The sequence below is a fragment of the Xenopus laevis genome, chromosome 3S (genome assembly GCF_017654675.1).
Source record: "Xenopus laevis strain J_2021 chromosome 3S, Xenopus_laevis_v10.1, whole genome shotgun sequence".
NCBI lineage: Eukaryota > Metazoa > Chordata > Amphibia > Anura > Pipidae > Xenopus > Xenopus laevis.
In genome coordinates, this window is record NC_054376.1 from 8,309,194 (window position 1) to 8,381,282 (window position 72,089).

The following is a 72,089-nucleotide window of genomic DNA, read 5'->3' on the forward strand; positions in this document are numbered from 1 at the left end:
GCTATGAAATGTTCGCACTGCCAAAGTAACACTGGAGAAAAGTTGCCAGCGTTGGACGTCCGGGATGAGACTTTTTAGTGATTTTAGGCATTTTAGTGAATTTGTAGTGCATTTGTGCCTGGCGAAGTGGTGCAAGATTTGCGAAGCTGCCGCTGACGAAAATTCGTCCGTTAGTAAATCTGCCCATTAAGATGGATGATCACTTGCTGTATTCACATCCTGATGTAACTTCTAATATCCTCATATTTTACAACTGGGGGTACTTTATTTATTATAATACACAAATTTCAATGAGTCATGTGACAGAAATGACATCAGAACTCACCGTTTATAACTGATGACATCAGAACTCACCGTTTATAAGGATATAATTTACAGGATATCCATGGCTTTTGTGTATTTTATATATATACTGTATATATATATATATATATATATATATATATATATATATATATATATATATATATATATATATATATATATATTACGCTCGGATACCGGCACTTTTGAAAAAGTCCTTATGGATGCCTGGGTGCAGAGACATCAATTATCGACTATACTTCCAAAAGAATCCACACTCTCTGGACTTACGAAATACAAAATTAAGTAACCAGGCTGAAGTTCTGAAAATAAAGATTAATTTTGTATTTCGTTCTACCTGAGAGTGCGGATTCTTTTGGAAGTATAGTATATATATAATTCACTCGCATGCCGAACACCAGAAATGATGACAGCCAGACTTGGAAACTATTCAGTGCAACTGAGCTCCTTTAGATTTGTGATGAAGTACATGTGGAGTTGTGCCCATTTTGACGACAGAGCAATTGCATCCAATGCAACAACCACGTTACATCCCAAAAACGCTGCATTGTGGGACAGAAACATGCCTCTTGAAATTGCGACAGCCCCATAGAGTAAAGCTGGCCATATATGTAAAGATTTTTAAAAGATCTTTTTGTAATCGTTAGACCAAGCTTATCTTGAAACGATCGTTTAAAGGAGAAGGAAAGCTCCAAGACAGTTTATTGCCAACAGATTAGCCACAATAGTGCAAGCTAGAATCATGTATTCATTCTACAGAATGCTTTACCTTACCTGAGTAAACAAGTCTAGACACTGTCTCTGTTTGTTTAGGATAGAAGCTGCCATATAAGCTTGGTGTGACATCACTTCCTGCCTGAGTCTCTCCCTGCTCACTCATAGCTCTGGGCTCAGATTACAGCAGGCAGCGGAGGAGGGAGGGGGAGAGGAGCAAACTGAGCATGCTCAAGCCCTAGCCCTGGAGGTTTAAGCTGAAAACAGGAAGTCTGATACAGAAGCCAATGAGTACACAATAGAAGGAAAGAAATGCAGTGTTTCTTTTGACAGAGGGCTCAGAACAGCATTACTTTGAGGATTTACTGGTGTATTTATATAGACTTTTCTGATAAAGCTTATTTCATTTTAGCCTTTCCTTCTCCTTTAATTGTTCGATTTTTCCATCAACTAAAAAAACTATTTCAAGCAATGTTGTCTAGTTGAAGCCAGGAAAAATGAGGGAAGCTGCCTGCTTGGCCCTGCAAACATAGATAGATTTCACTGTGACCGATGAAAAATTGTTAGATGCGCGATCATTTGATTCCCACTAACCTCGCAGTAATTTGATGGATTGCACTAAAATCGGTCGTTCACCAAAGAAAAATCTTTGCGTCTTTGGGGACCTCAAGGGTAGGACTACACAATAGTTTTCTGTGCGATCCAACGTGCTGCGCAAAAACACATGCATCAAATCGCATGCGACGAAAGTAAGGTTAGTGAATGCATTGTCAGATGGTGTCGCAGCATTGATCTGATGCGACACGACTGTCGGATTCAGTTACCTTATTTTCGGCGCATGCGTTTTTGCGCAGCTCGTTGGATCGCACAGAAAACACCTAACCCTAGCACTGAAATCTCCCAACAAGTGTTCTAGCCAGCCCCTTTCTAAACTAAACATTCAGAGCCCTGTGTAATATTGCCCTAAGCAGGAGATGATATGTAATTATGATTTTTTTTGCACATATTTTTGTAAAGTTTGCCATGTATAATGAGACAGTCCTATGTTTGACATTTGAGTGGAATACAATTAAACGTGTGTGTGGAATCTGAGAATGTTTCTCCTTCATTCCAGACAATTAACCCATCATACAGGTCTATTGTGTTGTTTAGACAGAAGGCTCCACCACTGGGGTGGATTGAAAAGTTGATGAATTACAGAGCAATTATACTGCAGCTCCCACAAGTGTTCCTCTTTATCAATGAATCGCTCCGGCTTTAGGTATCCTAGCAATGACAACATTCAGTTTGTGCAGGTTGTTGTAGAGACATTTAGGGATTAGGGATGTAGCGAACGTCGGAAAAAAAGTTCGCGAACATATTCGCGAACTTGCGCAAAAATGCGAGCGGTTCGCGAACGGTTCGCGAACCCCATAGACTTCAATGGGAAGGCGAACTTTAACATCTAGAAAAGACATTTCTGGCCAGAAAAATGATTTTAAAGTTGTTTAAAGGGTGCAACGACCTGGACAGTGGCATGCCAGAGGGGGATCAAGGGCAAAAATGTATCTGAAAAATCTGCCTGTGTGTGCTTGGAAGAGATAGTGTAGGGGGAGAGCTGTTAGTGATTTCAGGGACAGATGATAGTAAGTTTGCTGGCTAGTAATCTGCTTGATACTGCTCTGTATTGGAGGGACAGAAGTCTGCAGGGATTTGAGGGACATTTTAGCTTAGGTAGCTTTGCTGGCTAGTAATCTACTGTTCTCTTTAAACAACTGCCATACGTTGACCTTGTAGGCATTGTTTGCCCAGTTTTTTTGGACGCAGCCACTGAAGCACAGTTGCCAGAAAAAATATGCCATATAAATGCTGAAAATAGTAATTTTTCGCCATACGTTGACCTTGTAGACATTGTTTGCCCAGTTTTTTTGGTTGCAGCCACTGAAGCACAGTTGCCAGAAAAAATATGCCATATAAATGCTGAAAATAGTCATTTTTTGCCATACGTTGACCTTGTAGGCATTGTTTGCCCAGTTTTTTTGGCCGCAGCCACTGAAGCACAGTTGCCAGAAAAAATATGCCATATAAATGCTGAAAATAGTAATTTTTTGCCATATACGTTGAGTCAACGTATGGCAAAAAATGACTATTTTCAGCATTTATATGGCATATTTTTTCTGGCCTCTGTGCTTCAGTGGCTGCGGCCAAAAAAACTGGGCAAACAATGCCTACAAGGTCAACGTATACACTACTACAGCGGTGGATACGGATTACGTAAAATATATGAATGCTGCTTGAAAAAAAGTAACTCAAGTGGTTTTTCTAGAGACGATAATATTATCAATATTTAGACAAAATGTGAACAAGCTCACACAGCTAGATGGCGGGTTGAAGAAAACAGTGTGCAAATAATGCCTACAAGGTCAACGTATACACTACTACAGCGGTGGATACGGATTACGTAAAATATATGAATGCTGCTTGAAAAAAGTCACTCCGGTGTTTTTTCTGGAGACGGTAATATTATGGATATTTAGACAGAATGTGAACAAGGTCACACAGCTAGATGGCGGGTTGAAGAAAACAGTGTGCAAATAATGCCTACAAGGTCAACGTATACACTACTACAGCGGTGGATACGGATTACGTAAAATATATGAATGCTGCTTGAAAAAAGTCACTCCGGTGTTTTTTCTGGAGACGGTAATATTATGGATATTTAGACAGAATGTGAACAAGGTCACACAGCTAGATGGCGGGTTGAAGAAAACAGTGTGCAAATAATGCCTACAAGGTCAACGTATACACTACTACAGCGGTGGATACGGATTACGTAAAATATATTATGGCTGCTTGAAAAAAGTCACTCCGGTGTTTTTTCTGGAGACGGTAATATTATGGATATTTAGACAGAATGTGAACAAGGTCACACAGCTAGATGGCGGGTTGAAGAAAACAGTGTGCAAATAATGCCTACAGGGCAAATAATGCCTAAAAGGTCAACTTATACACTACTACAGCGGTAGTAAAATAAAAAAAAGTAAAATAAAAAAAAAATGAATATTAAAAAAAAAAATTAAAGTTGGTGCTGCTGAACTACTAGGAGCAGCAGATTAGCACACCAGTCCCACTCCCCAACACTGCTAGACTAATAGCACTGGGCTCTTATAGTAGTAGTAGTAGTAGTAGTAAAACAACAAAAAAATAAATAAAAGCAGTCCTTACAAGGACTACTGTTATTGCAGCAGTCAGCAGATGAGATCAGAAGCAGGACAGCTGCCCACTGCAGCTACATACAGAGCACTGCAGTAGAAGGTAGATTACTAGCCAGCAAAGCTACCTAAGCTTAAATGTCCCTCAAACCCCTGCAGACTTCTGTCCCTCCAATAACAGAGCAGTATCAAAACGATTACTAGCCAGCAAACTTTCAACTGTCCCTGAAATCACTAACAGGCAGCAGCTCTCTCCCTACACTATCTCTTCAGCACACACAGGCAGAGTGAAAAAACGCTGCAGGGCTTCGGTTTTTATAGGGAAGGGGAGTGGTCCAGGGGAGAGCTTCCTGATTGGCTGCCATGTACCTGCTGGTCTGGGGTGAGAGGGCAAAAAAAAGCGCCAACAATGGCGAACCCAAAATGGCGAACGTCGCGCGACGTTCGCGAACTTCCGGCGAGCGCGAACACCCGATGTTCGCGCGAACAAGTTCGCCGGCGAACAGTTCGCGACATCTCTATTAGGGATGTAGCGAACTGCCGATTTGGTGTTCGCGAACGCCGTTCGCGAACACCGGCAAAAAATGCGAACGTTCGCGGACAGTTCGCGAACTTCGAACACCCGCTAAAATCGTTCGATTCGAACGATCGAAGGATTTTAATCATTCGATCGAAGGATTTTCATTCGAATCGAACGATCGAAGCCATTCGATCGAATGCTTTTCATTCGATCGAATGCTTACAATCGTTCGAACGAATGGAAATCGTTCGATTTTTAGCGGTTAGCGGTCGAAGGAATTCGAATGGTCGAACGATCGAACGCGAACTCAAAATGCGAACGTTCCCAAACGTTCGCGAACATTCGGCGGACGCGAACGGTCGAAGTTCGCGCGAACTAGTTCACAGCAGAACAGTTTGCTACATCCCTAGAGACATTGGGAGTTTTTCCATAGTGGGTGTAAATGCATTTGTTTATATTTGTTGGTTCAGGTATGGAACCTGTTATCCAGAATACTCAAGACTTGGGGCTTTCCGGATAATGGATCTTTCCATAATTTGGATCTTCATACCTTCTACCAGAAAATCCTTAAAGCATTAAATAAACTCAATAGGCTTGTTTTGCTTCCAATAAGGATTAAAGGAACCTTTTAAATAAGTGAATGTAAAATTGATGAGGGTGCTATTCTAAGCACTTTTGTTATTTGCATTAATTATTTATTTTCTTTTTATTCCAAGATATTAAGGGATACATGTGCTGTTAATATGAATGGATTTTGTTCCAACAGCGACACCTGCTGGTCAGTTTCTGACCAGTCTGACCACCAAGTAGTCAAGGAAGTTGTCAGGAGAAAGAGGCTGCTCTGATGTTCTTCTGCTTAGGAAAGATTTGAGAAAGGTTTCTAATTGTTTTCCTAAGCAGAAGAACATCAGAGCAGCCTCTTTCTTTCTCCTGACAAATTCCTTGACTACTTGGTGGTCAGAAACTGACCAGCAGGTGGCGCTGTTGGAACAAAATTTATTCATATTAACAGCACATGTATCCCTTAATATCTTGGAATAAAAAGAAAATAAGGGATACATGTGCTGTTAATATGAATGAATTTTGTTCCAACAGCGCCACCTGCTGGTCAGTTTCTGACCAGTCTGACCACCAAGTAGTCAAGGAAGTTGTCAGGAGAAAGAAAGAGGCTGCACTGAGGTTCTTTTGCTTAGGAAAGATTTGAGAAAGGTTTCTAATTGTTTTCCTAAGCAGAAGAACATCAGAGCAGCCTCTTTCTTTCTCCTGACAACTTCCTTGACTACTTGGTGGTCAGACTGGTCAGAAACTGACCAGCAGGTGGCGCTGTTAGACTCATATTCATTCAGCACATGGGTTGTTTGGATGGACAGTTTATATTTAAAGTATTTAACTTTTTAATAGCAAATTCCCTTTTAAATAATATATATAATTCACTAGTTAGTACTGTGACTGTTTCAACCATAGTAAAAACCATAATATATGCTTACAGGTCTGAACTGCCTTCTACGCTGTTCCTCCTAAGGGCAAATTGGAACTCTAGTCAGCTTACTGTATCTAAAGACATATTCAGCAAAAATATAACAAATGAATCCTCTCCTGCAACGTGACCTTTCCACTTACTAGCGAAGGGAACATATTTATTTTTAAAGGAGAAGGAAAGTCGTTTAGCACTTGGGGGTGCCAAATGTTAGGCACTCCAAGTGAATGTATTTACATACCTTGAAACCCCCGGGCCGGTGCTCCTATCAGCAGAAAGCTGCACTGGCCCGGGGTTATTCCAGTGAGCACCACAAAGCGCTTCTCTTCCGGCTTCTTTCACAGGGAAAACGCTTTTCACTCTAATGCACATTGTTATGTTTTGGGTAGCCGAGGATGAGAAGAGTATAACAGTGCTTTATTAGCAGACTCTCATGCAGCCATTACACAACAGTAACTTTCACTTTTAAGCTGTCAGACAGTATAAGTCTGAGCACACTGACATCTAAAGGCCATTTGTATAAACACCACACACATGCGCAGTTGCGCGAAGTAAGAAGAAGCTGGAAAATAAGTGGTCCGTGGTGCTCATTGAAATAACCCCGGGCTGGTGCAGTTTTCTGCTGATAGGAGCACCGGCCCGGGGTTTCAGGTAAGTAAATGCATTCACTTGGGGGTACCTAACATTTGGCTCCCCCAAGTGCTAAACGACTTTCTTTCTCCTTTAATATTTTTAAACATGCTCAGAGCGTATTGGTAACAAGGGTTTTTTTTTCCCATGAAATAATTCCATTTACATGTCACAAGATAGCTCTAAAGTCCATTAGAACTTCACTCTTGATGCACTCTAATACTCAGCAGGGTACTAATTGCTCTGCATTAGCAACTTCCCTCGTCACTAAATGGATTCTGAATCTCACCCAATTCAGCTGTTCTGGGACTGTGTCGACTTACACAAGCACAAAGTGAGAATAGTAGCATCTACCAGTGACGGAACCAATTATTCAAAAGGATCATAGGACAGTTGCAACTGACACAGAGCTGACATATAGTTGCAATATAGTAAAACTTGGTCAAACTGCCTTACCAAATCTAGTCATATATCGGCAGCTTATGGCCTAATTGCTCCAAGTTGAATGTATGAATGTATGTACGTTCTATGAAAATTAAAGCATATCCAAAGAGAAACCAGTAAGTTAGGGAGGGCTTACAAGGTAATATAGACCAAAGTAAATTAAATACAGGAAGAAAAGTTTTTTTATATGTCTCATGTTACATAAAAGCCCAAGGGCATTGTGCAAAGTGCAATTAATGGAGGCAATTTGTCATGTTTTTGTCAGGTTTCTCATGGTTTTTGGAGCTGAGATGAGAAAAACCTCTCCTGCACTACCCACAATGGAACAGCATCTGATGATGTTATAGGACTGGCCATGTGGAAGAATGCAGATCAGAAACAATTACACTGAAAGCTGTTCTAATCCTACTTGTGTGTGATGTTTTAGGTTCAATTCTGCTCCACCAGCGTCAATGAAATTGCATACAATTCATAATTTATGATATGTATGAGCAGTGTCGCACTGGCCCACCAGGATACCAGGAAAACTCCCGGTGGGCCAAGGTGTCAGTGGGCCCTCCTGCTTCTAACCTTTTGGCCTATTTCATGGTCATTCCCTATTTCTTTATGGGAATAAAGAGGCATAATAATCAAAGAATAGAGAATAGTATGCAGAGAAAAGAGACTAGGAGAATAAAGAGGGTGAGTGAGGAGAGGAGGTATAATAGTTTGGAAAGTGGGCCCTCAACCTAAGGTTTTCTGGTGGGTCCCTGGTATTTCAGTCCGACCCTGTGTATGAGTGTGTGCCAAGAAGTTAAACTGTCCTTGTCAGACCTTCCTAGAATATTCAAGAACTTGTGCTCAACATGGAGTCATTACCAGTAACTGGCCAATGCATACTAGATGCAGGCAGTTTACTTTTTTTGGTAGAAATATATAGGTGCTTGCCGGAAATGTTTCCACAAAACTCATTTGACAGTTTGTAATGATTCATGGTCACCCAGGAATGTAAATAATCTATCCTTCTTTATCAGTCAGAGCATAGTCCTCATCAGGTCTTTAAAAAATGAAAACAAAAACTGTTTTATTTCAAGCCCAATGTTTTGGTCAGTACCTGTGATCTTTTAAAAAAAATAAAATAAATAAACAGAAAGGACACACATATATATATATATATATATACACTCATATATCTTCTAAAAGCCTGGTTGTTCCCAGCTGCTCCTATTACAGCATAAATGCACCTCTCTCCACCATATTCAACCCACCATGTTGGACTGGTCCATTGGGGTACCTGGTTCTCTGACCGAAAATTCAGTAACTCAGTTCTCTTATTCCCACGCCCACCCTGCCCCTGAAGATATCAGAAGTGGCCAGGTAGGACACTCTATAAGAGCGATTGAAACAAGTCAATTCAGACTGGGTTTCACTCTATCATCTATCTATCTATCTATCTATCTATCTATCTATCTATCTATCTATCTATCTATCTATCTATCATCTATCTATCTATCTATCTATCTATCTATCTATCTATCTATCTATCTATCTATCCATCTATCATCTATCTATCTATCATCTATCTATCATCTATCTATCTATCTATATCATCTATCTATCATCTATCTATCTATCTATCTATCTATCTATCTATCTATCAGCTTTAGTTTCAGCTTTGGAACTGTAAAATTGTTAACCATATTTTGATATCTTTGATAGAACCACAGTTTCCTTTTGGAATGGAATACAATGAAAGTGTGTCCCCTTGTGTCAAGACCTGCCAAAGTCTAAACATCAATGAAATGTGGCAAGAGCAATGTATTGATGGCTGTCAGGGCCGCCATCAGGGGGGGACAGCGGGGACAAGCGTACCGGGCCCGGGCATGAAGGGGGGCCCGGCAGCGCTGCATTTTTTGAAGATCCGGGCCCCCCTTACGAGCGTCCGAGCCGTACGTCTTGCCTCTTGCGTGCCGAATGCGGAAGTGCCGAAAAGCCGAAGCCGATGCGCCGAAAAGACCCGAAGTCACGGAAAAACCCGAAGTCACGAAGCGCCGAAAAGACCCGAAGTCACGAAAACAGCCGAAGCCGAAGTCCTGAAGCAGCGCAAAGACCCGAAGTCACGAAAACAGCCGAAATTGAAGTCCTGAAGCGGCGAAAAGACCCGAAGTCACGAAAGGAGGCGAAGTTGAAGTCCTGAAGCCATGAGTTCAATCCTACTGAACACCAGTTTGTGTTTTTTTTTTTTTTTTAATCCCCTGGCCACCAATGTATTATTTTAATATTCTATAGGCCCCTGCCACCAATCTTTTTTTTAAAACTTTTTTTTTGGGGCCCCAATTTTTTTTTAACTCGTAAGGGGCCCCTTGCCACCATTGTTTTTTTTGTTTGTTTTTTTTAAAAAAATTAATTTTCTTTTTGGTGGCCCCAAATTTTTTTAACTTGTAAGGGGGCCCCTGCCACCAGTTTTTTTTTTTTTTTTTCAAAAAATTTTTTTTTTTTTTCAAATTTTTTTTTGGGGCCCCAATTTGTTTTTAACTTATAAGGGGGCCCCTGCCACCAGTGTTTGTTTATTTTTTAGTTTTTTTTACATTTTTTTTTGTTGGGGCCCCAAGTTTTTTTTAACTTATAAGGGGGCCCCTGCCACCAATGTTTTAAAAAAAAAAAAAAAAAAAATTTAATTTTTTTGTTTTTGGGGCCCCAATTTTTTATAAGGGGGCCCTGACCATCAATAGCTTTTTACAACTTGTGTGTGGGGGGGTTACTTTTTTAGCGCTGATGTCTGTGTGGTCTTTTAACTGCGATGTGGAGTGGGCGGGATATGGGGTGGAGCTTGGTCGTCAGTGTGGGCGGGGCCCAGGGGGCCCCAAAAATTTTGTTGTACGGGGCCCCGTGATTTCTAATGGCGGCCCTGATGGCTGTAGCTGCCCAGGTATGCCCACTTGATGAATGATGAATAATGACAGAGAGAGATTATTCATGATTATTTCATGAGCATTTTTCATGACAGAGCTTATCCAGCTAATGACCTCTGTGTTAATGTGCAGATGGAAAGATTCTTGATGGTGACAGATGTATACCTATATCTGAGTGCTCCTGTATTCATTCTGGCAAACGATATCCTCCAGGATCAATTATCCAAAAGGATTGAGTTGTACTAACCTAGGGGTCCCCAACGTTTTTTTATCCATGAGCTACATTCAAATATAAAAAGATTTGGGGAGCAACACAAACATGAAAATAGTTCTTGGGGAGCCAAATAAGGACTGTGATTGCCTATTTGGTAGCCCCCATGTGGACTGAGACTCTGTTTGGCAGTACACCTGGTTTTTATGCAACTAAAACTGGCCTTCAAGCCTGGAATTCAAAAATAAGCACCTGCTTTAAGGCCACTGGAAGTAAAATCCAAGGGGTTGGAAAGAAACATGTTGCTCACGAGCTACTGGTTGGGTTCACTGTACTAACTGATATCTCTATTATGTAAATACATATAATACACAAAAGCCATGAATATCTTGTAAATGATATCCTTATAAATGGTGAGTTCTGATGTCATCAGTTATAAACGGTGAGTTCTGATGTCATTTGTGTCACATGACTCACTGAAACTTGTGTATTATAATAAATAAAGTACCCCCAGTTGCAAAATATGAGGATATTAGAAGTTACCTCGGAGTTCCATGACCTGTATTATAACACTCGGCCTTCGGCCTCGTGTTTTTATATGGTCATGAAACTCCTCAGTAACTTATAATATCCTTATATTTTATTTTTCAGTACCTGCCAAAATGGAGTTTGGGGATGCAGCAATGAAGATTGTCCAGGTATGTGACAAAATCGAACTTTAGACAATAGACTCTACGGGGCAGGTTTATTAAAGCTTCTGTTGCTGGATTTCAAAACATTTCTTAACCTTTCTGACATTTACTGGCTCACTTTTTCTGCTGGTCTCTATAAAAATAAATGGCATAAAACAGCTCATACTGTATGTAAAACCCTGCTTCATATAAAAAAATCACTTTCATAATAATATACGTTATTAGTAGTCTGTGTCATTGGGTAATCCTAAATAGACCGAAATCTCAAATTGGAGCAGGCACTCAAGGGCAAAAACTTCCACCAGGCCACCAGTTTTTGCCCTTGAGTGCCTGCTCCAATTTGAGATTTTGGTTTATCCGCCCCTTGTGCTGAGGGCCCAGGGCGGTGCACCTGGGCCACTTCATTGACGTGGTGAGTAACAACTATCAAGTGACCCTACTATATAGAAGCTTTCTTTATGTGTAATCCTAAATAGAAACAAGGTTGGACTAGGGGCCACAGGTCCTACCCCCTGTTGTGATTCACCGATTCGGTGCGCATGTATATAAAAGCCTGTATAAAAGCCGGCGCGCATGTTTAAAAACTGGAGTGCATGCGCTAATGGCGTCACTCAGCGCGCATGCGCATTTGGCACTGCGCGGCGCTGGAAAACAGTTTTGGGGTACAATCCGGAGAGGGGTGTCTGGCCCGGCGGGGGCCCATGAGGGTCGAGGGTCCACTGGGATTTTTCCCGGTATCCCTCCGGGCCAGTCCGACCCTGAATAGAAAATCGCCATTTTGAAAAATAAGGGCCGCCCCCTGTGATCCTATATTTCACAGTGTACACAAACAAACCATACATGTTAGGTCACATGAGCCAATAAACTGACAAATTTGCTCCTACCTACAAATCCGGGCCTTGGTCCATAGTGACAATACCCAGAAATACTGTATGTTCCTAAAGTGGAAGAGAAGAAGAAGAAGTTGGTAAGCAAATAAATCCATGGTTGACTCTTCCTTAGTCACACTTTAGTGAGTGGCCAATTTGACACCACAACCTTGAGTCTAACTGGACAGAGAAACTGTTCAATTCCTTCCGCATCCCATTATGTCCATGACGGCTTTCTTTAGGAAGAAACATTACATTGACGCCCCTTTTAATGACCAATATATATCTTTCTATTTTTTTATGGCTTAGGGGAGTGCCTTGTAACTGCACATCTCATTTTAAGAGCTTTGATAACAAACATTTTACATTTAGTGGAATCTACGATTTTGAAACATGGCAAAAATGAATCACTAGCACCATCTTTTGGCATTTTTTAGGAACTGTTAGTGATTTTTTTTAACCCAAAATAAATACTTCAAAATAGATCAATAAGAGGGTTATTTATGAAGGTCCAAATTTTTCTGGTCAGGCTTTTAAAGGGGAAAATTCAGATGAAAAAAGTTCTCCAACTTAGACCTGCTGAAAACACGTGAAAGTCAATGGCAGATCTCCCATAAACAATTTAGATTTTCTGAGTTGCGCTGGGTTTACGAAAAAATCTTCAATTTCGAGTGCAAAATCTGAAAAATTCATAGGATTCAGATTTTTTTCTGCACAAGAAAATTTTGTGAAAATGTATTGATAAAAATGTGTCCTTGTGGATTTGGTCTGAGTAGTATTCAGAAAATATTGAGAACTTTTCGGATGTTGATAAATAACCCCCTAATTTTTATTGTGCCCAGTTGGCAACCTCCCTAAGTAATTCCTGGGGTCACTCTGTCCCTGGACATTTGAGCCATGCAGAAATATTGCAAAAGGGTAGTAAGGTGCTACACGTTCTATGCATTGGATCTAATTCTTGCGATTTTCTTTACCCTTTATTTGTGGAAAAAAGACACTGTTGAGAACGAACTATTGCAAATGCAATTTTGTATCTCTCTAAAATGAAAAAAAAAATGTTTCAAAAATTTGAAATTAAGGACAGGATAAGAGCCAATGTTGACACCCTTAAAGGATAAGTAAACCTTTAAAGTAAGTGAATATAAAATTGATGAGAGTGCTATTCTAAGCAATTTTGTAATATCAATTCATCATTTATTTTCTTTTTATTCCGAGATATTAAGAGATGCATGTGCTGTTAATATGAATGAATTTTGTTCCAACAGCGCCACCTGCTGGTCAGTTTCTGACCAGTCTGACCACCAAGTAGTCAAGGAAGTTGTCAGGAGAAAGAAAGAGGCTGCTCTGATGTTCTTCTGCTTAGGAAAGATGTGAGAAAGGTTTCTAATTGTTTTCCTAAGCAGAAGGACATCAGAGCAGCCTCTTTCTTTCTCCTGACAACTTCCTTGACTACTTGGTGGTCAGACTGGTGGGAAACTGACCAGCAGGTGGCGCTGTTGGAACAAAATTCATTCATATTAACAGCACATGTATCCCTTAATATCTTGGAATAAAAAGAAAATAAAGAATGAATGTAAATGACAAAAATGCTTAGAATAGCACTCTCGTCAATTTTATATTCACTTGTTTTAAAGGTTTACTTATCCTTTAAACAGATCAACCATTTGCCTTGGAATTGGCATTTTGTGCCCTCCATAATTTGGTGAATCCTGAATGATACAGCAAAGAAGAACCAAAGGCAAGTTCCTGAGCAAATTATTTGCCTACTTTAAAATTTTTGTTTACACTACATTCTTTTTTTTTTGGTCTTCATGGCAGATTCCTAGAAATAAAAGGGCCTTATATACTAACATAAGCTAAACCTCTCTAGAAGCAAAATCACGCACTAATGTTCATGTTTTAAGGCAATACACATCAAGGGGCAGATTTATCAAGGGTCAAATAGTAAATTTGAATTAAAATTAGGGATGCACGGAATCCAGGATTCGGTTCAGGATTCAGCCTTTTTCAGCAGGATTCGGCCGAATCCTTCTGCCCTGCCGAACCGAATCCAAATCCTAATTTGCAGGAGGGAAATCGCATGACAAAACAAGGAAGTAAAACATTTTTCCCCTTCAGCAGGGTTCGGTATTTAGCCGAATCTTTCTCGAAGGATTCAGGGGTTCGGCCCAATCCAAAATAGTGGATTCTGTGCATCCCTAATTAACATTTTCGAGTGTGAAAATTCACACATTTGAATTCTAATCCCTCTATTCGAATGTAAATTTGAATGTGATATTTAGCACAACTCGATCATGGAAACAGTCCTAATTCGATTATTTGCCTCCTAAAACCTGTCTAGTTCATTTACAAGTCAATGACAGAGGTCCGTTGAGCCATTCGGAGATGTTAATAGCCTTCTTGACATTCAAGTATTTTTTTTTTTTTGGGAAAACAATTTGATTAGTACAAATCAAATACAAATCTAATACAATTCAAATTTTTGGGTCAGAACCATTCGAGTAAATATTAGGCATTCTAATTTTTTTCTTAAATAATCTCCAAGTCCAATTGTGAGTGTATTCAAATTAAAATGGGTCCAATGAGGTCAATGTAACTGGGTCCCAGTTGCATATAATTACACTACTGGTACGAGTTGCTTATTTCAATGCAGAGTAGACTGGAAATACTGTACAGCTACAGGGGTCATTTGCAACCCTAGCTGGTGGTCTTGATGCCTGTCTGTTTAGGTTGACCAGCATGTGCCATGACAATATTCCTTTAACTTAAAGCACACTACCTAATAACTGATATATTTCAATTAAAAGGCATTGACCGCAGGTTTAGAGTTAGATATTTCAGGGGAAATCTGAGTAGGTACAAAAGTAACAAAAGTATATAAATGGGGTCACGTTCAATTTAGGGGGTTATTTACTAAACTCTGAATGCAAAAATCACTAAAAATGTGTGATATTTTTTTTTATAAAACCTGACTTTTAAAAAATGAATTTTTCGGAATTTATTAAACCCCGTGAGAATCCGAAAATATGGCATCTCAGACCTGTTGCATGTAAGTCAATGGGAGAAGTCCCAATGATTTTTTGATGTGCGCTAGGTTTTGTGCAATACCCCAAAGTTTTCAGGTGAAAATTTAGAAAAAATTGTGAAAATCGGATAGAAAAAATCATGAAAAACTGATTTTTTGCTGCAAAGCAAATTTTCAGGAAAATGTAATAATGAATAAGCATAAAAAACCCGAGCGGAGTTTGTAGCAGAAAATATTGTGATAAATTCAGACTTTGATAAATGACTCCCTTAGGGGCAAATTCACTAACCTGCGGAGTTGCGCTAGCGCAGGCTTCACCACACTTCGCCGCAATTCGACAGGCGAAGTTTCGCCAGGGCGCCGCTAATTCACTAAAATCCGAAGTTGTGCTCAGGGAGGCGAACAGTAGCGAAGTTGCGCTAGTGTTAATTCGTCAAGGAAAGCGAAGTTACGCTAGCGATGCCTAATTTGCATACAGCGCCAAGTTAAAGTACAACGGACGTATATGTAGCAACAAATACATTACACTACACAAGGCTGGGAAAGTTCATAAAATAAAATAGAGTTGTTATATTGCCCTACACATGAGCCCAGTGTATAGTTTAGGTGCCATATGTTAGGAAATGTAGGGGGGAAGGAGGGAAACCCCAAAAAAATTTACGATCTTTTTCAGCCTATAACCCTTAAAAAAGGAAAAGACGCCAGCGTTTTTTGGGACAATCCCTATCTACTCTATTGCACTTCACCTGGTCTGAGGTGGCGAAGGCAAGTCTGGCGCAAGAGGTAACGTTCAGTAAAATGCGCAAGTTAGTGAATTAGCGTAGTTACGTCCCTTCGCCATAACGCAACTTCGCCTGGCGTAAGGGTGCGAAGTAGTGCTAGAGTAGGTCCACTTCACTAACGAATTTACGCCAGCACCCATTAGTAAATCGGCGAAGTAACGAAATGACATCACGCTGGTGAATTTGCGCTAGCGTTAGGCGCTTGACACTTTAGTGAATTTGCCCCTTAGTGTTGGCACCTTTCCCCTTTGGGAACTGTAGGCGGGGGTGGGCCAATGACGTCACATGGGCGGGATGATGACATGGTGAGTTGAACAGTGACATCACATGGGTGGGTCTGAGGGTGGCGCTATGACGTATCAGTTGGCAATTGGCCAATCCTTGTGTCAATGTTAATCCTGGCCTTTTTTCCAATTTAGGAAAACTGGGCAAGTAGTTTTGACCCGGACAGCCAAAAACCGGGCTGTCCGGGTTAGATCCAGACAGGTGGCAACCCTAGTGCTATTTATTTTAAGAGAGAGAGCGTCTTTACATAGATCATTGCCTCGTAGTTCAGTGATCCTTTACAAATATATCCATGTAGAACAGTGATCAATAACCAAACTTATGCACATTTTTTTACAGCGATAAAATATTCGGAAGGGAAGATTTATCAGCAGTGTGGCAGCCCATGCAATTAAACCTGCAGATCATTGTCCCACCCTGATGTGGACTGCAGGCAATTCTGTATGGAAGGCTGATACTGTCCCCCTGACCTTGACACCAACGAATATGGAGAGTGACTCCCTAAATCTGAGTGTTGTTATGATGGGGAACTTTTCCAACCTGATGATGTATTTTCCAATCATTATGCCATGTGGTGAGTTCAGAGCATGGCTGTATACAAATAAAGGCCCTGATATTTAATCTGTGTTATCTGTTGTTTATCATGGGTTCATTTATTCAAACCAACTTGGGTTGGACAATACTGTATGTAGTGACGTACTTCTCATGAATTCTTCCCATGTGACTCAATAATGATGGCGGAAGATATAAGTTGCTCTGTTTCGGTGAAAGCAGATCTTGTTATTTGCTGTGAGAATCACTGAGATACTTTTGAGTTCCCCTCAAACTACAACTATAATTACAGTAAAACCGTGATTTTACCTGATTTTATTTTCCTCATTTTTCCACCATTTTTTGTGGTCCCATAAATATATATATATATATAATGCATTATATAATTCCCTGATTTTACATTTTCCTGGATTTTACACTGTTATTTCTGAAAAACATGAAATGAAGGTTTTACTGTAAACCAACACAGTAATAAAGGATGCCACGAGAGGGTAGCAAGAATACATTTATACTTTTGCTTCATGCAAGTTTTTGTGAATGAGATTCTGTCATTATTTTTATGATGTCGTTTTTATTTCTAAATGACACTGTTTACACTGCAAATAATTCACTCTACAAAATAAAATTGTAATTCCTAACCTAACAAGTGTGTTTTCTTTAGTTGCAAACACTTAGGGTGCCTTACTTTTGGTTAAAAAGTTAAATAAAACCTTCCTTCTCATTTCAGATTGAGTTGGTTGTAAGAAATTAATGTTCAATGCTTCTACTATGGAATTACTACTATCCTTATATCATAACTAGGGATGTAGCGAACGGCGGGAAAAAATGTTCGCGAACATATTCGCGAACTTGCGTCAAAAATGCGAACGGTTCGCGAACGTCGCGAACCCCATAGACTTCAATGGGAAGGCGAATTTTAAAAGCTAGAAAAGACATTTCTGGCCAGAAAAATGATTTTAAAGTTGTTTAAAGGGTGCAACGACCTGGACAGTGGCATGCCAGAGGGGGATCAAGGGCAAAAATGTATCTGAAAAATACATTGTTGACACAGCGCTGCGTTTTGTGCTGTAAAGGGCAGAAATCACACTACGTCACTCAGGTGATGTTTCTGGACACGGAATGTGAAAAAGCTCACACAGCTAGGTGGCACTTTGTTAAAGACTGGGCAAACAATGCCTGCAAGGTCAACGTATACACTACAGCAGTGGATACGGAATATATTATTGCTGCTTGGAAAACGTCACTCAGGTGGTGTTTCTGGAGACGGTATTATTATTGATATTTAGACAGAATGTGAACAAGCTCACACAGCTAGGTGGCAGTTGTTTGAAGAACACACTGGGCAAACAATGCCTGCAAGTGCACTACTATTGGTGCACTACTATGAAGAACAGCAAACAGCACTGGACACGTTAAAGAACAGTAAGATAAGTAAAATAAAATAATATATATATGTATATTAAAAAAAAAAAATTACTCTGGTTGGTGCTGAACTACTAGGAGCCACCAGTCCCACTCCCCAACACAGCTAGACTAATAGCACTGGGCTCTTATAGTAGCAAAGTAAAAAAACAAAAAAGAAAATAAAAGCAGTCCTTACAAGGACTATTGGGTTACAGGCAGCAGTCAGCAGATGAGAGATCAGCAGCAGGACAGCTGCCCACAGCAGCTACATACAGAGCACTGCAGTAGAAGGTAGATTACTAGCCAGCAAAGCTACCTAACCTAAAATGTCCCTCAAATCCCTGCAGAGTTCTGTCCCTACAATACAGAGCAGTATCAAGTAGATTACTAGCCAGCAAAGTTACTATCAACTGTCCCTCAAATCACTAGCAGCTCTCTCCCTACACTAGCTCTTCCAAGCACACACAGGCAGAATGAAAAAACGCTGCAGGGCTTCAGTTTATATATGGAAGGGGAGTGGTCCAGGGGGTGTGGGGGTGGTCCAGGAGGGAGAGCTTCCTGATTGGCTGCCATGTATCTGCTGGTCTGGGGTGAGAGGTCAAAAATAAGCGCCAGCTAAGGCGAACCCAAATTGGCGAACGTTCGCGAACATTCGGCGGACGCGAATAGTCGATGTTCGCGCGAATTAGTTCGCGGGCGAACAGTCCGCGACATCCCTAATCATAACAATAGCCACTAAGGCCTCATGCTTGCCCTACACTGATTTCATTTAAACTTAAAATATTGACACCCTAATTAGAAAACCACCTGCCCTTATGTGGGCCAATGAACAAGGGTTTTGAAATATCACATTTTGTTTGATCACCCAATCAGGAAACAGATTTTGACTGATGTCAGCACATGTATGGGGTCATGAACAGAATCTGAATCAAAGGAAAAGGAAAGCTACCAAAGCAGTTTATTGCCAATTGTTTAGCCACAATAGTGCAAGCTATAACACTATATTTATTCTGTAGAATGCTTTACCATACCTGAGTAAACAGCTTTAGAAGCTCTCTGTTTGTTTAGTATAGCAGCTGCCATATTAGCTTGGTGTGACATCACTTCCTGCCTGAGTCTCCCCATGCTCACTCATAACTCTGGGATCAGATTACAGCAGGGAAAAGGGAGGGAGAGAGGAGCAAACTGAGCATGCTCAAGCCCTAGCCCTGGAGGTTTAAGCTGAAAACAGGAAGTCTGATACAGAAGCCCATGAGTACACAATAGAAGGAAAGAAATGCAGTGATTTTTTTTGACAGAGGACTCAGAGGGTTTACTGGTGTATTTACAACCTTTCTGCTTACTTACTGCTTACTAAAGCTTACTTAATTTTAGCCTTTCCTTCTCCTTTAAGGAGGTGCCACATATTCATAATAAGATCTTTCCCAGGATAATTCATTTAGTCAGTGAATATTGGCCATCGATGTGTGACCAAATTTCTTGGCTTTTGACAAACATTCTCACCTTACAAGGCATTTACATACATATATAATTTACTGATTTGTGTGTTTATTCTTATTCATGATTCTTCATAATTTCCTGCTTGAAATTTCAGCTGTGATCCCATTTAAACAGACAGTAACTTGTGGTTTAGATGAGACACTGAAAAATTAATAAGAATTGGAGACAAAAGTTGTTAGTCGCCTTGTCTGTATTGTAGCTAATTATTGCTTATGTCCATTTATAGCATATTAGAATAATGAAGCATTGCTCCAGGAATTCTTCTCCCATGAGTCAGTGCCCAAAAAACAGGCCCCCTTTCTATTTAAAGTTGGTCTCCTCTTCGAAATTTTCTCCTGCAATAGGAAATATTCACAAACATCAGGTGCATAAGGGTAGTGGTTGATGTATAATTAGTTAATTGCTTCCCAAGTTGTTGGTAGTGAAGAGTGATTAAAGCAAACAGGAATATGAAATACTGTGGCCATTCTGGCAGTGATAGAGGAAGAGACAGCAAGTACAAGTGTTTAAGAGAAAGTCTTCCATACTTTGTGTATTAAGGTTACAACCTAGTTCTAAACCAATATTTGGGTCTTGAAGCTAATTCTCCTAGTTCATTTAGGTTCCTTAAAGGGATCCTGTCATCGGAAAACATGTTTTTTCTAAAACGCATCAGTTAATAGTGCTACTCCAGCAGAATTCTGCACTGAAATCCATTTTTCAAAAGAACAAACAGATTTTTTTATATTCAATTTTGAAATCTGACATGGGGCTAGACATTTTGTCAATTTCCCAGCTGCCCCTGGTCATGTGATTTGTGCCTGCACTTTAGGAGAGAAATGCTTTCTGGCAGGCTGCTGTTTTTCCTTCTCAATGTAACTGAATGTGTCTCAGTGAGACATGGGTTTTTACTATTGAGTGTTGTTCTTAGATCTACCAGGCAGCTGTTATCTTGTGTTAGGGAGCTGCTATCTGGTTACCTTCCCATTGTTCTTTTGTTTGGCTGCTGGGGGGGGGGGGAAGGGAGGGGGGTGATATCACTCCAACTTGCAGTACAGCAGTAAAGAGTGATTGAAGTTTATCAGAGCACAAGTCACATGACTTGGGGCAGCTGGGAAATTGCCAATATGTCTAGCCCCATGTCAGATTTCAAAATTGAATATAAAAAAATCTGTTTGCTCTTTTGAGAAACAGATTTCAGTGCAGAATTCTGCTGGAGCAGCACTATTAACTGATTCATTTTGAAAAATTTTTTTTCCCATGACAGTATCCCTTTAAGAAACATTGATAAATCCATTGTCAGTACATGTGTTTCTGACCTCCTCTAATTATTGAAGGAGAACTGTAGGATTTACTCATTATCTAAAGGATATTACGCTATTTATGTCCACAATATTGTGGGCACCGGTGTATTATAAATAATACATTATTAGTGAGTTATTCCGTTGCTGGCCAGACAGATTTATAATATTTGCCTTTTGCAGCCAAGTAGCATTTCCCAGTTTAATATTGGCAATCCAAGTGCCAGAATGAATAAAACAAAATCCTGAAGTATTTGTAAACATACAATATATTGTCCTCTGGCATGAGTTTGGACCCATATGGAGCACACACGTACCTTTGTTTTTTAGCTGTTGCATTTCATTCATTTATGAATCTTTGGTCAAAGTTTGGAATTGATTAAAGCAACTGTGTTTGTACATCAGAGCCATGTAAACAAACTTACTAAATGATTTGCCAATGTGGGTTGCAAGGAAATAGCTGTGAGTAAGGGCAGAAAATAAACGTGTGAGAAGAAAATCATTTTAATTAAGAGGAATGTGTTTTCTTCTTTTTCTTTGTGCTGGACATAGAACAATTGAGTTGTATTTTTGACGTGCAAAATTAAGACATATTGAACATTCTTAAATCATTAAGTAGGCCTTTGATTGGCCTCCTGGCTCACAGAAAGAGATGTGCAAGCCTCCCAAACTTTGCCAAAGAGGGTTAATAACTGAATGCCACGGCGGGTTGCTGTGATGTTACTTGTTGTATGGGTCCTTGCTGCTTTCTCTGCTCAGTTGTGGTCCTCACATTCACAAGGCTCTTTAGAAAGAGCTAATTTCTGAGTTCTTCAGTGTCTCTTTAAGACTGATCACTTATTAGGGGCCATCTTCAGCATAACATACATATATAGTAAATCTTTGCCATTTTAGCTATACAGAAATTGTTCCAAATATCACTCTATTCAACCTTTGTTGTCCGGAGTTCCGAGAGAAGCTAGGGTTGCCACCCAGAGAGCCCGGTTTTCGGAAGGCCTGCCTGGGTGAAAAGGGCCTGTCCGGACTTCCAAATTAGGAAATCCGGACAGGACTTTGAAGTGAATAGCATGGCGATCATCCAATCGCTGATCGGCACATCCGTTCAACTCGCTACATCACCCACCTCACCCCTTACATCACCCACCCCACTCCCAATGTCATCTGGTCCACCCCCAACATCACCACCCATCCCCCAACATCATCCGCCCCACCCCCGACATCACCAGCCCGCCCCATGCCCATTTTCCACAAAGAAAAAAGGTGGCAACTAGTGATTTGCGGGTTGGCCTGCGGGTTTACCAGCAGGTCGGCCAGGTTTGGGCTGACTCCAGCACAAAATGTCCAGGTCACGGGCAGGACCTAAAGGCCGGTGGAATGGGCCAGAGATAGAGGCCGGTGGAATGGGCCTAGCAGTTCAGGCTTTCGGTGCCGTAATTTATAGACTTCCACTCGCCCCCGCCGTGCCCCTTTTGTGACGTCACTGCGGGTCGGGCGTGGGTCTATAAATAGAGGACAGCAACGGCCCGCAGTTCGGGAGGGGGCGGGTTAGGGTTGGGTGTGGGTCAAGGAATTCTCGACCCGCACATCACTAGTAGGGATGTAGCGAACGTCGGAAAAAAAGTTCGCGAACATATTCGCGAACTTGCGTCAAAAATGCGAACGGTTCGCGAACGTCGCGAACCCCATAGACTTCAATGGGAAGGCGAATTTTAAAAGCTAGAAAAGACATTTCTGGCCAGAAAAATGATTTTAAAGTTGTTTAAAGGGTGCAACGACCTGGACAGTGCCATGCCAGAGGGGGATCAAGGGCAAAAATGTTTCTAAAAAATCCATTGTTGACACAGCGCTGCGTTTTGTGCTGTAAAGGGCAGAAATCACACTACATTTCTAAACCTGTGTAATAAAATGCTTTAAAATGTCCGGCGTCTACATGCCAATCAAGTTGTGTAAAAGTTACAGCCTGTTCACACGCAAAGACGAAACGCGGTGCTTACTGCAACGCAAAAAGACGCAAAGAGCTATAATTAATGATACCGTCAAGTGAGCAAATAATAGTTTTTAATTACTAGTTGCTTGTCACCTCCAGGATGTTCGTCCTGTTGGTGGCAATATTTCTGTAGTGGTGTGTTTAGCAGTCACCGTGCTTGTGCGCACGTGCACGGTCAGGCAGAGGTAATTCAATGTACAGTGAAGCGAACCAAAAAACACTGATTCTGCAGTGTGGGCCCAGTTTTGGTCTACTTTATTGATCACCTGCGGTGACCATAAAAGATGCGATTTTGCCACTGTTGCAGAACCCTGAAAAATTAGGCATGTGTACTTTCCTGAAAAATTATGTTTTTTTTTGTCGCAGCCACTGAACCAGAAGTCCAGAAACAATATGCCATATAAATGCTGAAAATATTAATTTTTTTTTGTGGCAGCCACTGCAGCACAGAGGCCAGAAAAAATATGCCATATAAATGCAAACAATATTAATTTTTTTTTGTCGCAGCCACTGCAGCACAGAGGCCAGGAAAAATATGCCATATAAATGCTAACAATATAAATTTTTTTTGTCGCAGACACTGAAGCACAGAGGCCAGAAAAAAATATGCCATATAAATGCTGAAAATATTCAATTTTTTTGGTCGCAGCCACTGAAGCACAGAGGCCAGGAAAAATATGCCATATAAATGCTGAAAATATTCTGTTTTTTTTAGTCGCAGCCACTGAAGCACAGAGGCCAGAAAAATATGCCATATAAATGCTTAAAATATTCTGTTTTTTTTTGGTCGCAGCCACTGCAGCACAGAGGCCAGAAAAAATATGCCATATAAATGCAAACAATATAAAAAAAATTTTGTCGCAGCCACTGCAGCACAGAGGCCAGGAAAAATATGCCATATAAATGCTAACAATATAAATTTTTTTGTCGCAGACACTGAAGCACAGAGGCCAGAAAAAAATATGCCATATAAATGCTGAAAATATTCAATTTTTTTGGTCGCAGCCACTGAAGCACAGAGGCCAGGAAAAATATGCCATATAAATGCTGAAAATATTCTGTTTTTTTTAGTCGCAGCCACTGAAGCACAGAGGCCAGAAAAAATATGCCATATAAATGCTTAAAATATTCTGTTTTTTTTGGTCGCAGCCACTGCAGCACAGAGGCCAGAAAAAATATGCCATATAAATGCAAACAATATAAAAAAAATTTTGTCGCAGCCACTGCAGCACAGAGGCCAGGAAAAATATGCCATATAAATGCTAACAATATAAATTTTTTTTGTCGCAGACACTGAAGCACAGAGGCCAGAAAAAAATATGCCATATAAATGCTGAAAATATTCAATTTTTTTGGTCGCAGCCACTGAAGCACAGAGGCCAGGAAAAATATGCCATATAAATGCTGAAAATATTCAATTTTTTTGGTCGCAGCCACTGAAGCACAGAGGCCAGGAAAAATATGCCATATAAATGCTGAAAATATTCTGTTTTTTTTAGTCGCAGCCACTGAAGCACAGAGGCCAGAAAAAATATGCCATATAAATGCTTAAAATATTCTGTTTTTTTGGTCGCAGCCACTGCAGCACAGAGGCCAGAAAAAATATGCCATATAAATGCTGAAAATATTCTGTTTTTTTTAGTCGCAGCCACTGAAGCACAGAGGCCAGAAAAAATATGCCATATAAATGCTGAAAATATTCATTTTTTTGTCACAGCCACTGAAGCACAGAGGCCAGAAAAAATATGCCATATAAATGCTGAAAATATTCATTTATTTTTGTCGCAGCCACTGAAGCACAGAGGCCAGAAAAAATATGCCATATAAATGCTGAAAATATTAAATTTTTTTGGTCGCAGCCACTGAAGCACAGAGGCCAGGAAAAATATGCCATATAAATGCTGAAAATATTCTGTTTTTTTAGTCGCAGCCACTGAAGCACAGAGGCCAGAAAAAATATGCCATATAAATGCTGAAAATATTCATTTTTTTGTCACAGCCACTGAAGCACAGAGGCCAGAAAAAATATGCCATATAAATGCTGAAAATATTTTGTTTTTTTTGGTCGCAGCCACTGAAGCACAGAGGCCAGAAAAAATATGCCATATAAATGCTGAAAATATTCTGTTTTTTTGGTCGCAGCCACTGAAGCACAGAGGCCAGAAAAACTCAGGATTTACCTGGATTCAAATTAAACCAGTAGGGTTTGCACCCTAGTTTGTAACGGTGGTGGAGGGAGGAGGACGCTAAAGGACAGCTGTATGTGGAGTCATGAGGCGTGCAGAGAAGGACAGCTGCATGGGGAGTCAGAATCAGAAACTCAGAACAAGTCTTCCGGCGTGCAGTAACCCTCCGAGATCCACCCCTCATTCATTTTAATAAAGGTCAGGTAATCCACACTTTTGTGACCTAGGCGAGTTCTCTTCTCAGTTACAATCCCTCCTGCTGCACTGAAGGTCCTTTCTGAGAGGACACTTGAGGCGGGGCAAGACAAGAGGTTCATGGCAAATTGTGACAGCTCTGGCCACAGATCAAGCCTGCGCACCCAGTAGTCCAGGGGTTCATCGCTCCTCAGAGTGTCGATATCTGCAGCTAATGCCAGGTAGTCCGCTACCTGCCGGTCGAGGCGTTCTTTGAGGGTGGATCCCGAAGGGTTCTGCCGCTGCCTTGGGCTGAAAAACATTTGCATGTCTGACGTTACAGACTGGCCAAAACTGCTTTGTCCTTGCAGGTGCGCTCGTGGCAGGATTACTGGCACCTCTGCCCCTGGAATGTTGATGAGTTCCTGAAGTGACAGCACCCTTAAAAGCATTGTACAACATGTTTTGCAGGCTGGTTTGTAAATGCAGCATCCTTTCAGACTTGTGGTATGTTGGTAACATTTCTGCCACTTTATGCTTGTACCGAGGGTCTAGTAGAGTCGCGACCCAGTACAGGTCCTTCTCCTTAAGCCTCTTGATACGGGGGTCCTTCAACAGGCATGACAGCATGAAAGACCCCATTCTCACAAGGTTGGATGCAGAGGTATCCATCTCCGCTTCCTCGTTATCAAGGACTGCATCATCCACGGTCTCCTCCCCCCAGCCACGTACAAGACCAGGGGTCCCCAAAAGGTCACCACCAGCCCCCTGGGAAGCCTGCTCCTGTTGGTCCTCCTCCTCCACAAAGCCACCTTCCTCCTCTGACTCCACTTCTGACACCTCTCCCTGCGTTGCAGCAGGTGCCTGGGTTCGTTCTGGTGATTCCGACCAGAAATCGTGCGCTTCCTGCTCCTCGTCACGCTGGTCTACAGCCTCATCTGTCACTCGTCGCACGGCACGCTCCAGGAAGAAAGCAAAGGGTATTAGGTCGCTGATGGTGCCTTCGGTGCGACTGACCATATTTGTAACCTCTTCAAAAGGGCGCATGAGCCTGCAGGCATCGCGCATAAGCACCCAGTAACGGGGGAAAAAATCCCCAGCTCTGCAGATCCAGTCCTACCACCCAGTTCAAACAGGTATTCGTTGACGGCTCTTTGTTGTTGCAGCAGACGTTCCAACATGAGGAGCGTTGAATTCCAGCGAGTCTGGCTGTCGCAAATCAAACGCCTGACTGGCATGTTGTACCGCTGCTGAATGTCAGCAAGTCGTGCCATGGCTGTATAGGAACGTCTGAAATGGGCCGACACCTTCCTGGACTGCCTGAGAACGTCCTGGAATCCTGGGTACTTTGAGACAAAACGTTGTACTATTAAATTCAGAACATGTGCCATGCAGGGCACATGTGTTAAATTGCCCAGTCTCAGTGCTGCCAACAGATTGCTTCCATTGTCACACACCACTTTTCCGATCTTCAGTTGGTGTGGGGTCAGCCACCGATCGGCCTGTGACTGCAGAGATGACAGGAGTACAGATCCGGTATGGTTTTTGCTTTCCAGGCACATCATCCCCAAGACAGCATGACAATGGCGTACCTGGCACGTCGAATAGCCTAGGGGGAGCTGGGGGTGCACAGGTGTGGAGGAGGAGGAGGACCCAGCAGCAGAGGACGAAGAAGAGGAAGAAGAGGAGGTAGAGAGCGAAGGAGGAGTAGAGGTGGTGGCAGAACCGCGTGCAATCCGTGGCGGTGACACCAACTCCACTGTCGTTGTTGAGCCACACATTTCCTGCTTCCCAGCCATGACCAAGTTCACCCAGTGGGCAGTGTAGGTGACATACCTGCCCTGACCATGCTTGGAGGACCATGCGTCAGTAGTCATATGGACCTTTGGCCCAACACTAAGTGACAGAGATGCGGTGACTTGGCTCTGCACATGGTGGTACAGGTGTGGTATTCCCTTTTTTGAAAAAAAATTGCGGCTGGGTACCTTCCACTGCGGTGTCCCAATTGCTACAAATTTGCGGAAGGCCTCAGAGTCCACCAGCTGGTATGGTAAAAGCTGGCGGGCTAAGAGTGCAGACAAGCCAGCTGTCAGACGCCGGGCAAGGGGGTGACTCGCAGACATTGGCTTCTTACGCTCAAACATGGCCCTCACAGAAACTTGGCTGGGGGCAGATGACTGGGAATGGGAACTGGTGGTCAAGGTGGAAGGCGGAGTGGAGGGTGGTTCAGACGGGTCAAGGACAGCAGAGGTAGAGCAGTAAGATGCTGGACCAGAAGGAGGGTGGCTTTTAGTTTGCCTGTTGCCTTTGAGGTGTTGCTCCCAAAGTGCTTTGTGCTTGCCGTTCATGTGCCTTCGCATAGAAGTTGTACCTATGTGGCTGTTGGGCTTCCCAAGACTCAGTTTCTGACTGCACTCATTGCAAATTACAACGCTTTTGTCAGAGGCACACACATTATAAAAATCCCACACTGCTGACCTTTTTGAGGCTGGCAATCTGGGGGTAAAAGTAGAAGTCGGCGGCGTTGGCGGCAATGGCGGGTGCGTTGGCCGGCTGACCACAGGTGCCGATACATGTTGTTGCCCTACTGTTCCCTGCGAGCTGTCCTCCCTGCTTCTTCTAAGTCTTATTCTCCTCCTGCCTCTCTGACTCTCCGTCTCTCCATCTGAACTATCCTCCTCTTGCTCTCTTCTACTGGGCACCCACAAAACATCAATCTCCTCATCATCATTCTCCTCAGATGCATCAATTTCTTCTAACAGCTCACAGAAGGAAGCAGCAGCGGGGACCTCCTCGTCATCACTCATTATGTCCATCTCTGTTGTGTTCTCTGCCAGAATTAAATCTGGTGTAACGTCCTCATCTCCTTCATCTTCTTCTGCCAATAATGGTTGCGCATCACTCAGTTCAAGAAACTCATGTGAAAATAACTCCTCTGACTCCAGTGAAGAAGGGGCGCCGGTGGTGGAGGAAGTGTTACGTGGGGTGCCCATAGCAGTGGAGGATGAGGATGTTGTGGTAAAGTTAGAAACGGTAGAGGATGGGGTGTGCTGTGTAAGCCAGTCAACTACCTCTTCAGCATTTTGGGAGTTCAGGGTCATTGCCTTTTTAAAACTGGGCAATTTCCTAGGGCCACAGGATAGCATAGCAGCACGGCCCCTAGTGCCTCTGCGTGGCGGCCTGCCTTTGCCTGGCATTATTTTTAAAACAAAAACAACAACAACTCAGGTGGTGTTTCTAGAGACGGTATTATTATTGATATTTAGACAAAATGTGAACAAGCTCACACAGCTAGATGGGAGTTGTTTGAAAATGAAGAAGAAGAAGAACACACTGGGCAAACAAGGCCTACAAGGTCAACGTATACACTACTACAGCAGTGGATACGGAATATATTATTGCTGCCTGAAAAACGTCACTCGGGTGGTGTTTCTAGAGACTGTATTATTATTGATATTTAGACAAAATGTGAACAAGCTCACACAGCTAGATGGGAGTTGTTTGAAAATGAAGAAGAAGAAGAACACACTGGGCAAACAAGGCCTACAAGGTCAACGTATACACTACTACAGCAGTGGATACGGAATATATTATTGCTGCCTGAAAAACGTCACTCGGGTGGTGTTTCTAGAGACGGTATTATTATTGATATTTAGACAAAATGTGAACAAGCTCACACAGCTAGATGGGAGTTGTTTGAAAATGAAGAAGAAGAAGAACACACTGGGCAAACAAGGCCTACAAGGTCAACGTATACACTACTACAGCAGTGGATACGGAATATATTATTGCTGCCTGAAAAACGTCACTCGGGTGGTGTTTCTAGAGACGGTATTATTATTGATATTTAGACAAAATGTGAACAAGCTCACACAGCTAGATGGGAGTTGTTTGAAAATGAAGAAGAAGAAGAACACACTGGGCAAACAAGGCCTACAAGGTCAACGTATACACTACTACAGCAGTGGATACGGAATATATTATTGCTGCCTGAAAAACGTCACTCGGGTGGTGTTTCTAGAGACGGTATTATTATTGATATTTAGACAAAATGTGAACAAGCTCACACAGCTAGATGGGAGTTGTTTGAAAATGAAGAAGAAGAAGAACACACTGGGCAAACAAGGCCTACAAGGTCAACGTATACACTACTACAGCAGTGGATACGGAATATATTATTGCTGCCTGAAAAACGTCACTCGGGTGGTGTTTCTAGAGACGGTATTATTATTGATATTTAGACAAAATGTGAACAAGCTCACACAGCTAAGTGGCAGTGGTTTGAAAATGAAGAACACACTGGGCAAATAATGCCTACAAGGTCAACGTATACACTACAGCAGTGGTGGATATGGAATATATTATTGCTGCTTGAAAAACGTCACTCAGGTGGTGTTTCTGGAGACGGTATTATTATTGATATTTAGACAGAATGTGAACAAGCTCACACAGCTAAGTGGCAGTGGTTTGAAAATGAAGAACACACTGGGCAAATAATGCCTACAAGGTCAACGTATACACTACAGCAGAGGTGGATACGGAATATATTATTGCTGCTTGAAAAACGTCACTCAGGTGGTGTTTCTGGAGACGGTATTATTATTGATATTTAGACAGAATGTGAACAAGCTCACACAGCTAAGTGGCAGTGGTTTGAAAATGAAGAACACACTGGGCAAATAATGCCTACAAGGTCAACGTATACACTACAGCAGCGGTGGATACGGAATATATTATTGCTGCTTGAAAAACGTCACTCAGGTGGTGTTTCTGGAGACGGTATTATTATTGATATTTAGACAGAATGTGAACAAGCTCACACAGCTAAGTGGCAGTGGTTTGAAAATGAAGAACACACTGGGCAAATAATGCCTACAAGGTCAACGTATACACTACAGCAGCGGTGGATACGGAATATATTATTGCTGCTTGAAAAACGTCACTCAGGTGGTGTTTCTGGAGACGGTATTATTATTGATATTTAGACAGAATGTGAACAAGCTCACACAGCTAAGTGGCAGTGGTTTGAAAATGAAGAACACACTGGGCAAATAATGCCTACAAGGTCAACGTATACACTACAGCAGTGGTGGATACGGAATATATTATTGCTGCTTGAAAAACGTCACTCAGGTGGTGTTTCTGGAGACGGTATTATTATTGATATTTAGACAGAATGTGAACAAGCTCACACAGCTAGATGGCCACTGGGCAAATAATGCCTGCAAGTGCACTACTATTGGTGCACTACTATGAAGAACAGCAAACAGCACTGGACACCTTAAAGAACAGTAAGATAAGTAAAATAAAAAAAAAAATTATATGTATATTAAAAAAAAAAAATATTCTCGGGTTGGTGCTGCTGAACTACTAGGAGCAGCACAGTAGCACACCAGTCCCACTCCCCAACACTGCTAGACTAATAGCACTTGGCTGTTAAAGTAGCAAAGTAAAACAACAAAAAAGAAAATAAAAGCAGTCCTTACAAGGACTATTGGGTTATTACAGCAGTCAGCAGATGAGATCAGAAGAGATCAGTGCCCACAGCAGGCAGCTACATACAGAGCACTGCAGTAGAAGGTAGATTACTAGCCAGCAAAGCTACCCTAAAATGTCCCTCAAATCCCTGCAGACTTCTGTCCCTCCAATACAGAGCAGTATCAAGTAGATTACTAGCCAGCAAACTTACTATCAACTGTCCCTCAAATCAGTGAAATCACTAGCAGCTCTCTCCCTACACTAGCTCTTCCAAGCACACACAGGCAGAATGAAAAAACGCTGCAGGGCTTCAGTTTATATATGGAAGGGGAGTGGTCCAGGGGGTGTGGGGGTGGTCCAGGAGGGAGAGCTTCCTGATTGGCTGCCATGTATCTGCTGGTCTGGGGTGAGAGGTCAAAAAAAAGCGCCAGGTAAGGCGAACCCAAAATGGCGAACGTCGCGCGACGTTCGCGAACTTGCGGCGGACGCGAACAGCCGATGTTCGCGCGAACAAGTTCGCCGGTGAACAGTCCGCGACATCCCTAATCACTAGTGGCGACCCTTATAGAAGCACATAGGCGCTCTCTTCAAATATCATCCTAACAGGCCTTCAGATTGTCCCCTCAGCTAAAGATTTGGTACATCCTAGGGGGTCAGTCCCACAGTTTGGGGACCTCTGCTCTTAAATATCATGTACTGGCTGAATAAACTTGTTTAATGTCCACTGTTGCTTCTCCTACACTTAATGGATATATGGACTTGAAAATGGCCTTTACCAATTAGAAGTATAATTATGAGACACAAATATAAAAAAAGTCTCTGCCTTCTGAGAAGCCCCCTCCCCATTAGTACTTACAGTATATTGTTAGCTAGAGTTAGTCTGTACCTTTAGAACAGCCAGACACTCATCTCCACTCATATAAACGAATCATACTAAACAGCAACACATGATAAAAAACAGAAAGCTGCTTATCGACAATGACTGAGAGTCTTATATTAAAGTGTCTGTGCTTGTGATGGATGGCCCCATGCAACAAGATCCAGATGATAGATACTACTTTGACATGTAGATGATTATCAATAATATTATCCAGTCTTTGTTTACAACATTACAGAGATAATGCAAGGGCATATCTGCTACCTTCTGAAATGCCCCTCTAACTACTGTCTACATAGAGCGACCAGTCCTGAACTAACTGTGTTGGGTAGCGTGATGTTTACCAAAACTTTGCCAATGTTAAGGGGTAAATGTAATAACTTTGCTGCTAAAGGCAAAAATCTTCATCTTTATAGAAAGAACACACAAACACCCTTCTGATTGCTAATGATGTATAGTTTCTGTATGGTAAGCATAAGATAATGGTTTATTTAAAAAAAAAAAAAAGAGAAGAGAGAAAGAACCTTGTTTGTGACTGTAAAATGCCTTCAATGGTTAAAAATAACCCTCACTTCTCTGGATAGTGTATCAATTAACTTGAATAATTAGCTTCTTCCACTCAATTCATTCACCACTTGGTTAACACCTATATATTGGATTCACACCTTGTGACAATAAATATAAAGTGCTTGTGCTTAATTGAATACAACCAATGAAATATTGATTGTCGCTACACCGACTCTGTGTGTTTTTTTTATCGATTGATAATTCTAGTTTTAAAACAAAAATTCCTAATGTTGTATCAATTGGTTAATGAATTACAGTTGATCAATTTCAATTATAAAGTGCCTTTGCTGCGTTAATTAATTAAACACCTTTTAATTCATGTTTATCATAGCAATTGATGTAATGAATATAAAAAGTGACCAGTGCTGAGAAAATTTTTAAGTTAAAAAATTAAATTAAATTAGTGCTTCTCAATTGGAGATTCTCCCAGCTACTCCTTGAGAATAAGTGAGGAATTAAGAAAATAGATAGTTGGTGGAGTTGCTCCCAAGATTTCTAACTACATTTTTTTCTAGGTCCCTAGGAGCACCACAAAGTGGGAGAAGGCAGAAACTGGAGGGCTGCGGTCTCGTTTATTGAAACTTTTTCTATCTTGTAAAAGATCTCTCTTCTCTTTTTTTTTTTAAAATAAATCAAGCTTTTTATCCTTGTGTGTTCTGTAGTTTTAGGAGACACTTTAATAAAGAAAGTTAGTGAAACCCTATTATTAAGATAATGGTTTACTGACTTTTTCAGGTCAAGCCCAACATTTGAACAGGACCCCCATAGCGCATAACAAGGCTGCACACATATGTATACATCACTGTATTAATAATTTAATCATAGTTCTAAGAATATCTAATTCACAAAATTAGTCTTTACCCTCATTATAATTGACCAAATTTGGCTTTCAGGTGTATCTAGAGGGTCATATACACAACAAAACAAAACTCTTCATAATATGTATTCATACTGGGTCCCACCATCTGAGTCTTTGGGCCCTCTAGTAGGGGAACCACTGGCATATATTTTCCACTATTATAATCATCACCATTCCAAGCAATACCCTCTTATCTCTTTTTTTCTTTGCACAAAACTCAAGAAGAACCAAGTACTGTTGGGGGGTTAGAGAAATGTAGACACCATTACCTCTAATGTGGCAGATCTCCTCTGCCTATGGGTATCACAATGGACAAAGTAGAAGAAAGGACAGTAATATAAAAAAAAATCTCACTTTCTGAACCCAGTGGAATATTAGATATGGTTGTCCATTCTAGCATGGTATTCTATTATTTTTGTTTCACAACAACAAGAAAGACCTTCACAATGTTCTAATGTCTCTCCTTTAATTCACTGCCTGATACTTCATATGAAGTTCATATTTCAACACTATCCATGGCACCTTGTATAGCAAATAACAATACACTTCCCAAGATGTTAAATTATCCCTTCCCCATCCATCAAGAGCCACGTCTTTATATCTAGGGATGCTTTTTGTTGGCCCCTCAGGGGTTTTCTATGTAGATGCCAACTAACATATTCATAGACTTGAGTTAGGACAAAACGAAACAATAATTTGATATTATGTAAAGGTTAATGTAAGCATGTGTTTTCTCTTAAAGTAAAAGTGGACTACTTTAAGTGGAAGTCTTCTTTAAGTTGTTGGTTCTGCATTGGGCAAAGGTTGAACTTGATAGAATGATATCTCTTTTCAGCCATCTTTACTTTATTATTTTCACCATTCAATGGAAAACTGAGCCCCCCTGGTAACCCTAGTTCCATCTTTTGACCCCCTTGCAGAAAATATGCCCATATCAATTAATAAACTATGAGGTGCTAATGATCATCAATTAATTGTGTTCTAATAATTAAACTATGAACTGTCATATGTAGTATAGTCATGTGTATATTTTTGCTTTTAATGCAGTAAAAAGAAGTGCAGACCTCCATTAAATAAGATTATATGTCCTGCTGACAATCCAAAGGCAACTGGGATAGAATGTGCCAAAACTTGCCAAAATGATGAACTGGAATGTATGAGCCAGGGCTGTATATCTTGTTTGCACCTGTCCAGGCGGAATGGTAAGTTAGAACGTCCAACTTTCAGCAACTGAAACATCGTTACTGACTACATGATGATTGGAGGAGAACTATTTATACAATTTTAATAACTTGCAGGGTTATTAAAGGGGAAGGAAACCTAGTCGGCGCAAACCCCCCACCCCCCCTCCCGTTTGTTGCCCACCCTCCCTCCTCCCCCCTGGCCTACGCGTCCCGCTGGGCAAATGCCCCTAACTTGTTACTTACCCTTCTGCGCAGGTCCAGTCCAGGGAGTTCACCGACGACATCTTCTTCCACGTGATCTTCTTCCTGCTTTGACCGGCGCATGCGCAGTAGGATCATTTTGCCGGTATGATCTACTGCATGCGCAGTAGATCCGTACCGGCGAACTGATCCTACTGCGCATGCGCGAAAACGCCGTTCACAGCAGGAAGAAGATCGCATGGAAGAAGATGTCGTCGGTGAACTCCCTGGACTGGTCCTGCGCAGAAGGGTAAGTAACAAGTTAGGGGCATTTGCCCAGCGGGACGGGTAGGCCAGAGGGAAGGAGGGAGGGTGGGCAACAAACGGGAGGGGGGTGGGGGGTTTGCGCTGACTAGGTTTCCTTCCCCTTTAAGAGTTATTTTTTTGAATGACAGACATGTTAGGGAATAGGTAGGGGCTGAGAAGGGGTACACCTACTTTATGTTCCACCTGCCCGCCATTCATAAATACTGTTGAATGTAGGAAGCTATATTTATATGGCAATTCTGCTACCTGAAGGGTAAGGGGCAAAAAATATGGCAGATGGTTTTTGTTTTTTGCACTTTGTACACTTGGGGCTCATTTATAAACACTTGGCAAATCTGCACATGGGCACTAACCATAGCAACCAATCAGTGATTAGCGTTTTTCAGCCAGCTGTTGTTTGAGCACTGAAAGAAATAATCTGATTGGTTGCCATGGGTAACAGCCCAGGCGCAAATTTGCCCGTTGTTTATAAATGACCCCCTTGTCTTTGAACACATTACTTTTTACCTACTGCCGACTTAGTGCCCAGTGATACTTTTTCTTTGTTGTATAATTATGGGAGCAAGAAAAAGTGAAAAAAGTGATGTTTCATGCTTCCTTTTCTTTTCCTGATTTCACGATTCCTTCTAATTAACTCCATATCCCGAAGTAACCCGCACTGGAGAGGTTTGGACACCATTGTATGTAGCTCTATATATAGTATATATTTTGGGGGAGGGGGTGAAAATAATAATGTTTCAAAACATTTGGGATTATTTAGGGACACGAATTGCAGAGATAAACAAAATGATAAATGTCCAAAAAGTATTTGACCCGACTTCTGAAATTGTGAGATTCACTAGAGGTCAATGGGAAACTATAAAAATGCCAAGATTATCCACTTGCTAGTGTAAAACAGCTGCTCGATTCTCAGCCGCTTCCTTGTTTGTACTTGTGGGAATCTTTGATAGAAAAGCATGTGGGAATTCTACTTATTTGATTATTGACTCAAGGCTCCATATTTAGCCGAATGTAATACCTAAGAACTGTAGAGTGTGCAGTAGAGACTTGGGAGGCAATGAGATAATACAGTAATATGAACCATGTTTTCCTGATATATAACTAAATAGCCCTGGACTATAGGGATAATGCCTGTGGGGCCCTGGTGTCCGTGATCCCTCATGCTCACTTTGCTATATATCCTTATATCACTATATCATGGTCATTTCCCTGTTTATGTTTGAGAATAAAAAGGAGAAAAAGAGTGAAGGACAGATGTAAAATGAAGAGACTAGATGAGTTGTTTATGTAGACTAATATCTCATTTCTCAAGCACTTCTCCTCCAGAACTGGCCACACTTTAAATTTTGCGCTTGATATAAAATCCAGTGACAAGCACAGGCCAACTCTATGGCACAACTCTTTGGCACAACTCTATGGTACAACTCTATGGTACAACTCTATGGCACAACTCTATGGCACAACTCTTTGGCACAACTCTATGGTACAACTCTATGGTACAACTCTATGGTACAACTCTATGGTACAACGCTATGGCACAACTCTATGGTAGACAGTAAGGACAGGGCACCTGTTATGGCCCTTTTACCTCCCAAACAAACAAGGCATCTCTGTATTCATGGAGTTAGCAGCTGGCTTCCTGTTCAAAAATGACCCCTTAGGAAACTTGGCCTTTCCCTCTTCACTTTACTGGTACAGGTATGGGACCTGTTATCCACAATACTCGGGACCTGGAGTTTTCCCGGAAACCCATTATCCAGAAAGCTCCGAATTACAGAAAGGCCGTCTCCCATAGACTCCAAATAATCCAAATTTTTTGAAAAATATTTCCTTTTTCTCTGTAATAATAAAACAGTAGCTTGTACTTGATCCCAACTAAGATATAATTAATCCTTATTGGAAGCAAAACCAGCCTATTGGGTTTATTTAATATTTACATGATTTTCTAGTAGACTAGAAGATCCAAATTACAGAAGGATCTGTTATCCAGAAAATACCAGGTCCCATAACAGGTCCCATACCAGTATTTTATATATATATATATATATATATATATGTGTGTGTGTGTGTGAAAGGTGTTTGTAATCTATCCGCTAGATGGCACCACACAATCAAATAATCAAATACATGTCTTAAAGCACCATTCAGTGCTGGATTGTGTAAATTATAAATATTTGAATTTAAAATGACTGACATGAAGGGCAGGAGGTGGCTGGCACATTTGTCAGCAATACAGACACTGCAGTTAATGGGTCTGTAATGCAACTTTGTTTTAGTGCATTGATTTCCATATGTAATATAGAAAGCACTAAGTTTGCCCAGGAGAAATAACCCATGGCAACTAATAAGATGCTTGCTTGACTAATAAATTCTACCTGCTGATTATTTGCTATGGGTTACTTCTTCTGACCAAACTTAAAGGGGTTGTTCACCTTTATATTAACTTTTAGTATCATGTAGAGAGTGTCATTTTGAGATAATTTGTGATTGGCTTTCATTTTTTATTATTTGGGGTTTTGTATTGTTAAGCTTCATATTTCTCCAGTTTGCAATTTTGTCAAAAATCCAAAAAAACTGATTTTTCGGGTGGAAAATCCGGAAAAATTTGTACGATTCGAATTTTCGGACAATGTTCACAATTTTTTGAGTTTTTTCCGGAACTGCAATTTTTGGGGAAAATGTATTGATAAATAACCGGAAATAACCTGTGCGGATTTGGCCGGAGTATATTTCAGAAAATAATGAAATAAATTTGGATTTTGATAAATAACCAATAATAAATGTGAGGTTAGGGTCTCCAGGTAGAGAGTGATTACTCTTTTTTTTTTTTGTATCATGAACAGCACCACTCACGGTTTTCTTAAAATAAAAAAAGCCTTTATTAAGCCATGGGCTCTGACCCAAACAAATCGGCAACGTTTCAGACCGCCATTGGTCTTTTATCAAGGCTTGATAAAAGTGCATGTTCAGGTTGTTAAAGGTTATATAATGAAATAATAAGATACAGGATCTGTTATCCGGAAACCTGTCTTCCAGAAGGCTCCAAATTACGGAAAGGCTATCTCTCATAGACTCCATTATAATGAAATAATTCAGATTTTTTTTTAAAAAAACAGTACCTTCTACTTTATTCTAAGTAAGATATAATAAATCCTTATTGGAGGCAAAACAATACTACTGGGTTTATTTATTTATTTATCAAGCTGTAAATATCCAAATCTCGAATAATTCGAAGTTTTCGGAGCAAAAAAAAAAAAAAACTATGGATTTTTCGAGATATTTTCAAGTCTGATGGTCTAAAAGCTCTGAATCCGAAACTCTAGCATCTAAAAGCTCTCAAGGTCCTGTATAAGCCAATTAGGAAGGACCTAGGGGCAAATTCACTAAGATTCGTAGTTACGCCATCGTCCGTTTCACCGTGCTTCGCCGCGCTTCACCGCACTTCGCCAGGCGTATTTTCGCCAGCGCTATGCAAATTCACTAAAATCCGAAGTTGCGCTCAGGGGAAGCGTAAGGTTGCGAAGTTGCGCTAGCGTTAATTTGCCAAGCAAAGTGAAGTTACGCTAGCGATGATTAATTTGCATACGGCGCCAAATTGAAGTTACAATGGAGGTATATGTAGCAGCACTACACAAGCCTGGGAAACCTTCAAAACAGCAAATAAAATTTTTATTTTGCCCTACACATGTGCCCACTGTATAGTTAAGGTGCCATGAGTTAGGAAATGTAGGGGGGAAGGAGGGTAGCCCCAAAATTTTTTTCGATCTTTTTCAGCCTATCACCCATAAATAAAAGAAAAAACTTTTTTTGAAGCAATCCCTATCTACTCTATTGCACTTTGCCTGGTCTGAGGTGGCGAAGGAAGTCTGGCGTAAAAGGTAGCGTTCAGAAAAATGCACGCGTCAGTGAATTTGCCTGGTTACGTCTGTTGCGCAAATTCGCCAGGCGTAAGGATGCGAAGTAACACTAGCGAATTTATGCCAGCGTTCATTAGTGAATCGGCGAATTAACGAAAATGTTCTACGCTGGCGAATAAACGCTAGCGTTAGGCGCTTCGTCCTTTAGTGAATTTGCCCCCCGGTGTCTGCGCTGATGTCCGTACCACGTTAACATCTGGAAGCCACTTAGAACAGTCTAGACTTGTATGATGATCCTGGGCATAACCAGATCCTCAGGGGCGGAACTATCTCCAGTGCTTCCAGTGCATTGGCTGTAGGGCTTACAAGCTTTCAGGGTCTGCCTGTGACCAAAGGTTTTGTAGACCATAGCTGTGTGATGTCCTAATGATTCTCAAAGTTTTAATTGGACGGGGTCATGAAAACACTACCTACCATAGCTCTACTGTTGTGTCATAATTAGCTGACAAGCAGTCAACAGGGGACATGTCCTAGCAACAAGGGATATGGTCTAATGTAATTAAAGGGATACTGTCATGGGAAAAAATGTTTTTTTTCCCAAAACGCATCAGTTAATAGTGCTGCTCCAGCAGAATTCTGCACTGAAATCCATTTCTCAAAAGAGCAAACAGATTTTTTTATATTCAATTTTGAAATCTGACATGGGGCTAGACATTTTGTCAGTTTCCCAGGTGTCTTCAGTCATGTAACTTATGCTCTGATAAACATGATATCACCCCTTTCCCTTCCCCCCCCCAGCAGCCTAACAACAGAACAATGTGAAGGTAACCAGATAACAGCTCCCTGACACAAGATAACAGCTGCCTGGTAGATCTAAGAACAGCACTCAATAGTAAAATCCAGGTCCCACTGAGACACATTCAGTTACATTGAGTAGGAGAAACAACAGCCTGCCAGAAAGCAGTTCCATCCTAAAGTGCTGGCTCTTTCTGAAAGCACATGACCAGGCAAAATGACCTGAGATGCACCTATACACCAATATTACAAGTAAATACACTTGCTGGTTCAGGAATTAAATTTTATATTGTAGAGTGAATTATTTGCAGTATAATTTAGAAATAAAAACTAGAAAAATGGGATTTACTTTCAGCACAATACCGGAGAGCAAATAGATATCGGGCATAAATAATAACCCAACTGGTTATGCACACCCCACAGTTTGGGAACTTAAGGGGTTGTTCACCTTTAAATTAACTATTAGTATGAGGCAGAGAGTGATATTCTGAGATCATTTGCAACTGATTTTCATTTTTTATTATTTGTGGTTTTTGAGTTATTTAGCTTTTTCTCCAGTGTGCAATTTCTGCAGTCTGGTTGCTAGGGTCCAAATTACACCAACAACCATGCATTGATCTGCATAAGAGACTGGAATAGGAATAGGAGAGGACCTGAATAGAAAGACAAGTAATAAAAAGTAGCAATAACAATACATTTGTAGCCCGTTTGAAAGATTCAGAAAAAGAAGGCAAATAATTTAGAAACTATAAAACATAAATGATGAAGACCAATTGAAAAGTTGCTTAGAATTAGTCATGCTATAACACACTAAGGAGCAGATGTATCAAGGGTCGAATTTCGAGGGGTTAAATCCATCGAAATTCGACTGGGGAATAGAATACATGCTGGCGAATAGTTGAATGGGCGAATTCGCCTGGCGAATAGTCGCACGATCGAATATTCGATCGAAGGATTTTCATTCGATCGAATGATCAATCGAAAACCTTTTTTTATCGATCAAAAACTTAGAAAACAAGCCTATGGGACTTTCCCATAGGCTTTTAAAGTAATTCGGTAGGTTTTAGGTGGCGAAGTAGGCAGTCAAGGTATTTTTAAAAGAGACAGTACTTCGACTATCGAATGGGCGAATAGTCGCAGCGTTTTTGCGCTCGATCTATTCGAATCATTCTACTCATGCGAATTTACGCCAATTCGATAGTCGAGGAGCACAAAAAATGACTCGAAATTCGAGTATTTTCCCCTCTATTCCTTCACTCGAAGTTGAATGGGCCCCTAAAAGTTAACTTAAAGGTGAACCACCCCTTTAATACTTGTTTCATCCGGTTGCGTTCAGCACCAGGTTAATTGAAAAGTATGTTCCGGAGTCTGATTTGTCTAGTCTCACACTGAACCCACTGATTTAAACATAGACAAGCACACACTCTGTCACACCCAGATATATACAAACACTCAGAATCTAACTCAGACCAAATCTGCATGGATTATTTCCCCTTATTTATCAATACATTTTCCCAGAAAAACTCCAGTGCGGTTAAAAACTCGAAAAAATCGTACCAAAATTTCAATCTTAAGAATTTTCTGCCCGAAAACTCAGATTTTTTGTGATTTTTGCTTGAAAACCACAAAATCTTGAGATTAATGCATGAAACCCAGCGCAGATCAGGATATCTTCAGGACTTCTCCATATGGGGGGAATTTTCACCAGCGAACACTCCGCCACACTTCGCACCAGGCGTAAATTCTTTCCCACTACGCTAATCCACTAAAATGTGAAGTTGTGTTTCAGCAGCCGAAGGCTGGCGAAGTTTCGCTAGTGTTAATTCATCAGCGCAAACATTTCTTCATCCTCGGGTTAAAATAAATCCCTTAAATTTAGAGTTTTGGTTTTTTTTTCAACAAAAAATTTGGAATTTTTCTAGTTTTTGGCATTCAGACTTTAGTAAATAACCCCCTAAATGACAGACTGAAAGAATAAATATATTTGGGCCTGAATATAAAGACAAGAAAGAGAATATCCTTAAATATTTATCCTCATTTTGGTCTCCTTTATGGTTTCCAGGTGTCCCTAAACTTTCTTGTTTACTGGACCTTGTTCTGAAATGTAGAGTAGATCCGTGGAGTTGATAGGTGCCATCTCATGCCCCTATGGGGCCTCTTCTTTGCAATCAACACCCTGTATTCATAGTTGAAGGTCTATATCACCTTTACTTGTGCACGCTCCTGTCAGGAGATTGCAGTTATGAAGACCTGAAGCAGGGCAAGATGGTACCCACCAACCACGCTTCTCTACTCTGATTTGAAAGAACAAGGTAGAGCAGACAGGGAAGCAGGCCCGGACTGGCAATCTGTGGGTTCTGGCAAATGCCAGATGGGCTGCTATAAGGTCCCATAGAAAGTCAGTATTTAGTGGGCTGGTGGGGGCTGTTTGGGCCTCTGTGTACCTGAAATGCCAGGGCCTATTTTAATTCTCAGTCCGGACCTGCAGGGAAGTTTACAGTTCTGGAGAGGGCGTTAGAACTCTGGAAGAAGGCTTTAGTTCTCCTTTAAATGTGCATGTGTTATATAACACAGAATGCTAAAGAGCCAAAGTAGTATTAATCGAAATATCCTCCTTTTCCTTTATATGGTGAATAAAATAAACCAAACATCTGTGATAAAGATTTAAGCGTTAGCAGAAATGATCAGTTTTAGTCTTCGTTCAGCCTACTTTTTCCATATATTGCAGTCCAATATCTTCAACCTCTTTGCATGGGAAGAGAAAACAGATTTAGAGGGCTGGGACTGTAGTGGAGACAATGCAATTTGTTCCCTTGCAGTTGTGCATGACATCAGCCTACGAGGCATGCCTGAGCAACAACATAAAGTAAGGAGAGGGTCGCCAATACAAACAGCCCATTCTCCTATCATAAAATAAATTGATTTCAAATATTTCTGAGTAATCAGCACAGAATGTGAGAATTCTATCTAGAGAACTGGTAAATTGTTAAAAATAAGTAAAGAGGTCAAGAACAGTTTATACATTAAAGGGATACTGTCATGGGAAAAATTTTTTTCCCCAAAATGAATCAGTTAATAGCGCTGCTCCAGCAGAATTCTGCACTGAAATCCATTTCTCAAAAGAGCAGATTTTTTTATATTCAATTTTGAAATCTGACATGGGGCTAGACATATTGTCAATTTCCCAGCTACCCCAAGACATGTGACTTGTGCTCTGATAAACTTTAATCACTCTTTACTGCTGTACTGCAAGTTAGAGTGATATCACCCCCTCCCTTCCCCCCCCCCCAGCAGCCTAACAACAAAACAATGGGAAGGTAACCAGATAGCAGCTCCCTAACACAATAGAACAGCTGCCTGGTAGATCTAAGAACAACACTCAATAGTAAAAACCCATGTCCCACTGAGACACATTCAGTTACATTGAGAAGGAAAAACAGCAGCCTGCCAGAAAGCATTTCTCTCCTAAAGTGCAGGCACAAGTCACATGACCAGGGGCAGCTGGGAAATTGACAAAATGTCTAGCCCCGTGTCAGATTTCAAAATTGAATATAAAAAAATCCGTTTGCTCTTTTGAGAAATGGATTTCAGTGCAGAATTCTGCTGGAGCAGCACTATTAACTGATGCGGTTTGAAAAAAACATGTTTTCTGATGACACGATCCCTTTAATGACTTTGAGGGACAATAAAAACATTGTGCAAGGTCTTTTTCTACTCTTCTTACTATTATGTATTTTTTTTTGTCTCTTTATTTTTTGCACTAAGCCATAATAACCAATAAGATATTATAATATATTGCTTATTAATGCACTGCAAATGATGATGTCAGCGCCCATATTGCAAAGAAGCATGCACTTTTGATGATGTCATCATAACATCCATCCAGGATTTGTACTGATTGGTACACAATCAGTTATCTGTTTGCTCATTTGTTATTATGAATATGTAGACATACCTGACTATAATTTACCTGTGTTTTATTATTGTGGCGATAATGATTCAGACAGTCACATCAAAGTAAAGAATCCCATAGCGTTTTCATAGTTATTGCTCTTAGGGTCTATTCATGAAACTTGTACTACACTTGAGGGGTATTTTGCAAAGTGCAGCACAGGGTGGGAATTGCAAAACACGGGTGCCAAGTGAAACTTCAGTACTCTTACACTTAGGTCAATTTGAATAGAGCGAGTACATATAGGTCACATATATACGTCTTTATTAGAGATGTTGGAGCAAATGTTTGAAGTGGCCACTTATTATTACACATGTCCAAGGAAGCAAAATAAAGACAAAAGAGATCCTCTAATGCCCTAGACACGAGCCCCCCCTAACAAATGCGGCATGCCCCTCAAATGTATGGAAAACTTTAATAGATGGACTTTTGAAAGCAATCCCGCTTTAAAAAAGTAAAAGTCGCCAGCATTTTTTTTTACAACTTTAATGAATTTCCGGCATACGGGATATGATGTCACTGACATAAGATTGAGGAGGATGTAGCTTCATCTTATCAGTTCGCCAGGTCTAAGTTGGCCAAGGAAACTCTGGCGAAAGAGGTAATGTTCTATGAAATTCTTATCTTAGTGAATTTGCGAAGTAAACTGTGGGTTCTGGCAAATGCCAGAGGGGCTGCTATAAGGTCCCATAGAAAGTCAGTATTTACTGGGCTGGTGGGAGCTGTTTGGGCCTCTTTGTGGGCTGGTACTCTTGTTCTAACAGAGGGATTTAGAGAAGAATGTACATAATGTTTGCAGGAATTTTTTATACAGATAAAGGCACAGAGGCTCATTTCCCCTGCCCATGGAGCTACAAAATGCATGAAATAGTCCCTTGTGCCATTACCCTTAACCATTTTCCCCTCTGCTTGCAGCATTTCTGTAAATAGCAATAGAGATGTGATTTTCAAAAATAGTTATTTTATTTATAATTTTCTAATTGGATTCTGCTCACCTTTAGGGTGAGGCATTGCTCTTTGGTGTTCGAACTGCCACATCAGAGGTGCATGGAGCAAGAGGTTCCACCAAAATTGCAGTCATTGTTATCACAGACATATCCCTGGATCAAGTGACTGAGGCTGCCAACATTGCAGTGATTAACACTAAGATTCCATCCTTGATGCCGTTATAACATATTTGTATTCAGAAATACTTATAGAATTGTTCAAGTGCACTGTAAATAATGGTAATAAATTCACAGCACAATGCAAACACTACTGTAAATGATGGTAATGAATTCATAGCACAATACATACATTACACTACTATAGCTCATAGTATCCTTTACCCCTGATAATGAGTTGGAAGAAGAAACTGTGCTGTGGAAGGTCTCTGTTATACCTCTTGTTCAGCGGAGATAACAATTCTATTCTGTTCATATCTAACACATTGCACCATTCATCCAAATATATTTCTGCTCTTAAAATGAATACAGACAAAATCAAGTGCTCTGTAAATGATGATAATGAATTCACAGCACAATGCATACACTACTTTACAACTCCTGTTAGGTATTTTAAAACTCTCATAGCCTCCTGAAATAAATCATCCTTGAGGGAATCTAAAGTGGCCAGTGCTCTCAAATATTCCAGGCTTTGTTTAGACAAAGAGTTATTCAGGATTTGTTGGCGTCATCCACAATGCTGCACTTGATGCAAAGCTTCATACTTTCTATCAGTGATGTCAATGAATCTCAGACAAATTCTACTGATTTTTCTTGGCCATAATCACAATGGACTTAGTTATGTCAGCAAGTCAGCATGGTTTTCAGTTAAATTGCCTCTTTATTAATGCAGGCCATGCACCATGCACTGTATATACAGCAGACAATGGGGTTTATTCATCAGTATAGTAAGTACAGGTATGGGACCTGTTATCCAGAATTCTCGGAACCTGGGGTCTTCCAGATAATGGATCTTTCATAATTTGATTCTTCATACCTTGTCTACTAAAAAATCATTTAAACGTTAAATAAACCCAATAGGCTGGTTCTGCTTCCAATAAGGATTTATTATATCTTAGTTGGCATCAAGTACAAGCTACTGTTTTATTATTACACAGAAAAAGGGAATCATTTTTTACAATTTTGATTATTTGGATAAAATGAAGTCTTTAGGAGACAGCCATTCCATATTTCGGAGCTTTCTGGATAATGGGTTTCCTTGATAACGGATCCCATACCTGAAGTAGCAATCTGATGAAAATTGATCTCAAATAGCATTTAAAGATAATGTTCTTGAGGTTTTTTGTACATGCTCATAATAGTCTTAAGTTTTGGTCCTCAACCAAAACTTTGAGAAGATTACAAATTTCTCTGGGTACTTTTTACCCCTGCAAGTGCAGAGTCTGTTTCCCCCATTTTTAATGGTATAGCCTTTCAGTTGTAATAAATATGTACTACTGTTCTGAACACTGTTAAATAAAATTGGTCATTTACTGTGTGCAAAGCGCAAAAAAAAGCCTTGCCTTGATCATAGATGAATAGCTGCAGGACACTGCACTCCAAAGTGGAGGCATTTGTGCCCCATGAAAACATCACCGACTAAGTTTGGCAGTTCTGTATTCATGAGGGGTTGGCAGGGGTAAGGCACTCCCGTCTTCGGCAGCATTGGATCCAAGATGGCGGCACCCATGACCCACGTGGTTTGACGATGGCGTGATGACATCACGCGATTGGTGCAAAATTTGAAGACTTAAAGGGGAAGGAAACCCAGTTGGCGCAAAAACCTTCCCCCCTCCCGTGCGTTGCCCACCCTCCCTCCTCCCCCCTGGCCTACCCGTCCCGCTGGGCAAATGCCTCTAACTTGTTACTTACCCTTCTGCGCAAGTCCAGACTGTGCATGCGCGTGACTTTTTGCGCATGCACAGTAGATCGTATTGGCGAAATGATCCTACTGCGCAGCCACCGTTCAAAGCAGGAAGAAGATCGCGTGGAAGAAGATGTCGTCTGTGAACTCCCTGGACTGGACCTGCGCAGAAGGGTAAGTAACAAGTTAGGGGCATTTGCCCAGCGGGATGGGTAGGCCAGGGGGGAGGAGGGAGGGCGGGCAACGCACGGGAGAGGGGAGGGTTTTTGCGCCAACTAGGTTTCCTTCCCCTTTAAGCCCTTCCAGGTCACGGGTTCAATGCCCTATAATAGGATTTTGTTTGTGCATTCCTAGGTGCTTGATATTTCATCTGTTATTGATTCCTGGAATTCTGACCCTGCCTAAACCTTGACCTTGCTACCATCTGCCTGCCTATTGACCTCCTGCCTGGATATTGACTACAATTTCTTCTGATCCTTATTTGTACCACAAACTCCAACTTTGGTCCTGACTATTCCCCGCTGGGAGCCGATAGGCCCATGACAGGCACTGCCCCCTAAAACAGTGAGCTTAGGCCACCATTGAGATTCTTGAAAGTCAAGAAACATCTACGCATGATGGGTGCACAGAGATGAAAGGTGTTGCTAAACCCTGTCACCACAAAATTTATGAAATGTATTAATTTGATGGGTGAAAAAAAGAGGCATCTATCTATCTGAGTAATTACACAATGATCGCAAAGAATATCTAAATACAGTGTTTGTAGTTTTAATCAATGGCAAGGAAACATCAAGTGATAATCATTTCTTTCCATAACAGGCATGTGTATGGGAAGGTCCACTAGACATATTGTGACGTATGATGGCTTGGATTTTAAACTCTGGGTGCCTGCTCATACATGCTCTTCCATGATAGTATTCATGATGTTAAAGTTATCCTTCACAATGGGGAAAGCAACTCAACACATTATCAAACGTGCATGAAGTCAGTTGAAGTGAAACACAATAAATATTCTGTACTACTTTCATGCTAACATGCAGGTAAGTGATGACTGTCCCCAAAAGCTTTTCCCCACTTGACTTTGGGTCAAACCAATAACAGTGCAGAGATTTTGCTGCCTTCCAAAATAGGGCCAATATTACCAATTAACAAGTGATCGATTTGGTCTCAATTACTAGAATTACCTTGAATTCATAAGGAAATCTCGTTTTGGAAAAGACCAAATTTATTGCATGCATTATTGACTCACACATGAACGTTCTGTAATATGCATTACATTTCTCAACATAATATCTCATGGAGCTGTTTTCAAAGAGATTTTTTTTTACAAAAGCTTTTAACTTTGGAAGAAGATAGATAAATGAACTGTGAGTGCAATAAGACATCCAGGGGTTGATATAGAAGCCAAGCAGGATTGTAGTGAGAGGTGGGAGTACATTTATACAGAACTAGTAAAATGTAGAACCTTTAAGAAGAAGAGCAGAGGAGAATTTGGGAGAGAGCAGGGTCACATAGAAATGTAATGTTTAACATTAAATGACAGGCTGGAATTTTGATGATACCTACTAAAATATAATGCTTGTTGACTTCTAAACGACCCTTGGCTTGCTTCCTACAATCTGTGAGTAATATTCAATGAATGATGATGCTCTGCTCAAAATATCTCACACAGCCAAAAAATAACGCCTTTTTAAGTGCTAGAAAAAAGTCACTGCTCAATGGTTACATAGATTAAATGGACTATGGCCAATTTCTACACACAAATATACACCTTTCCTAAGATTTAGGCCTCTAATGGAAATGTTATTATCCAACTGGTGAAAGAACTCGGTCTACCAATCATAATACTATAACATTAATGAGCCATTATAATTTAGCAACAATCGCTTTGTTGAATTGACCTGTTAAAAAGTTTGCTATAAACATCACATTTCCAATTCAAGTGAAAATGAAGTAAGAGCTGGTGAATTAGGGTTTTAATTATTATAGTGCTATCTGAGAGCATAATAGTAGGGGTCATTAAGGACCACATTACATAAAAGGTAATGTAAATCTTGCTGCTTAGTTTGATTTTGGTGGTGAAAGTGTATCCTATGTATGTGCAATAGATAAATGTAATTGCCTTCTATGAGGAAGTGAGCAGAATCCTAGACCCGTAGTGGCAGTGGATGTGATCTACTTAGACTTCACTAAAGCATTTGCTATAGTATCGCACAGAAGGTTACTGGTTAAATTAAGGAATATTGGCCTGTAACATAATTGTACTTGGATAGAGAACTAATTGAAAGTTAGATTACAAAAACTGGTGGTTAAAGACCATTTTTTAATTGGACCAGTGTTGTAAGTGGAGTAGTGGTCTTCATTTTCTATTTAAAATGCTGCGTTACATGTTCTTCAACCACATTTATAGGCTTTAAAGGGATGAGATGCCAAACCTGTTCAAGTCTTAACCTACACACAAAGAAAAAGTGGTTGTTGGAAGGGGTTAGCGCACAGAATCAGTACCAACAAATATAGATAAGAAGTATGTCCCTAATTATTTTATGAATCATAACCTCTCCTATAATAATAATAATGACTCTTACAGGATACCTAGACGGCATAGTAGGCCCCCTCCAAATCAGTGCTATGGATAGATTCGCATTCAACTCTGAGCTAAATTAGTGAAAGAAATTCACATACAGTATAATAATCTGAAACTGCAACCTTTGGCAATCATAAAAGGCACTTTTGCACCCACCTTTTGTAACTACAGAGGAAGCAGACCCTGCAGCTGCAGGGGGGCAGGAGATATAGGGGCCCCATGAGGCCCTTATTAATGAGCAATTTCAGCATCTATTGGTGAAACAGGACAACCTCTGGATATGTTGGGGTCCCTAAAATGAATTTGCTGTGGGGTCCAGTAACATCTAGTAACGCCACTGACTTTTCCCATTTGTTACATTTTGGACTAAAGTGTCATTTTTTCTAGACAACTTCCCTGTAATGGGGCTGAACTGGAGCTTACCGAAAATCAAAAGGGGTTCCAGTTTTTTTAGGCATCCAACTGCCAAAATCATTGCTTTTCGTCCAGCCTGTGTGCCACTCTTTAAAAAATACACCAGACCAGGAAACGTCCCTGCAGAATGCCACAAAGTTTTTTCCCATTTTCCCAGGTTTCCCTAATAATGATTTAAGAGTACACGTACAAGCAAAAACCAAGAAAACTGCTGAATGGGAATACTGGGAGTGACTGGGAGTTTCCAGAAAAAGGACCATAGCCGACTGACAAGCAAAATTACTTTTAAGTGATACTGGCACAAAACTTTCCTTTTCAAAATATTATTCTACATTAAGGGGGTTATTTATTAAAGTCCGAATGCCAAAAACTCAAACTTTTTTTTTTTACTATAAAATCCAAATTTTTTAGTTTAAAAACTCTTATTTTTTTGGATTTATTACACCCCAGAAAAAGTCAGAAAAATCGGAAAAATTAGTAAGATTCGAATTTTTGGACTATGTTCGCAATTTTTTTGCGAATTTTTCAGTAAAAAGTATAGATAAATAACGGGAAATAACCCATGCAGATCTGGTTGGAGTATATTTCAGAAAATAATGGGTTTTGATAAACAACCCCCTAAAAGTTACATATAGGTCATGTTGACCTTTCTATGCTGATAGTTCTGCTTTGGTAATTGTTACTCGCAGTTCCTAAACCTGCTTTGCCAACCTGACTGTCCCTTCTTAACCTGTCAGCATTTCTAAAAACTGACTACTGTTGCACAAATATGGCAGCCCTCTCATAGAGGAACATGCGGGTAAGAAAGGGATTGTAAAAGCATAAGGCAAATACTTTTATGGCAAAATAATAGATAGCATTCAAAGATTATGTTATGATAGATATATAAAAAGGTTATTTTTTGGTGTCAGTATCTCTTTAAAGGACCAGTAACATAAATTTTTTTTAAAAAAATTTGTTAGTATACAATGAAAAAAAAACACAAGGACAAATGAAACTTTGAAATCGCTAAGTCTTTATTAAGAAATAACTTACCAAAACTCCGTTTGCGCTCCTCTTCAGAAAAGGCAACAGGCCGAATCCATCACACGGCGCTCTATTTCTCCTCCCTGGCTATCTCCTATAAGGAAGGCAGGGAGGAGAAATCGAGCACAGCACAATGGATCGCCAGATCGCCTTTTCTGAAGAGGCGCGTAATAATAGTAAAAATGCTGATAAAATGATTATTTTCTGCTCTGAAATTTTTCAGGGCATGGTGCAACATAGTGATGTGTGGGCCGGACCGATACCCATGGTATCCGCGGGTTTACCGGCGGGTTCAGGCCAACCATGCACTCTTCTTCGTGGGTGGTGGGTGGATGTGGGTTGAGCTCTTCTCCTGCTCTCCCAACCCGCCACAAGCAAATGCCGGCTACCGACTTCCAGCTCCTTCTTTTATAGATGCTGTGCCTGCTCACCCCACCCCTTCTGTAACGTCATCAGTGGTGCGGGTCGGCGTGGGTCTAAAAAGGGACCCCGGAAGTTGGGATCAGGTGGAGGGAGGGCGGGTTTCAGGGGGAAATCCCAACTCACACATCACTAGACTGCAGCACCTGTAAGTGAAAGGAAAAAGCATTTGGGACACAATTCTAAACAGATCTAAATGATGCTCATTAGTGATGGGCGAATTTGCGCCGTTTCGCTTCGCCGAAAAATTCGAGAATTTCGCGCGAAATTCGCGAAACGGCGAAAAATTCGCGAAACGGCGCCGGCGTCTCGTTTTTGACGCTGGCGCCCGTTTTTTTTCGCGGGCGTTTCGCGAATTTATTCGCCTGCCGCGAATCGAGCAAATTCGCCGCGAATTCGCGCCTGGCGAATAAATTCGCCCATCACTAATGCTCATAGTCAGACTGGCTTTGGTTAGATAAGTGACAGAAAAGAGTTTGGGATTTCTATGGCACATACATATCAGGTATAAGGGAATTTTCCTTGCCAATGCTAACCAGAAGATAGTGTACCTATAGTATCATATGAATAGCAAGGGAAGATGGTATTGGTAGTATGGACTCTGTGTACTGTAACTCAAAAAGTATCAGGTTAGGGGCTGTAAATGTGTAATATACTGTAGAAAGTAAGGGGGAATAGGAAGGCATGTTTAGCAGAACAGAACTTTGGGTTTATTTAAACAGAGGTTCATTAACTACTACAACGTAGAAATGACTTTCCCACTTTCCCTAGTTCAAGAATGATGGATCACAACGAGGCATAACACTTCTATAATACAATATATATATAGACGCAGTACAACATATCAAATACATATTTAAAAATACGTAAGGATTGCATTCATGTTTTGGAATTAAAGTTTCCCTTATATTTAACCAAGAGATATCATTATTTGTACTGGTTGAATGCAGCACCGTGGGTTAAGAATGACCCAATTAAAACGTTTATTTTAAACCATTTGAGTCATAGCTAGAAGGCTGATTACTAGAATTAGAAAACGGAGGTATGAGCCAATAATTAAGCAGAGTTGATGTGCATGACAAGTGTCATTTGGTCCACTGTGGATTACCTTCTTTGATTAAGCTTAATTGCATTTAATTACATGAGAGGGCACGTTCAGGAAGAGGAAGAAGGAATTTCTGAAAGATGGCAAGTCTAGCTCTCGGCTAGAATGTAATTCACTAGGATTTCAGAAAGAAAAAGGGGAATAGAACTGTGTATTGTACACTCGGCTAGTGCTAGGAGGGTAGAATTAAATATAAGTAGTATCAGCTGGTTAGATTTGGAAGTGGGAAGAATTTAAAGATATCGCAATTTTTCTAAATGTAATCATGACATGATACTATTCTGTTGAAGTTTGGCCAAGAGCAGCCAAGTCTGACCAATGTACATGTTTCAAACTGCATAGGTATTCATTCTACATAATAAACAAAATATCTGTTAGTTTAATGGTTGAGATATCAGGAAAAAAAGGTCAGTGGTCCAATAACTACCCAGTTGAAGTCCTCAGATTTTACATAGAATTAACTGACCTAAATAGGTCGATAGGTGTAGTTTAAAAGCTCACAAGGATAAACAATACATGTGTTCTAGAATGACCAATGGTTTGGGTAATGAAACATTAGATATCGTGGGCTATAGAATCTTTTATCAGTTGAAGGCTTTGCCTCAGCCCTTGGATTGTTTAACAATGGTTAGGACCCCCCATCTAAAATGTTCTCCCAGATTTCGTGCGGGTTTCCCCAGGGTACCCCAATTATTTCTTACATTTCAAAAACACCCGGGTAAGTTAATTGGCTCCTGATCAAATTGCCCAGCGACTGGATGATGTGAAATATCTCAATGCATTATAAATTAAGAAGAAAAATAATTCTTATACATGATAGTATTAATATTTATTAAAAAAAATTTGGAAACTGTTGTTTCTAGGGAATGTGTTTGCAAAGTCATGTCAAAGTCATTGTCATAAAGGACGTTTAGTATAATGTCGATAAAATGTCATTGTTCTCATAGCCCTTGTGCCCTAAAGAAGTTCTTAACTGTCCATAGGAAATTATGTGATTTTGTGTTCTTTTAAAAAAAGGCAGGTAAACAATGAGTGGGCTCATTCTCATCAGAAGATCCAGTTCTATTAAGTAGGCTTCTAGACCTTGAGATCTGAGGAAAAAATCTTATAGAACGCTATTGCTTTTACATAGTTACATAGTAAGATTGGTTGAAAAAAGACACGTCCATCAAGTTTAACCTTTTACGTTTTTATATATAACTTGTCTAACTGCCAGTTGATCCAGAGGAAGGCAGAAAACCCCATTTGAAGCCTCTCCAATTTGCCTCAGAGGGGGAAAAATTTCTTCCTGACTCTAAAATGGCAATGGGACCAGTCCCTGGATTAACTTGTACTATGAGCTATCTTCCATAACCCTGTATTCCCTCACTTGCTAAACACCATCCAATCCCTTCTTAGGGGTATATTTATCAAAGAGTGAAGTTAATAGTGAAGTTCCGCCACTAGAGTGAAGTTCCGCCACTAGAGTGAAATTCCGCCACTCTCCATTCATTTCTATGGGATTTTTATAGGTGTATTTATCAAAGGGTGAACTTTCACTTTCACCCATTGATAAATACACCTTTCAAAATCCCATAGAAATGAATTGAGAGCTGCGGAATTTCACTCTAGTGGTGGAACTTCACTCTTTGATGAATTTACCCCTTAAAGAGAAGAAGATAGCACCTGTGAACTTCAATGCCCTGAATCTGATCAGAGGGGTAAGTAAAGAGTAAGGGACATTTACCAGGGGTAATAGCTAGGCTGGGGGTAGCGTAGGGGTTAGGGTTTTTTTTAATTAAGTGTTTAGTTCTCATTCAAAGCTATCTAATGTATCAGCCTGTACCACTGATTCAGGGAGACAATTCCACATCTTCACAGCTCTCACTGTAACAAACCCCTTCCCAATATTTAGCCGGAACCTCCTTTCTTCTAATCGGAATGGGTGACCTTGTGTCACCTGGAAAGACCTACTGGTAAATAAAGCATTAGAGAGATTATTATATGATCCCCTTATATATATGTCCCCCCCTATGTATACATAGTCATCATATCACCCCTTAAGCTCCTCTTCTCCAGCGTGAATTATAATTTCTTATAATTTGTCTGACTTGTAACCCTCAGACCACAACTAGGATAATACTGTATATTACTTGGCAAGCGTCTTTGAGTAGTATTAATGGGTTTGGACGACTTGATTCAGAAAGCACTTTTATATTTTCTCTATAGGACCTTTGATATCCTTCCATAAAACGTTAATATATATATTTAACCAAATACTTTTCACAATAGTCATATGTTCTGCTTTTTAACCATTATTTTTAAATGTTTGGGCAAGCATGCAGTAAGAAGGCCTAAAGGGGCAGGTGAGGCTTATGTGTTGTTCCTCTAGAAGTTAAATCTTGTCTCTTAATCTTATTTTATTTGATCATTTTACTGCAAGTCCCTTCCTCTTGGTGCCTTGTTACCATGGAAATAAACAAAAATTGAATGTGAAAACATAATATAAATCTGAATGCCTTGAGTCAATAAGAGGAGGCTGTTTTAATCCCGCAGTTAACAAAACTTCCCATGAAAGATAAAAGACAGGTATTGTTTGTTGACTGTGCATGCAGTGGCTCTTCTACGAATTCAGTTGCACAAATCGAATTGGCTTTAAGGTTCATTTTAGTTGGAGCAGCTCTATTGATTGAATTCAAGTGGATTAAAGCGTTGCAAGTAGAATAAACCATTATGTAATTCAATATTTTCAGGTTTTCGTACATTATATGACAAACTATTAAATAAAATCAATCCTGTCCAAACAGCTCTTAGCTTATTAATTGTTTCTTATTGCCTATTGATATTTCAAGTACTGTAGGTATGTATTGCTGCTTTCTCTGTATATTATTTTCTAGATTACTTACAGTACATGAAGAAGATACCTTTATAAGGCAGGTCTCCTTTAATATTTAATGTTTTCTACATTTCACATAATTGTTTGTTGTACAAAATACTAGTATTGTGATGGGACAACTCTTGCTTCTGCCAAATACAAAGAAAGAGAAAACTGAGATGTAAAGGGAAAGGGGTCCCTACTCTAGGAGCACAACAAACTAAGTAGACTTAAGGTGGCTATACACGGAGAGACCTGCTTGTTTGGCAATGTCGTCAAACGAGCGGATCTCCCCCCGATATGCCCACCTTGAGGTGGGCAATATCGGGCTGATCCGATCTTGGCCCTAGGGCCCAACGATCGGATCCTAACGATGTGTAACCGGTAACCGCATCAACGAACGGATGCGGCCGCGATCCGACGGAATTTTTAGTCCCGTCCGATCGACATCTAGCCGACTTTAGGCCAGATATCGATCGGGGAAATCCGTCGGAGGGCCCCATACACGGGCCAATAAGCTGCTGACTTGGTCTTTTATCGACCTGTGTATGGCCACCTTTAGTAAAAGGATGGTCTGGGAGCACTGACATAACTATAGAGGAAGCAGACCCCACAGTCATGGTGGGGCCCAGATAGTTCTTAGATAACCCTCTCCGTTCTCCCTCTTACTGCAGGGGCTGAGGAGCAGGCAAGTGTGGCGCATTTGAGTTATGCCACTTTCTTGGAGGCTATGTATTTGGGGAGGTAGTTGATTAAGCAGCAAGCCTTAAGGGGAACATGATGACCCCGCATTTAAGTTGTGAGAGATCATATAGAGAGCCAAAGACAGTTCTGGGGCTGCTGCTGATCAGATGAACCCCAATGTTGACCTCCTCTGCAACATTCTATTAAATTTGCCAGCGGTAACTATTATGCCCTGTAAACGTTCTCCCCTTATCTAATGGCAAAAAAATAGCATGGTACGTGCAGATGGTGGTGCACCAGATTGAACCTAGGAACTTGTAATCCATGCAAGCTTGTGAAGTCTTACAAAAAGCTTGTAGGTGTCACAAATGTTACTTATGTTATCGTTGGCCATCATGCAGTCTACTTTATTTTTATAAAGTTGCTTTTTTTTAATTACCTGTGCTTTGCTAGAAACGTTAAAAAAATTGAAGTCAATCAGTTTCCATTGGTATTAAAGCAAAGGTTCAGGTCTGTAAGACATTTTAGTTTATAGTTATCAATATTAACATAAACATGCAGAAGGCAGGCATCAGAAGAGCAAACTGATTGGTTGGGATTCAAGGGAATCATAGGGAATTTAGCTTACAGTGCAGTTGATGGTCAATCATTATGGCAACTATCAGCCAAATGGCTTGACCATATGGCTAAAGTTAAATCCACATTGATGCCTCCTCATTAGCAATGTGAAGTAGCAGGAAGCCATTAAATGTTTAACCAAGGAGTAACCAAGAGGAATATTGCGGACAGATAGCAGGAGTATTAATAACAGTATATAGCCTATGGCCAGAAAATAGTGGTAATATATGTTTCCAAACCCATATCTTCTTCTCTAACTCACACATTGACTGAGTAGCTCTGTTGTTGTTCCAGCTTATGCATTTACGTTCTGTTATTGGCAGGGTTATACAGTCAGACACAACTATTAATGTTGCGGTACATGTAATAAACAAGACTGATCTGACTTTAGAGACAAATAGTAGAAATATGTGAATGGGAATTAATTCTTTCAGTATCTCGTGCTCCAGGTTTGTGGTTTTGAAATGAATGATTTGTATGATAGATAAATCAAACCTGCTAGACCTCAAATATGTCCCCTGTGTGCAATCTTATTAAATGTGCTTCTGCTGAAATGGACGTAACCGAGGCTAATGTTTTATATTAAAAAGAAAGCAGAAAATTGCAGGCTGTTAATGTGAGTGCCATGAGCCTCTGTAGAACTTCTGACACCAGCATGGGGCATTTGACAGGCACTGAAAACCAGGACGACTGAGAAATACACTTAGGGGCAGATTTACTAAAGGGAGAAGTGGACGTTGCTAGCAAAAATTCACCAGAAACCCCATCCGCAGGGACATTGACAATTTACTAATAGGCATAGAGGACAATTCTCTAGCCAAAGAGACCATTGCTACTTCAGTTTGGCGCCCTATCACCAGTCTAATTTTTCCTCAGGTGAACGATCGTTACTCCACAAATTCACTAAAGTGGGAATTTTACAGAACGTTACCTCTTTTCACCAGTTTTCCTTTTTTGAGAAAGGTTTCTAATTGTTTTCCTAAGCAGAACATCAGAGCAGCCTCTTTCTTTCTCCTGACAACTTCCTTGACTACTTGGTGGTCAGACTGGTCAGAAACTGACCAACAGGTGGGGCTGTTGGAACAAAATTCATTCATATTAACAGCACATGTATCCCTTAATATCTTGGAATAAAAAGAAAATAAATAATGTATGTACATCGCAAAAGTAGCACCCTCTTCAATTTTACATTCACTTATTTTAAAGGTTTACTTATCCTTTAATATAGGGAATCCTCAGAGTTGGACATGGCAAATGTTAAATGCATGTGTTCTGCAGTTGCTTTTTTTATTCTGTTCCGGTTTCTGCTGAGCAGAAACCCTGTTTCATTTAGGGCTTTTACGTTGCGTTTTTAAAAAAGCTGGCGTAAATATGCATAAACTGCACCACCACTGAAACTAATGGAAAACGCACTATGGCAATTCTAACAGGGCACTTGCAAGCTGAAATCCGCCACGGGACGCCAGTATTGGCGTTTTTTAGCAAAAACGCCAATAAGTCAAGAAACTACCAAATCACTAGACTCTATGGGATCTGCAAGTTTGAAACCACACTTTACATAAATATGCAGCGTATTTTAAATACGGCGTCCAAATTCTAGCACGATAAAGGACGCATATACGTTTTTTATGGCTGGTGACGATCATTCCTGCTCCATTTTGCATGTAAATAGTTTTTCTATTTCCTATTTCCAGCCAGTGGAATTAAGGGGAACAAGAACAATGTGAAGTACATGTTGGGAAAAGAAACCTATGTGCTGAAAAACGCATGTTGATGGTCGCGTGTGGTTTCAGTGGCGTATTTACGCCCAACGGAGTTTTTTTAAAAACGCCATGTCTGGCCTTGCCCTAAAGGCAGCTGTTAGGATTGACACAATAGTTGCTCATATTCCCTAGATGCTGCTGAGAAATGTTTCAATGAAGGCAGCAAATTGTAACAGTTTCTGCACCTGGATCACCGAACTGCAAGACTGAGACACCAGAGACAGGAACATTAATCTTTAAATTTAAATTTTGGAAAAACCTGTTATAAATAAAACATGGCAAGCAATTGTAAAAAATGTCTTTATCTAATGAACTGAAAACAGCATTTGGATGGTGAATAACCCCTTTAAAGGAGAACTAAACCCTAAAAATTATAGAAAATGCCATATTTTATATAGTCGACTTATTGCACGAGGCTAAAGTTTCAGCTTGTCAATAGCAGCAATGATCCAGGACTTCAGACTTGTCACAGGGGGTCACCATCTTGGAAAGTGTCTGTGACACTCACATGCTCAGTGGGCTCTGATTGGCTGTTGAGAAGCTAAGCTTAGGGCTCGTCACTAATTATCCAGCAGAAAATGAGCTTCCCTGGCTGTAATATAAACTGATGCTACAGGTTTGCTGATTATTAAATTCTGATGCTAATTGCACTGGTTTCTGTGCTGCCATGTAGTAATTATGTGTATTAATTACTAATCAGCCTTATATTGTGACATTTCTATTCTATGTGTACTGTATATTGTGAGTGGCTCCCTAAGCTCAGTAAGTGACAAATAATCATAATTTTTAAAATGATTTCCTCTTTCTCTGTAATAATAAAACAGTAGCTTGTACTTGATCCCAACTAAGATATAATTAATCCTTACTGGAAGCAAAACCATCTTATTTGGGTTTATTTAATGCTTACAAGATTGTCTAGTAACTTAAGGCATGAAGATCCAAATTACACAAAGACCCGTTTTCCGGAAACCCCCAGGTCCTGAGCATTTTGGATAACAGGTCCCATACCTGTATACTGTATATTCAGTATCTTGTGTGTTGGTGCCTAGGCTCAGTAAGTGACAGCAGCACAGAACATGTGCAGTGAATTAGCAGAAAAGAAGATGGGGAGCTACTGGGGCATCTTTGGAGATCTTTACTGCTAAAGGACTGTGGTTGCCTTGGGCTGGTACAGAAGCACAAAACATTGTACAGCATTTCTAACCTAATTATTTGGTTAAGCTTTAGTTCTCCTTTAATATTTTATTTGGAATGCCCAAGTTTCCAAGCTACAGTGTCCTACTGAATAACTTCTGTCCAACTGGCAACCCAACCTCTATGGCCCCCTCTACTAACTGCTGCAGATCAACCTCCGCACAAGGCCCCTCCACTCCCTTCTGCCCGCAACTGCTAGCCCATCCTGCAAGTTCTTTAGCCAAGACTGATGGTACTTATGTTGAACAGCGGGGGGGCTGCAGGACAATTGGGGTAGGTGGGGGAAATGCAGCCCACCATAGTTTTCCAGGTCTTCTGGTGGGCCAGTCTGACCCTGCCAATTAAAATTTAGTTTCAGGAGGTCTCTAATAAACTATTTATATCTCAGAAACAATAATTAAACACTAGCATAGATTTAGGAAAGCTTTATTACTTCAGGCAATGAATATTCTGTTGTGCTTGTCACAGGGCTCCAGTGGCCACAATCATTTATGAAGGGCTCCCTTTTCCAGCAGATGACCTTTGGTTTGAATTTGATTCATTTTATACTCTCCAGAGAAACATTCATTCCCCTTTATCCCTCTGCATTATTAACCAAACTCCAAATCCATACCACCAGCTTGGCTAAGGATTTTCTATGCGCATTCCGATGCAGTGAGCTTCCAGAGAGGCAATAACGGAGAGAATAATGCTTTTCACACGGGAAAGAGGTTTGAAAAAAAAGTGAGAGACAGAGTTATTTTTTCACTACTTCTCCAGCATATGTTTCTGACTGTCCTGTCCTACAGCTGCTCGACTTCTAGTTATAAAAAAAAAAAGACACTTACAGTTATTTAACATTTGGAACTTTGGGACTAAAGCAAATATTTGGATGATTTTTCCCTGTCACAAATAATTATATTGTCTCTGACGGAGAGTAAGCAAGCACTGGTGAATCGACTGTGCCCAATTGTTAGATGAACGAGTGCCTCTATATTAGGATATAAGGAAGTAAGGGGAAAACATAACAAAAAGTGAGGTCCTAGTCTCAGCCGTGTAATTTTAAAATAGTTTAGACAGCTCCAAGCAGTCATTTTCAATTGCTGAAAACTACTGCTTCCTTTTCCAGTGTATAGGCATGGGGTCTGTTATCCAGAAACCTGTTAGCCCGAATAACAGAAAGGCCGTCTTGCCATGGACTCTATGTTATCCAAATAATCCACATTTTTTAAAAATGATTTAAATTTTCTCTGTTACTTGTACTCGATCCCAACTAAGATATGATTAATTAATCCTTATTGGAGGCAAAACCAGCCTTTCTGGTTTATTCAATGTTTAAAGGGATGCTGTCATGGAAAAACATGTTTTTTTCCAGTTAATAGTGCTGTTCCAGCAGAATTCTGCACTGAAATCCATTTCTCAAAAGAGCAAACAGATTTTTTTATATTCAATTTTGAAATCTGACATGGGGCTAGACATTTTGTCAATTTCCCAGCTGCCCCCAGTCATGTGACTTGTGCCTACACTTTAGGATGGAACTACTTTCTGGCAGGCTGTTATTTCCCATACTTAATGTAACTGTATCAGTCTCAGTGGGACTTGGACTTTACTATTGAGTGCTGTTCTTAAATCTACCACGGAGCTGTTAACTTGTGTTTGGGAGCTGCTATCTGGTTACCTTCCCATTGTTCTGTTAGGCTGCTGGGGGGGGGAGGGAGGGGGGTGATATCACTCCAACTTGCAGTATAGCAGTAAAGAGTGACTGAAGTTAATCAGAGCACAAGTCACATGACTGGGGCAGCTGGGAAACTGACAATATGTCTAGCCCCATGTCAGATTTCTAAACAAAAATCTGTTTGCTCTTTTGAAAAATAGATTCAGTGCAGAATTCTGCTGGAGCAGCACTATTAACTGATGTGTTTTGAAAAAAAAAACATGTTTTCCCATGACAGTATCCCTTTAATGATTTTCTAGTAGACTTAAGGCCCCCATACACGGACCGATAAAAGCTGCCGACAGACCGAGTCAGCAGCTGATTGGCCTGTTTGTGGAGCCATCCAATGGACGATTGTTATCTGGCCGAAAGTCGGGCAGATGCCGGTTGCGAAGGTTAAAAAATCCGGATCGGATCACGGCCGCATCTTTACCGCGAATCGACCGACCCTGTTGGCCTCCATTCAATGCAGGCATATCTGGGAGAGATCTCCCTGTCTATGGCCACCTTTGAGGTATAAAAGGTCCAAATTACAGAAAGTTCATTTATCTGACAAACCCAAGGTCTAGGTCTGGATAACAGGTCCCATACCTGTATTAAAGGAGAAGGAAAGGTCTTGTAGCTTTGGGGTGCCAAAAGTTAGGCACCCCAAGTGATCTCAAATATTTCCCTGAAATCCCGGGCTGGGAAACTGCAGTGGCCCGGGATTCTTCCAGTGAGCACCACGGAGCAATCGGCTTCTGGTTTCGTCTTTTTTCTCGTGGCTGTGCATGTGCAGTAGAATGAAAAGCCGAACTTTAATGAAAAAGTTGGCTAATTTGTTCTAATGCACATGCGTCTGCCCAGTGAAATTTTGATGATGGAAGAGGCCGGAAGATGATCGCTGAATCCCGGGCCGGTGCAGTTTTCTTCTGAGCAACGGCCAGCGACAAGAAAAAAATAATGAATCAAGACTAATCTGCAAGCTGAGCCTGAAACACCTTTTTAGAGGCTTGCGGGTGAAATCAATAAATGTAATCCTATGTTCCCTGTTCAAACCAGGACATGTAGAGAAAAATAACAATATACAGTATGGTGGGAGGGACCAGGTAGCAGTCTACTCCATTCAGTAATTACACAGCAGCACCACACACACTGATTTCAGCTTCAGAATTTGGGAGGGTAAACATTCAGAATAATCTGCTTGGAGACCTATGTCATTGACCACACTGTGTATATCAGGGATCCCCAACCTTTTGAACCCGTGAGCAACATTCAGAACTAAAAGGAGTTGGGGAGCAACACTAGCATGAAAAATGTTCTTGGGGTGCCAAGTAAGTGCTGTGATTGGCCATTTGTAAGCCCTTATGTGGATTGTCAACCTACATTGAGGCTCTGGTTGGCAGTGCCACTATGCACCAAAACTTGCCTCCAAGCCTGGAATTCAAAAATAAGCAGCTGCTTTGAGGCCTCTGAGAGCAACATCCAAGGGGTTGGAGAGCAACATGTTACTCATGAGCTACTGGTTGGAGATCACTGCTGTATATCTTAACAGGACTAGCTGGTCCATTACAGTCATTTATCAGTTATTTAGTAAGATATAATTGTAATAAACAGTGAAAAGCAAAACAGTAAAGATGTTTCATCATATTTATGTGTGACCAGCTTGCAGAAAAGAAGAATTGCACCCGAAAGGGCACCTGTTATCCCCAACCAAAGGTGCGGGCTAGTGATGGGCTCACTAGTCGGAATAGTCGCTCGCGTCAAAACCGCCGCACGTCAACATTATTCGGACGCCCATTGACTTTATCGTCGGCGTCAAAATTCACCATTTTTAGCCGTTTTGCAAATTATGCAGCAAATTTGTGAATTTTTTTGCCCATTACTGGTGCAAGCTAATAGAGCCCGCATTCCGGTTGGGAATAACAGTCGTTTTTTTTTTTTTTAAAAAAAAGTCCCCCACCAGCACTATGCTACCTGCCCCAGGAGGGAGCTCCTAGTGTGAGCAGCCATGTTGTGTCACTCGCATGCGCATAAAACGCATGTGACATCACGTACATAACAAGCAATTTTCATTTTACCCATGCGAGTAATCGGACATGGCTTCTCTATTAGCTGCCACCTTTGGTTGGGGATAACATTTTAACCCAACAGGTGCCCTTTAACAGCACATGTATCCCTTAATATCTTGGAATCAAAAGAAAATGAATAATAAATGTAAATTACAAAAGGGCTTAGAATAGCACTCTCATCAATTCTACATTCACTTACTTATCCTTTAAGCCTTAGTTCTCTTTTAAACTATGAAAAACTGTAAATGTCTGCTTAAAGGGGTTTTCTACACAGCCCTAATGAGGCAACCTCTGATCAAGACCTTGATTATTTTCTTTCCTCTATTTTACTGTAACGAGCCATTTGTCCAATTTAGCCTCCAGCAAAGATATCTCTCATAAGCTTCCCCCCCCCTCCGCAATAAAGAGATTCCAGGCAGACCGAGAGAACATTAATACCAATTTACAGTAGATGTTTAAAGGGAACTTTCTGCACCTTAACCAGAGCTAAGTGTGATTACAATCCGTCTGGAAAGACGTGGCTCTCTTGCGAGTGGAAAAACGACTGGCTTTCATTACGGACAAAGGGATTTGTCAGTGCAGTGGCTCAGTGTAACGCAGTTAAATTTACCACACAGTGGTAATTAGGGACAACGTCATTAATTGTGCAGCAATTTTAAGAAACCACTACTTAGTTTTTATGACTGGAGTCTGTTCCCGCAGCTCGGCTAAGGCACCGGTTAAGATTCTACTCCATATTCAATGGCACTTCTACAAGTCAGAAGTATGTTGTTTTTTTATGGGGAATATCTCTAGAGAACAATGAGGATACTGTGAAATAATGGCTCTCCATACATTGTGCTTCATAGCCCCCTCCCTATGGAAACCTTGCAGACTGTAAATGAGAATGAGGGCAGTCAATGTCTGTAATGTATTGAATGTGAATATGGGACACCTCCCTGGGTGGTCAGATAAAGCCATTGCACATGGCACTGTCCTCGAGGGCAGCAGTTACCGTAGGCTCATGGGTTACTCTATATGATTTATTGTCTTCTCTAAGCTTTTTTTCTTTTCCATTTTTAATGATGGAAAAATATGATTTGCTAAAGGTTTTGCTGTAGGGTAGTAATGTTAAACCATTGCCCATTGGAATACAAAAGTATTGAAGAACAATTACTGTCAAGATGGTATAGAACACCAACAATATGGAAAATAAGCACTAAGAAATGTGAGTTAGCACCCATTAATGTTCTAACACTGTCCCCAAACTTTTTTACCATTCAAATATAAAAAGAGTTGGAGAGCAACACAAGCATAAAAATCCCCTAGGGTGCCAAATAAGGGCTATGATTGGCTATTTGGTAGTCCCTATGTGGACTGGTAGCCTACAGGAGGCTCTGGTTTTTATGCAACCAAAAGTTACCTCCAAACCAGGAATTCAAAAATAAGCATCTGCTTTGAGAACACTGAGAGCAACATCCAAGTGATTGGTGAGTGTCATGTTGCTCCTGAGCTCCTGGTTGGGGATCACTGATCTAACACAACTGTATTATTGGTAAATGAACCCTTAAGGTGGCCATACACGGGCAGATTAAAGTTGCCGATATCGGTCCTTTAGACCGATTCGGCAGCTTATCTGCCAATGTGTGGGGGATCCCCATGGATCCTCCAGATCGATATCAGGCCAAAAATTGACCAGATATCGATCGGTCAAGTTTAATTTTTTGTATGGTCCAGGACCGCATCGGCCAGTTGATGCGGTCCTGCCCCATTCCGAATGTTTGGATTCATCCAATATCGCCCAGCCGTTAGTGGGCATATCGGGTTAAGATCCACTCGTTTGGCGACCTTGCCAAATGAGCGGATCTTATAGTGTATGGCCACCTTTAGATGCCCTCCAAAATGACCTAAGTAGATTTGCTGCTAGCTCCCAATACCAAAGTCATCACTGCTCATGTGAAAGATTATCCCAAGCAGACTAATACTATACAAACAAACAATATAAACAAAACAAAGCTCGCTGAGCGATCGAAACCCGCGTCAGGCGCTTGATCTTTTTTAGCTCAATTAGGCAGGGTCATCTCCACACAGCCAATATCGATTCATGCGGGGGGAACTCGTGGGTGGGTTGGGCTGGGACAGGGTAGAGTGCATAACCTAATCGGCTTGTATGGAAGTAGGAGAGAACGCCTAAGACCTAGGCACACTGGGCAGCGCGGTTGTAGTCTTGCTTCCCCTAAATTTGACATCATTCTGCCGACCTCAATGCAAGCTTTTGGGGAGGTGGGGGTTTATCACTCCGGTTTGCACAAACTGCTTTGGTCATTTGATATTGCTGAAATTAGTCCCGATGAGGCTCCTCTCCCTGTAGTTTGGTTAATACTCTCAAAATTATCCCTCTAGCTCCGGGCTGTACTTCAGGACTCAGCCCACATCAAGCTCTGTCCTAATTGTAATTTTCTGGACTCAGATTTTAATATCATCTTATTAAAAGTTATGTTTTATTTTGGTTTTGTTCGAGGGGGTCAGCCTTTTTCTATCTACTTTACTTTACATTCATTCACTTGACCTTGCACACCATTTGTTGTTTCTCTATGGTGGAAGGTGCTCCCAAACCAACCTGTTTGCATCATGTAAACAAAATTATAAGCAGATAAAGGTAAACCAATATATTGAATGCTTATGGGTCCCAGTTTTATGTACACATGTATACACCATGGATAGTGTATAGGAACATCAGGGAAACTCTTCTAGGTCCATAAAGGTCTCCATAGCAGAATGGGTTATGTAGCACCCACGTTCCTTTCTCCATTATTCAAGTCTTAGCAGCCAAGGGATGTTTCCATTGTCCAGCCAACCAGGAGTCATATACATTGGAAATTGTAACACTCTGTATGGTATGACTTGTATAATACATTATTGATATGAATTTGACCTCACTAAATATTATGTATTTGTTTGTTTCATTACAGAGCCTATTCCTGGCTGCCCTCACAATGGAAGTATTATTGCGGTAAGAAGAAAATCTGAATTGAGTTGCCTAATTATTTCCTATACAGATATCTAGAATTCTAAACACTCTCTTATAAATCAGCACTTACCCTAATTATTTAATATTACAATTAATTTTCTTATATGATAGTATCTTTTTAAGAAAATATCATATAAAATGCAATATTTTTTATTTATGGAACAATATCATAAAACGACTATAGCAGCAGACTGTTGAATGCTTGAGTCATATTTAATTAAATGTCTCCATAGGATGGACAGTTGTTAATAGAGAAGTAGAAAGAGCCTTTCTGTATTTGCATTAAGCTAAATGCTCAGTGATTGGGTGATTGAGTTGTTATAAACATACATAGACCCTATGAATACATGGTTGCATGATGTCCTGTTTATTTACTAAAAAAAAAGGAAATGTTCTGAATGGAGCCTCCAAAAGCTCTGTCTCTCTGCTACTAAGCATAAATCCTTAAGAAAATAATTTTCAGAGTGTAAATAAGGTGCTGGCCTTAATGACACCGGCCGAGGGAGTAATTAAGATTGGCAGCAGATGTTGGGTTGCCAGGAAAAAAACAGAATTCTCTTGAGACCTTCTGACTCAGGTGGTTTAGACTGTGCAGGTAATATTCTGAGAAAATTGTATCCCTCTGATTCTGCCTGCTGATACCTGATTTTACTGCTTTTCAATACTTAGAAGGGCTCGAAAGTGAAACTAAAAGAACTAAAAACTAAGGATCTGATGTTTAATGTGTTAAAAAAATCAAGACAGATTTTAGCAAATATTTCTTCTCTAACTTTCTGCTCTTTTTTATCAAAGCATAGCTTTGACAGACAGATGGTATATAGATAAATATGGATAGATGATAGATAGAGAGAGAGTGAGAGAGATAGAGAGAAAGAGAGAGAGAGAGAGAGAGAGAGATAGATAGATAGATAGATAGATAGATAGATAGATAGATAGATAGATAGATAGATAGATAGATGATAGATCGATCGACAGATAGATAGAGAGAGAGAGAGAGAGAGAGAGAGAGAGATGGATGGATGGATGGATAGATAGATGATAGCTAGATAGATAGATAGATAGATAGATAGATAGATAGATAGACAGGTAGATAGACAGGTAGGTAGATAGATAGATGATAGAGTGTGAGAGAGAGAGAGAGAGAGAGAGAGAGAGAGAGAGAGAGAGAGAGAGAGATACATAGATAGATGAATGGATGGATGGATGGATGGATGGATGGATGAATGGATAGATAGATAGATAGACAGGTAGATAGATAGATAGATAGAGAGAGAGAGAGAGAGAGAGAGAGAGAGAGAGGGATGGATGGATGGATAGATAGATAGATAGATAGATCGATAGACAGGTAGGTAGGTAGGTAGGTAGATAGATAGATAGATAGATAGATAGACAGGTAGGTAGATAGATAGATAGATAGATAGAAAGATGATAGATAGATAGATAGAGAGAGAGAGAGAGAGAGAGAGAGAGAGAGAGAGAGAGAGAGAGAGAGAGAGAGAGAGAGAGAGATGGATGGATGGATAGATAGATAGATGATAGATAGATAGATAATTTGCATGTAAGAGTTTCATTAGAGGCTAATTTAATTGTCGACATCCCTAGGGGGTGGATCGTGTTTGGAGGGATGGAATTCTCATCCACTGCTGTACTATTCACTGAGTGCAATTCATTAGTTTCAGTAGAGTTGTAGTAGAAGGGATTTGGAGATGTATTGTTTGTATGCACCATAGCTGAACATTAAACATGTTGAGGAAGGAAAGTGAAACCCGGGACAGAACATACTGGCAAAGAGTGCATGACAGGGGCGGGGCAAAGCTGCCTGGCAGGGGATTAGTAATGGGTTAGTGACGTAGTTGGGGGGGGGGTAGAGTTAAAGGGATGTATAGCACTAACTACTAAGGAGGGCATCCATTTTGGAAGAAGAAAAGGAGTCCCACCCTCCCTCCCTTGTATTAACCCTTTGTGCTAGTTGTCACAATTGTGGCCTGGGTTAGTGGGGCACAGGTTAGGTTGATGTGGAATGGTGAGTATTGGGCTGACTAACCAAGAGGTGATGAGAGGGAATAGCCCGTTGTCACAGCCGGGCGGCGGGTCCGTGGCAATGGGGAGAGTTAATTAAGCTGGAGTTTTTTACCAAGTTCCAAGGTGGTTAATGGAACTTGGTTGGTGGTGTTCCTCTCTAAGAGCGGTGGTCTCTGGGAGAGTATGTTGTATTGGTGGTAGCATGCAATCCTGCTAGAAGGCACAAGCGGCTGGTGGCTGGTACGATTGCTGCAGGGGCCTTGCAGAGGATTATAAGTTAATGGTAAATCACTGTTCAGATTTGTATGTTTATAATGTTGTTAATATAACTGTTATTGATATATGTGTTATCTATTGTTGAATTATCTTTTTTTGCAATAAAGCTGTGGACAAAAAGACTCCAACAAATAAAATATATGGTGAGTGAGTTGGTTATTCCTAGGCCAGTTTGGGGGAAAGCGGCAGGTATTTGTCTCTGCCCATGTCATGGCTTTTAATAGTAGAGGAACCAAACCTGCAATTTTAAAAAATATAAATCACAATTTTTTATTCTTTCCTTTTGTAAAAGGAATAGCGCTTTACTGTGCTTGTTCACCATCCACATCAGTTTGTGCATCAGTGGAGCTTGCAGTCTAAATAACCAGGCACTAGCACCCATACCCCAGGGTCAGTTTCATTATGACAATGTTTTTAGACTGTGGGAGGTTTTATAATAGAAAAACAGACTGCATCTTTAAAGAGCATATACAAAGTCAATGGAATTCTTAAAACAAATGTCTGATGATAGAGGCATGTCGTTAGAGGCTCTCTACCATCTAATTCCTTTTTAATGTTTCCGCTGAAACATGTAAGAAATACATACATTCAGCTATAGTTATCCTGTAATATTCATCGGAATTCATAAAATGAGAAACAGCACCAAACCATAAAAAAGCTTTAATATGGCAATGATTAAAGGTCTCTTTGGGGGGAAAAAAACATCCTCAAAATTCCCTCTGATATTTTTTGTAGACTTTGTGAGCAAATGTAATAACTGTGCCGACGGGCCAAGCATATATATAGAATAATATGCCAAATTTCTGTGTACCCAGTTGCTTTTGTGGGTTGTTATTATAAGACTTTATTATAAGACTCTATTATAAGTAGGGATGCATCGAATCCAGGATTCGGTTCGGCCAGGATTCGGCCTTTTCAGCAAGATTCGGAATCCTTCTGGCAAGCCGAACCGAATCCTAATTTGCATATGCAAATTAGTGCATGGAGGGAAATTTTTAACTTTTTGTCACAAAACAAGGAAGTAAAAAATGACTTCCCCTTCCCACCCCTAAATTAGGATTCGAATTTGGTTCGGTATTCGGCGAATCTTTCGCAAAGGATTCAGGGGTTCGGCCGAATCCAAAATAGTGGATTCGGTGTATCCCTAAGACTCTAGTGTGAGTTCACAGCTTTTTGGTTACATTGCATACAGGTATGGGATCCTTAATCCAGAAACCTGTTATCCAAAAAACTCTGTATTATGGGAAGGCAGTTCTCCCATAATAGGCTCCATTTTAATCAAGTTATTCAGATTTTTAAAATAGATTTTTTTTCTCTCTGTAATAATTAAACAGTACAGGTATGTGACCTGTTATCCAGAATGCTCGGGACCTGGGGTTTTCCAGATAAGGGATCTTTCTGTAATTTGGATCTTCAGACCTTAAGTCTACTAGAAAATCATGTAAACATTAAATAAACCCAATAGGCTGGTTTTGCTTCCAATAAGGATTAATTATATCTTAGTTGGGATCAAGTACAAGCGACTGTTTTATTACAGGTATGGCACCTGTTATCCAGAAAACTCAGGACCTGTTATCCAGAAAGCCCTGGACCTGGGGTTTTCCGGATAAGGGATCTTTCTGTAATTTGGATCTTCATACCTTAAGTCTACTAGAAAATCATGTAAACATTAAATAAACCCAATAGGCTGGTTTTGCTTCCAATAAGGATTAATTATATCTTAGTTGGGATCAAGTACAAGCGACTGTTTTATTACAGGTATGGGACCTGTTATCCAGAAAACTCAGGACCTGTTATCCAGAAAGCCCTGGACCTGGGGTTTTCCGGATAAGGGATCTTTCTGTAATTTGGATCTTCAGACCTTAAGTCTACTAGAAAATCATATAAACATTAAATAAACCCAATAGGCTGGTTTTGCTTCCAATAAGGATTAATTATATCTTAGTTGGGATCAAGTACAAGCTACTGTTTTATTATTACAGAGAAAAATGAAATTATTTTTAAGAATTTGGATTATTTGATCATAATGGATTCTATGGGAGACGGCCTTTCCGTAATTCGGAAGCTTTTTGGATAACAGGTTTCTGGATAACGGATCCCGTACCTGTACCTTGTATGCACCAAAGCCAGGATTCGGTTCGGGATTCGGCCAGAATTTGGCCTTTTTCAGCAGAATCCTTCTGCCCGGCCGAACCGAATCCTAATTTGCATAGGATTTAGGGACAGGGAGGGAAATCACATGACTTCTTGTCATAAAACAAGGAAGTAAAAAATGTTTTCCCCTTCCCAAATATGCAAATTAGGATTCAGATTCGGTTCGGGGTTCGGCCGAATCCAAAATAGTTGATTCGGTGCATTCCTACTTATTACAGGAAAAACAATCTCATTGGGTTTATCTAATGCTGAAATTTATTTTAAGAAGACTTACACATTGGAAATCCAAATTATGGAAAGATCCTTTATTAAAAACCCCAGGTCCCAAGCATTTTGGATAATAGGTCCCGTACCTGCAGAAGTAACGCTAAAGGAGTCATTTACTTACTGCACTGCATTGTGCAATTTCAGATGCAATCACCATGGTTTTTTTTTAGAGATGTCTGATTTTAAACAAGTGACCACCAGTGTTTTTTTTTCAGCCAGTTGTAGTTAGAACGATGAATGCATAGATATGATTTATGATGGTTGCCATTAGTGATGGGCGAATTTGTCCCGTTTCTTTTGACGCCAACTTTTGACGCCGGCAATTTGATGCGCGCCTATTTTGTCCAATTGCATTAAAGTCAATGGGCGTGCATTAAATTGCCGCTGGCGGAATTGTCGACGGCGTAAAAAAAACATTGACGCCGGCAAATACTCGTCGGCAGTTCTTCGTAGTTTAGGGTAGGACTACACGGACGTTTTCAGTGCTATCCGGCGCACTGCGACAAAACGCATGCAACGGAAATAAGGCAAGAGATTGAAATGACGGATGAAGTCACAGCATTGATCCGACGCAACACACCTGACGGATTTGTCGACGGATGCACCTGCATCCGAAAGTCGTGTCGTGTTGGATCAACGCGTCGGATGGGCGAATTTGTCCCGTTTTTTTTGAGCATGACTACACGGACGGTTTCGGCATGATCCGATGCGTCAAAATGCATGTGGCGGAAATAAGGTAAGACATAGAATGCATTCACTTACCTTATTTCCAATGCGTGCGATTTGACGCTAGCATTTCGTGGCAGCGCATCTGATCACGTCGAAAACGTCCATGTAGTCCTACCCAAAGTTGTTTAGAATAGGTTCATGTATAATTTGCTGGAAGTTAATTTTAAGGGGGAATAATAAAATCAACTGTAGTATTAAAATACATTATTAAAATAGCAGTATTAGAATATAAATAGCTACTGTCTAGATGGTAAAAAGAATCTCTACTTTCCTATTAAATATCTCTGGCTCACTGTACTGACAGCCGAATTCATTAGCCCATGAATAAATAAATAGTGCAAAAATAAAAAAAATTAATAAAGGTATGAGATCCATTATCCAGAAACCTATTATGCAGAAAGCTCCGAACTACAGAAAGGTCTGAATTATGGAATGGCTGTCTCCCATAGACTCCATTTTATCCAAATAATCCAAATTGTTAAAAATGATTTCCTTTTTCTGTGTAATAATAAAACAGTAGCTCGTACTTGATCCCAACTAGGATATAATTAATCCTTATTGGAAGCAAAACCAGCCTATTGGGTTTGCATGTTTTTCTAGTAGTCTTAAGGTTTGAAGATCCAAATTATGGGAAGATCCGTTATCTGGAAAAGCTCAGGTCCCAAGCATTCTGGATAACAGGTCTCATACCTGAATGATGAGCTTTATGGGAGTTGTAGTTTATTAATATCTAGCTTTTAAAATGAACATCTGCTTCACCTGCTGTGGGTTATTTGTTCCACCACCTCCTGATGATGAATCACATACATGGACCACTTCTCTACATACTGTATGGGGGTTATTTATCAAAATCTAAATTTATCTCATTATTTTATGAAAAATATACTCCGACCAAATCCACACGGGTTATTTCCCCCTATTTATCAATACATTTTACCGAAAAATTACAGTGTGGGAAAAAACCTGAAAAAATCAAATCATACAAATTTTACAGATTTTCCACCCAAAAACCAGAAAATCTTCGGATTTTTGCACAAAACCCAGCGCAGATCAGGATACAGTATCTTCGGGACTTCTTCCATTGACTTGGAAGAGATGAGATGCTGGATTTTTGGATTCAGACTTTTTCCATCCTCGGGGTATAATAAATCACGAAAAAAATTC